The sequence below is a fragment of the Macrosteles quadrilineatus genome, unplaced genomic scaffold (genome assembly GCF_028750875.1).
Source record: "Macrosteles quadrilineatus isolate MER2022 unplaced genomic scaffold, UCM_ALF_1.0 Scaffold_3__2_contigs__length_128488019, whole genome shotgun sequence".
Classification (NCBI taxonomy): domain Eukaryota; kingdom Metazoa; phylum Arthropoda; class Insecta; order Hemiptera; family Cicadellidae; genus Macrosteles; species Macrosteles quadrilineatus.
Window position 1 is genome coordinate 97,188,276 of NW_026542596.1, and position 61,494 is coordinate 97,249,769.

At 34.9% G+C, this 61,494-nt stretch overlaps 2 protein-coding genes across 3 annotated transcripts; one reads left to right on the forward strand and one right to left on the reverse strand.

Moving 5' to 3' along the window:
- Window positions 1-3,218: 3,218 nt before the first annotated feature.
- On the forward strand, window positions 3,219-40,216 carry LOC128989391 (protein NDNF-like). The gene is made up of 10 exons (XM_054411281.1): window positions 3,219-3,343; window positions 17,652-17,855; window positions 19,704-19,816; window positions 23,810-24,068; window positions 30,033-30,249; window positions 36,070-36,297; window positions 36,887-37,114; window positions 38,024-38,154; window positions 39,507-39,656; window positions 39,914-40,216. Exons 1-10 carry the CDS (start codon window positions 3,219-3,221, stop codon window positions 40,044-40,046), a joined length of 1,788 nt encoding a protein of 595 aa, XP_054267256.1. The 3' UTR covers window positions 40,047-40,216.
- A 7,984-nt stretch (window positions 40,217-48,200) lies between these two features.
- On the reverse strand, window positions 48,201-59,426 carry LOC128990001 (SET domain-containing protein SmydA-8-like). Of its 2 annotated transcripts, XM_054412204.1 has the most exons (10): window positions 59,217-59,426; window positions 57,790-57,947; window positions 57,016-57,138; window positions 56,093-56,215; window positions 54,367-54,633; window positions 53,406-53,574; window positions 52,932-53,082; window positions 50,667-50,746; window positions 49,569-49,740; window positions 48,201-48,640 (listed from the first exon to the last, which is right to left on the reverse strand). In XM_054412204.1, exons 1-10 carry the CDS (start codon window positions 59,361-59,363, stop codon window positions 48,348-48,350), a joined length of 1,683 nt encoding a protein of 560 aa, XP_054268179.1. In that variant the 5' UTR covers window positions 59,364-59,426; the 3' UTR covers window positions 48,201-48,347. The 2 variants fall into 2 exon arrangements, with proteins under 2 accessions (XP_054268179.1, XP_054268181.1); XM_054412206.1 differs by lacking the exon at window positions 50,667-50,746 and having other exon boundaries at window positions 48,202-48,640; window positions 52,933-53,082.
- Window positions 59,427-61,494: the final 2,068 nt, after the last annotated feature.

Consider the following 61,494-nt stretch of genomic DNA (forward strand, 5'->3'; position numbering starts at 1 on the left):
TCTCATTTTAGATGGAAATTAATTTTCTTAGTTCATCCTGGACCAGATGAAGCATGAACTACAAATCCACTAGATATATGCAAAAATAAAGTAACTAGATTCTTATATTTCGTTCAGCTAAACGTTGTTTTAACATTATTAGAAATGAATGTCACAAATGCTAGTAAGTGATTTTTTGAACCTTGTATCAAGATGCCGAATAAAACATACATTGTATCATATTTGACAAGACAAAGAAAAAAGTTAGTAATTATTTATTCAAAATATTTTATCATATTTTTACCCAGAACCCTTTTACAGATATGTTTGAAACTGATGTTCTGGGATAATCAATCAGTACGTAAACTATAGTTTCGTTCTGCAATCTTTCTTCTCTTCAAACAGCTTTACCAGTTCACTCTATACTGATGACAAATTTACAAAACAAGGAATTCTTTAAAGAAGAATGTCAAAGAAAAATATGAAAACATTCTTACAATCATGCTTGGCCATTCTTTATAACTCATTAGCTGGAAGTAATTGAAAGTAGGGAGTAATTACGAAAAGAACTGGTAGTCAACGAAAAGTGATACTTAATTATTGAATTAAATGTTTTATCTATGATTAAATGTTCCACTGGGGCAGGGACCTCCAGACCAGCAATAGAGGAAAAATTAAAATTCAGACTCACAATGAGTTAATGCTAGGTTAAGAGTAATGGATCGCCATTAACACGTCCATGGCTTGGCTGATAATAATTGGTGGTATATTACCAGAAAATGGGTAACGCGCAACAACTGTACTTATTTTGGAATAACGTTCTGTTTTTCGTGTTCTACCAGCTGAAGGTTAATTACATACTCTAGAGTTATTAAAGTCTATGGTAAAAGTTGTAGGCCTGCATCTTGAAAATTGCGTTAAATGGTTAAAGAGTTCCAAAAAAGGTAGTTTAAACTCATCGTTTTGGCTAACCTGTTGAAATTTAAACTCCTGACCTTAACACTTCTCGACGTAAAATTCTAAACCCCATTTGATGTAATTTGTGCCTCATGAGGATTTAAATATTAAACTTACGATAATGTTTGCTTGGCCAAGTGGTTATAATGCTCACCTTCAAATCTAAAGACTGGGGGTTCAATCCCAACCGGGGTCTATTCTTTGCACAGATGCCATTTGTCTTTGGGTGTCGTTAGATATCATCACGAGTTTAGACCATTCTCTTAAAAACCGTAACAAAATCCAGTAGCATTGAAACACAAAGAAGTTAGGTAAAAACTGTAACGTTAAACGTCCACGTTATTATGATATCAGCTGATTTATCAATCTATAACAAGTTTAAGTACCACACAACATATACAAGGAATGTGCGGCTACATAAGAACACGATGGTAAATGTGTGTACACTTTACAGGGTTAAAGCATAGATACCCTAAAACATAGGTCAATTATCAATTATCAATCATTAAGATGGGGACGCCACTTAGGTGCGTATTTTAACCCAAATATGAGTGAAGGATGAGTGTAGAATGGTGTGAGATGATCTGTGTAGCTTTGTTACTGACTAAGATCAGCTGTTTCATTAGCCAGGATCATTTATTTAAAGCCCAATGATCAGGAACAGCTGGGTCCAGTTTCGAACCATCAAAAAGCTACTGACTTTTCTACTCCCTTAGTAGATTTCCCATCCTTATGGAACAGCTGAAGCCAATTTTATCATTAGTTCTGTCCGGTGCACTGCAGAGACCTTGTTTTGTTTACTATTTGTTTCTTGTTATTTTAATCATTTAAAACCCTGTTTAACCAAATAAAACGAAATAGACCAGTAGTTCTAATTCGACACACTATTTGTACACACTTGTACACACTTGTACATACTTGTACACACTTATACAACATGATGTCTGATTGAACTTCAAACAAACGAACAAACAAGTTTGGTCCACTGAAGTAAGCGTTATTTGTACGTGGGAAAAGTTTACAGAATACTGAGAACTTCAAAAGTTTTGTAGGAAATGATCTAAAAATATGCTACAAAAGGTATAGTAAAGTTTGTGCTGTAGTCCGTGGAACTACCAACGGTATGTGTTAAACAAAAAATCAATGGGTATTTAAATAAACAGGTTTTCCTCCGAAACAGTTTCGGTTCTTTAATAATGGTAAAAGTCCCCAAGGAATCGACGAGTCACCACTACTATGTGTCATCCGATGTGTCACAAGGTTGTGACTGGTTTTGGTTTAAACCCATCTTATTTTATGAAGGAAAATACAATTGGCCCACAATAAGTGATTACAACTTAGATTACGCTTTGAGATTTAATTAAAGAAGTAAATTGGTGGTGATAACAGTTTTTTGTCTACTTAACTCTTTCAATTATTTCACTTTGTAAAGTTTTCGTATATTCAGTTGTACAAACTATGTTTCCTTTTACAATAAAATATATTTTCGAATACACTTTACAAATTGAGACATACAAATTTAATATATGTGAGGCTAAACAAATACGCCCAATCATTTTGTAAAAATATATCCCATCCGTTCATTTACTTTAATAGGATACGTCTTCATTCTTTGAAGCTAAGAAGAACGCTAAGATATGTAAGGGAAATATTGCTCAAACAACTTTGAACTAAAACTGTTCGAATACTTTTCATAATTCTGCAGCGACAACAAATCTAATTTTGCATGTTGACGCTACGTACTATGTTACGTACAACAATATCAATCTGAAACTAGGAGGAAACGGCCTTTTGCACTGCCTTGAAGAAGTTGCTAGAAGACCAGACAGCTATACTACATCCAACAATACTACATTGATCAAAAACTATAATTAGCCTACAAAAAATTCATCCTCCGCTAAAGTACGAAATTGTAAGCTATTTTTTCATCAATGTAAGTTTTTAGTGTTTTAAACTCTTAGTGTAAATTGAAGCAACCCATCCGGCTCTGCTGGTCTTGGTCAGGGAGGAGGTAATTAATTACCAGGTAACTATTAGGTAATTACTTTATGTTCCTATTTCGTTGTATCTATTGAACTTGTGTTATAATGGCATCCACCTACAAAATTCACTTTACGCATCATAAATTTATTGTGTTACAAATTGACCTGATGGAAATCAAATCACCTCATAAACTTCCAAATAAATCCAATCACATCAAACCATTTGTAATGTCCTACATATCAACTAGGCTTGTATATTTGCACTCTTTTGTACCAACACGTATATTATTCCCTAATGTTATGACAGGCTGGTGGTGGGGTGGAGGGGGTAGGTTTGCTGCTAGGAGGGGAGCAGGGCGAGCACGCAGGGCTGCTGTTCTCTCAGTCTGTGATTCCACAGCTTCCCAAGTGTTTCTTCAGACCACGTAAGTCCTTTTTGATTCTACTCGAACTAATCCATTAGGCAACTTTGGCGATATTAAATAGTTTAAATGTTCATGATTATTATATATTCATTTAATTAAGAATGGTTTTTAATATTTTTCTCATCGTAGTATTTAATATTTTATAGAACTTACGTTTTATATTTGTTGTTTCGCTTATATTAATTCAAGAAAAGGTATTAGAGAACATTGTTTTGTATTGACAATCGCGTTTTTACAATATATTGTTAAATTGTGTTTAGTTTGTGTATTAATGTCAGTCTTTCTTATTATTTTAATTACTAGTAGAACCATCATTGTTGTCAAAACTGCATGTAGAAAGTAACCATGTTGTTGAATTACTGTTTATATTGTTCTTGTAATGTATTAATTTATTTACTATACAAGTTCAATTTTAGACAGTGTTTTAATGTCAACAATAACTTATACATATTATGTAGTTTCGCATAATTTTTTATCTTGTTCTAAATAATGACAACCAACTGAAATGGTGTATTGAAAGGAGAAAACATTACATTTACAATAATAATTTAATATAATTCTGATTTCTGCAACTCGTTTTTTTAGAAGATTATTATTTGCAAATAGGCTGTTTAGCTTTCCAAAGAAATTTTGTATTTAATTTTTATAATCTATAATAAACATTTGATATTGATTAAACACGTAATCTAATGAAATTATTTAGCTTGTTGTGCAAACACGGGACTTAAGACTGTAAATAAACCCCGGAATAGGCTTAATCCTCACGCGTAGTATTAAATTTAGATTACCCTTTAGTGCAACGCAGGCTTTGCTGCAACGTCTGGGTGGCTGGTAGTTTAAGTCGCGTAGATTTGTGCACTTAGCTTGATTAAGAAGTTTCTCTTAACTTAATTAACTTATCCCTCTATCACCACAAATGTGATTAGTAATTATGTAGTAGGTAGTAGGTATTGAATACAGTGTTAAAAAGGTCCTTGAACAGGTAAATACATTTATAGCTATAAAGGTATAGATATCGATGTGTTGTAGATATAGTACTCCTTGGTAAAAATCAATTTCCTTGATTACTTTTAGTTGTTACAGTGAATTAAAAACACTAAATGATTAACATCTTGATAAAATTATATGTAAATTTCATAACTTAAACTTTCCTTTGGTTTCAAAATTACTAATGAATATATTTACCAAAAATCATGATAATGGATTTCCCATAGCCGGTTTTTCTGTTTTGATATATAAAGTACTAGCTGTGTACCCGTCCTTCGTACGGGGTTGGCGTATAAGTATAAAATGCTTATTGCAATTATACTTGGCTTTGCGTTTACAATTGTAGAGGACACGGTTTGAGAAAATTTGGTGCTTTTAATTTACGGTATGCTATAACACATCTTACCATAGCCACTACCTATCCACTACACCTAAACAATGAAAAAGTAAATTATCGAATATTTGCACAATATCAAAACAATATTTATGAATTAAAAACATTAACTAAACTGTAAACAATCCTTCTTTGACAGTTCTCATTGTGCATTACAGCTTTATGTTGCTGCTTAGTTCAAATTAACTGTTGTCCTAAATGAAAAAAAACAATTAATAGTGCTGCGCCCTGTTGGTAAACTTTATAAATTTTTAATGATATTGAATATCATTGAACCAACTATTGTTATTGAAACAGCTGACAAAATTCTTTAGTTCCCTTTAAATATGAAAACTCTAGGTTAACATGGGAAATTCCAGAGCCACTGGGGCGAAGCGCGAAAGGATATGAATATGCCTATATGTTAATCGGAAACGTGAGCTATAATCATACAAAGTTTCAGCCCAATCCGAGCAGTAGTTAATGCGTGGTTGAACTTTAAACAAACAAACACACAAACTTTCACGTTTATTATATTTGTATGATTATTACACTTAAAGGTGTTTTGTGACATGCATAGGTTCCTCAATTGTGTATATTAATTAACTATTGCTTTTGGTAAATAAAAAACCATTCCCTTAACAAGTATTTCGTTAGGTATTAGGACACTCGGATAAAGGGATACGACATCGAAAGAGATCAGTCACATCTGTTTGTAGGTTCAAATCTTTAACTTTGTCTATAAATTCGTATTTGTTTTTCATTGAAAATGAGGAAAATAATACGAAACTTTGTAGCTTTTCTTTAACCATTTTGAGAGTAGAGTTGGAGATTTAATACATGAAGCAAATCGTAATTAAGTTTTTTTCGCTGTTTAAGTCGATGGCATTTTTACTAAAGGGGGAAAGATGGGATTACTGCTTTTATGGTAAGCGGTTCAAACCCATGACTTGTAAGTTTTGGGATTAACCCAAAACGGTGTAAAGGAAAAGATGTTTTTTAGTGTTTTACTGTGTGTGTTTTCCTTAAATATGTTCCTTTATACAGGGTGATTGATATAAGTGTGCCAGCTGTTTTATTCGAAAACTATAAGAGATATCAAAAAAAGGTAAATGGTAAGTGCCTTGGATTTTTTATTTTAAAAATTGTAGTCAAGTCGAAAAAAATATTTTAACCGCCATTTTTCCAATATGGCCGCCAACTTTGATTTTTTCTTATAGAACACCCTGTATTTTATTATGTATTCCGGTAGAAAGTGTAATTTTAAGACAATTTATTCGTGTGTTTTTTTCATAAACCTAACCGTTTCAAAGATAATAATGGTTAAAGTTTTGAAATTTCGGCATGAGAAAGAGTTTCGATAAAGGCCTAAGCAAGCATGCCAGCTGTTTCATTCGAAAACCATTCGAAATTTCAAAACTTTAACCATTATTATCTTTGAAACGGTTAGGTTTATGAAAATAAACACAAGAAAAAAATTTTCTTAAAATTACATTTTCTACTGGAATACATCATAAAATACAGGGTGTTCCATAAGGAAAATCAAAGTTGGCGGCCATATTGGAAAAATGACGGCTAAAATATTTGTTTCGACTTGACTACAATTTTTTAAATAAAAAATCCAATGCACTTACCTTCTAACTTTTTTTGATATCTCTTATAGTTTTTGAATAAAACAGCTGGCACACTTATATCAATCACCCTGTATGTTAAATTCCTACTGTAGGATAAACATTAATAATGATAGGCCTACTAGTATGAATATAAACACAATCAATACCGTATCACCCCAAGTACAAATATAATACAACAGCTGCCAAACTTGACTGTAGGATAATACTTGACTGCTGTTAGATAAATTTTCAACCTCCAGGTTATTCCTGGTTCATTGTTTGAAAAGATGATTAATATTGTTTGAACTGTCGCATTTAACAACACTAGATAAAATATAACACCGTATCTGATATGGGAATTAGCATTGGCAGAGTGTAGAACGTTGTTTCGACTCTATTGTTAAGGTATCTCTATAACCATAGGTATCGTTTGAGGATACAGTACTACCAAATTGCTATCTACTCTTATAATAATTCATTTAAAAAAATATTTGTACAACAAAATCTACAGTTTACTGGACCGATGTTATTAACCAATTGGTTGTTGGAAAGGTCACTCCGTGTAGATATGCAAATAACTATGAAAGTTTGATTTTTTAAAGATTCTTGGTAGCCTGTAATGGGTTTGCCGGTATGCATAATCTGATCATATGGAACATGTGTAATAATTAAACAGCTGATCGTTGTATTGTTATTTCCTTGATTTTCTTTGTTTACATTTTGTTGTTTACAACCAGCATTTGTGAAGGGTGTTTCTAAAGTTATGTGCTTAATCTGTACCAATAATTATTTTTTTCTAGAGGCCAATATATTTAACCACAACGGGCTCTGTTGTTAGTACAATTATATTTTCGTCAATACAGTAATTTGACAAGCACAACATGCAAGAATCGGCGTCCTGTCATGTATTAGGTAATGATTCCAAACTTGTACTCATTATTTAATTGTCAAACAACCAAAACTAAATGATTGTTTTTTAGCTATGCCATTGCGTTTCTTCTTTATCCTTGTGTAGAATTATAAATGTACAAGTAGAATCCATTTTCATAAACTGTTTAGTCTCTTTTTTTCAACTCAAGAAACAGCTGTTAAATTGTAATTCACATGTAAAAAGATACACACATAAAGAAAGTTAGTCAGAATAAGTGCATCTAAAAAATAGACTCTATAACAAATTAAACGTGAGGGAAGCGATGAAATAAAGAAAATTATCTTTTTTAATTACCATCCTCTGATTCGCTAGATCATAAGCTTAAAATTACAGGTCAATCGTAAAATTCGGTTTACTCTACTAGGACGGCTGGTAATGGGATTAACAAGGAAACCCCTCACTGTATTAGGCCTAAGTATTTAGATATCGATGGATAAAAGATAGATTTTACTTTTTAAAACAATGCTTGGACTGTAACATAAAATTCAAAATTAGATTAGTCCTATGACAGTATTTCATAGTAATAAACTATGGGACAAACACGGGAAAACCAACATTAAATAGTTCAGTTGGTATTAGTAAGGTATTCTACCTCAAAGCGTGACTAAAATAAAGATAGTTGAAATCACACTGTTTTAGCCTTGCGTATAAAAAGTCTATTAGGTGACTAATTTCTCACAAACCGTTTATATTATACAAATGTTTACGCATACAATGTCTTAATACAGATTATTTTACTATAAAATTTTGTGTTAACGAGCTCTAATTGGTAAATATTTTTCTAGAACTTATTGTCTTAAAACAAATTATTGTAATTTATTCTTTACCCAAATTGAAAGATAGTTGACGATTTGAGATCCTGTAAGTATTTATTTGTTGTTCTGAATGGTATTCAATAATAATAATTGTTCTGTAACAATAATAATATAAAATAATATGCACAGAAAACTCAAAGCTGTCCATACTGCTTTAAGCTGACTGATATTATATTTCAATATTGTTTAATCAACAAATAAACGTAGGGCCTAATCACTTCTCTCATTGGTCAATAATGCCAAGTAATTAGTTAATTGTCTAGTTCAAATTGTAATTGCAAGGGATTTTGTATAGCTTAAACTTAGCCCAACAAACTATTATCATTTGAATTCCTTAAATCTCTCTCCATTTTCTGGTTCAAGTCCTTAATTTTGACTTAGATGCAACTTGGTTGTCTTCCAAATTAGAATTGATTCAATATTAATATGACAAAGGGCGCATTTGTCTAGGAGAGCTTTTTTATTTTGTTATTAGAAGCGAGGCCATGTTTTTTATTGCCAAAGACACTCTCACCAATTCAGTAAATACAGAAAAATGATTAGAACCTTGATCGGTACTCTAATTTTCTAGGAGTAGGCCGCGTAAAATGACATTTTGGCGTTACAGACGGAGTCACAGAATGGACAGACAGACATACAGACAGAAATTGAGATTAGACTCGTTTCGGCTTTCTTAGGCTATGAAACGTAAAAATAACCAAAAACTGCATGATTCTAAGCAATGTACAGACAAAACTGTAATTTTATTTATATAGATTAGTTTGAATAAATATAACATTCGAAAATCGAGGAGAATTGTAACTTAACTATTGTTGTTGTCTTTTGTTTCCGCATACAATACCTCAAACAGATTTTTTCTGTCATTCCATTACTTACTTGGGCAATCATAATTATTTTCATTTTGTAATATTTTAGTAGTAAATAACCCCGCCACAGAAAACCTGTCGACTAAGCGAATTTTTTGGCTGAATTGATTTTCAATTAAATCTATTTAAATAAAATTAGATTTAACTAGTACCTAGGGTACTGGGATAATGAGCACTAATAAGCTGCTACAAGGAAAGTAATAAAGTGTTTTTTTTTTGTTTTTTTTAGTAAAATATTAATAGCTTAGTATAATGAATAAATTTGCCAGGTTTGATCAAAATATATACATAAACAAGCAAACTACAACATTTAACAATATTCTAACCTAGAAATAGCTACTAACCATACGTGTTAAAAGAAAATAATGTTTGTGGCTACAAAATTCTGTAGAAATTTAATTCATGTGAAGCATCTGACTGCCTTATTATTTCATTATCCGTATGCTACAAATTAAAAAAATAGTTCAAATATGTTACCCGTACACCCGTTACAACCGAAACCATACAACCGCTAAAGTTCACATCCGGTATACTATGTATTTTAAACAATCAAAAAACGGTGGTTTTCTCGAAAAGTTTTAAACTGAAGTTTTGTTTTCACAATACTGCAAACGTATGTTTATAAGATTTTTAAATCCACATTTGCACGGTTGTTAAAATCGAAATTCCGTACAACATTTGGTTGTAAACTCGAGTGTAGATGAGGTTTGAATATCGTTAACACTTCAACAATCTTTGTAGTTTCAAAGTCTAAACTGCTTGCGGATCCGGACTAAAACCCCACCACTTTTTATGTACATTCACCGCAGATAGCGAATAATGACGATGATAATGACAATCATATGATTTTGTGGTTGAGGAACATATATATGTTGCATGCATCCATGCAACTCATTCTTGATCTTCAAAACCATTCTAGACTCGAATGAATGATGTGTAAGATGCCAATTTTTTAAGATCCCATAGCAGAGGTACCATATAGCTACAGAGTCAACGCCAATTAATAATGCTAGAATTCCAACATTCCTTCACGTGCTATACCCACTTTGACTTTTACGTTCGATTTTACTACAAAGAAAAGTCACGAACTAATTCAGCCACGTGTTCAAACGTAACGAAACTAGTCCGAGCATGTCGAAAAAGTTGGAACGTGCTGAATTGAGCCCTAGAACCAACAATGAACACTGAACGGCTCAAATGACGCGTTCGTAGTCAGCGAAATGCGAGAGGGGATTCCGCGGGGATTGTCCATTCATTCAGCGCCGTTTGATGAACTTCGCGGAATAAAAGTTTTCAGTATTTAGCTATTGTTCTAGTACACTAATTGTGCTTGGTGGCAAAGTTTTAAAGTATACTTTACAACGTAACCTACTCAGCATTTGGTTTTTGGATTGCTTGGCTCTTCCACTTGGGTTTCGTTGTTGAAAATGCGATTTGGCGTAAATTAATTATAGTTTTAATGTATAGAAACTCCTGATTTGATGGTGGAAAAATAATTTATCGAAACTCGTGTTAATTTATTGAACTGTTCAGAGTCATGTAGAATTTTCTGTTTATTTTATTTGCTGCAAACTTTTTAGTTTCCAGTAAAATTACAATATTTTAACATTTTCAAAAACAATGCACAACAATCTTTTTATGAATAAAATGTAGCGGACTTTAATGGAAGTAATAGACTAATTAGAACGTTATTCAACAGTAAATTTGTTATCCATGTAACCACATAAGCTTAAACCATATATTTTTTCATCAATCATTTAAAGTGTCTAAGTAAAACTCCAACTAATTTGTACATTTTTTGGGTTTGGAAATAATATACCTACGAAGCGATAAGCACGTTTTTATGCCAATATCGTATTAAAAATTAATTACATGCCTTTTAATTGCCCTACTTATCGTACCATACTTATATCACCATTTTTAACCCTTAGGAGTTCTATCCGGTCCATTAATATAAGATGTTGATGTAAGCCGATTGGTGGTACTATTTCCTTACATGAAGTAACTTGATTTCAATAGTCTGCTCATATATTTATCTTTATTTGCGGGCGCGTTCCAAATTTATGGTTGGGCACTCAAATTTATGTCGTAAGTACAAAGTCTTTAAGTGTCCTTTGTAGTGACAAAGTATATTATTACCCCTCTTGAATATAATTATATTCTACCTGAATTTATTTTACAAAGAAGTGAATCACCAAAATTTAATTTAAATTGCATTCAATATACATGTTAACTATTTTACAACTTTTAATACTTGAAAATATTCCAACATTTACGTCTACTATATACGAGTAAATCAGCTATCTTATCACACACGTGGATATGGCAATGGCATAAATCATTTGTCAGATTGATTGATCAAATCATTTAAATAACTTATGGATTGCTATATTGTATTTATGAAAGCAAAAGTGATGGTAATGCTTTGAAGATACGACAAGAGTTATGTGTTAGAATTTGCGTAGTTTTTCTCGCCAATATCTTTGTTTGAACTATTTAAAACAAATAATTGTTCATTATTTAAATATTTCGTAAAACTTCAGAAAGTGTTCCTAGGGTGAAAAAGGGTGAACCATGATATAACTGTGATAAGGGTACCTAGTTTTCAAACATTTATTTTCTATTATTGTTTATGTAGCTAGAAAACTATCAAGTCCATGTAATCAAAAGTTCTAATAAATGTAGCAATTAAAAAAACAATTCCTTGGGATGTGGTCAAAAATTAAAGTAAATACAAAACAAAAACTAATAAAAATCAATTGAATTTGGTAATGTTGTTTTTGTTGCATAACCAACAACAGACAATTAATGAAAAAATCAAACAAAATTGAAAATTTCTCAATATGAGAATCTTTCATATAAACCACAAATTATCAATACACTTTGCACTTGAATTTAGGTAACGTTTCTATAAGGACACGAAACTATTTTAAAATGTTTGTTTTGCAGAGACAAGGATTTCTTCTTTAATTCAATTGCCAAAGCCTACGAAAGTGTTCAGTTTGTTTCCTAAACTGACCTAAACACAATGGCTGTGCAAGTCTTTGACGGTGGGTCAGGGCCGTGTATAAACGTCTACATAACTCTTGCAGTTTGACAACACTGTGTTGTACACAAATTGCGTAAATGGAGATTGGGCTAATTATTAAATTAGGTTATTTGGCAGACTCCGCGTCGGTAAATCTTCCTTATCGACTTATATGGGTCGACTTACCAATGTTTCTCTGGTAGTTTGTGAGTTGAGGGTCGTGGCAGGGTCTTAAGTTTTTTGATACAGATTTGGATTTGTTGAAGTAATTTTGACAAGAATTTTCTCCTAAAATAAAATAACACTGTATGTTTTATGATAAATGAACGAGTTGCCTAAATGAGCGATAATAATTCTACATTATCACAACAAGACACTGATTTCTGGACTAGTTCACTTTCCGAACACTTTTACTTTGCTGCACTCCAGATTTTAATGTAAAATAAAAATAAAGTAGTAAGCCGAGGCGAAGTTGTGTATCCGTGAAAACTAACCAGCGCATCAGCTGTTCTACTCACTTATTGCCGAACGTTTTGAATGCGACAATCAAACTTTTTACCGTTGACAAACTAACCTATAAATAACTCACGGAGTTATTGATTTTAATAAATTTGATGTACACTAATAGTAATTGGGCTCATACAAAAATATACGAATGTGACACATCACTGGTGTTTCGGTAAAAAGACAATACGAATATATTAAAACGTAACTATGATCCATCATCTGCATGGTGTTTAAGATGGAAGTATAAATTTTAAGATGTATTATTATGTTTCATAATGAATTTTGGAAACTTGTTATGTTTAATTCTTGCGCAAGGTTTCTTTCCACAAGGAGCCATTTTGCACATTAGTTACACGACTAACTATTGTTTTGGGTGTATTGTACAAAACACGTATTTTCTCCAGGATGATATGGCTAGTTTACAGTAAAGTTTTAAGCGAAATCAATGATAGCTTACAAAATGTCGGTTGGGTTTTCTCGTTTATTAGGATTCATACTTTTCATTTAACATTAAATACATTTTAAAAATAACGTTTTAAGTATAACACATATTATTCTAGTCAATGAGGGGAAGTACAACTTGATGCCGGAAGCTTTTTCTTCCCCGTCAGCTGACTATTGTTACAGCGTCATCTGTAGACAGACCGACTCAGCTGATCTTGACAGACTTGAATCAGCTGATCCATCTGTCTGCATTTAATAAAACTAAAATCCTAAATGCACACTTTCGTGTAATCGATCCGGGCCTGATATTAGGCCTACCTCTGGATTTTGTAAAGGAAGATTGTAAACGACATTTTATGTCTTGTGAGAAATATTTTTACACTCATACCGTTGCTAGTAATTGAAAATACTGGGCGAATTGTTAACGTTTTAACGCCAATGATATTTTAAAGTTTTTGTAATTGAATGGTCTTAACTGTGATCTTGTAAACAGTAATCAACAAGCTTCACTAAACTAATCGGTTACTCAGACAACTGGGTTTTTTATAAACAGTTTGAGGGATGGAGTAAATAAAAACATCAATTTATAAACAAAATAAAATTTCATAATTTTTATAATGGTTTAAATACCTGCATTCAGTAATCCATTATGCTGCTTGTGGCAACTATAACTCTTATAACTTATAACTCTTATAACTCTTAAAAATTAAATCATAATTTTGAACTATTTAGTCTAAGAGTAGTTAAAAGATGAGATTAACTTCTGTAATATCCTGAAACCAGAAAAACATAACGTTGCCGGTAATTCAAAATTATGTAGAAAATTGTATTTTTGTGTTTCTAATACAAATTCAATTTTAAATCAACCCGCCACTGAGCTAAAGACTAGCCAACACAAGTAGACTTCTCATCGCATTGTAAATGTTGAGCATGTTTTTCGTGTCCAGTTCATGATCGCTAGTGTCGACGAAATTTTGTTTCCATTACTATAGGGTTAATTTTCATGATTTGTGTTTTAAAGTTTGGTTGTATAACTAACGGACGAGTAATTGTTTACAATCAGATCGTTTTATTTAATCAAACGAGGTTTTAAACTATTGAAATAAAAAGAAAAAACTGTAAACAAAACACGACCTACTTCAGTGCACCGGACAGAACTAACAATAAAATTATCTTCAGCTGATCCATAAGTAATAGAAATCTACTACGGGAGTACTTTTTTATCTATGCTTATAATAGATGATAATAAATCAATCACGTTTCTAAGAATAGCCAATTATAGTTTGATAAAAGTCCCTCACACTGTTCCCTGCACCCGTCGCCTTTTGGTCCTCAGTGTCAGCTGTAATTGCCGGTTCCCAGCTGTTGTCTGTCGTCTGATCAGGACTATCGAACGCTCACTCGTTCCCTCCCAAAATAACCGATGCCACTTCAATTTACTTTTAGCTCTGCTCTCTAATTGTCTCTTGTTTTGCCTCCTTTTCGACACGAAAGTCCCGCGACGCAGACAACACGGCTAGACTGATTAGGACCGATTTACCACAGCGAGGCAAATAGTTTGAAAAAGCTTCGGTGAAGTTGTACTTTGGTTGTGTTCGGAGGTGTTGCGGAAAACAGTAGTTTGATGGTGATGTCATTATTGGGTTTTAATTTAGCTCTCGTAATATTTATTCTTGCTTTGTAGCATATTTAAAACATGTAAAGTCTACATTCATTAGTATATGCACATCTTCATATTTATTTAAGCATTTATTTGTTGTGTCTGTTGTTAATTTGATTAGTGAGGTGAAACCAATATTGCATTTAAATAAACCATAAATAAAACATACTCCCTTAGATTCTCGTCCTTATGGATTAGCTGAATACAATTTTATTGTTAGTTCTGTCTGGTGCACTTTATAGGCCGTTTTTTTGCTTACAATTTGTTTCTTGTTATTTTAGTCATTTAAAACCACGTTTAGCCAAATAAAACGATCTAATCATAAACAATAACTCGTACCCTAGTTATACGTATAACCAAACAGTAAAGCACAAATCATGAAATTGACCCTAAAATGAATTAAACAAAATTTCGTCGATACTAGTGAAGAGTCTCACCAACATGAACTAGACGGAAAAACGAGCTTCAAAATTTACAATGGGATGAGAAGTCTACTTGTGGTTAGTCTATGGTTGTACAAATTAAAACCCAAGCTATTCTTTCTATCATTAATCATTTTTCCTTAAAAAAAACATACCAAATTTCATTAAGATCGGTTTGGAAGATTCAAAGATCAAATTGATATGTAAAAATACATAATGAATGGGGGCTATTTGGTTAAAGAAGCGTTTTTGGAAAAAAATGTTCTTGATGTTCTCTATGACTCAGAAAACCAATTCCCGGATTTGGCTGTTTATTTATGGAATAACCAGTGTGCTCTTTAACAAAATCAAGTTTCGTCCTATCTGCTATCAGGCCACCTACTCTATTATTTTGTTGATTAACTTGTAGAAAAAAAGTTTTCTTATGATCTACAATATTTAGTTTTTTTCAATACCAATTAACTACTTTTTGTAATTTGCAAGTGAGTCGTACTTAGTTGTATTAAGCTTTCCAGCTTTATTGAATTTTTTATGTCTAGTAGTTCCCTAATACGCTGTTTCAACCGTTTCAAAAATGTTCAATTTTTCAAAGAATATTTTTTCATATCAAAACTTTTGCTTTCAAATAACACCACATTTAATACAAGTTTAGATAAAGAGGGTCCTTTTAACCCATACACCGAACTATTGTCATAATCACATCAACTAAAGACAAACATCACTTTACACGTACAAAACAAACAACCGAAAACAAAATTAGCTTAACGATACCGAAGAGAACTAACACATAACGTCAACAGCTATATACTGACCCACTTCGAGCAAACTGGTTTATCGATGCAAATCGAATTCGAGTTTTGGAGCTACCAGACCCATCAATAGTCTAAAGGGTACTTGATTCTCCTTTGTTAGACATCTGAGAGCTGTCAGCGGCGACCTTTGAGATGTATCACTGACAAAACAGTTTAGAGAATTGGTCGATGTGAGATTCATGATTGTCAGATGTGTTGCTTTCGATCGGGAGTGAATGTAGAGTTGCCAAAGGTAGAATAGCACAACTAAACACATTGAATTTTTAAATTCATAAGTTTAACCTGCAGTATCGTGTTGATTTTTTTATCAAATACAGTTTGCTTATACTTAGCAGGGGACGCGGATGTAAAGTCCCGCTTATCACCAATAGGTTTTACCTATGCAGTCATATTTTATATCCGCCACTCAGCCTACACTCATCCTTCACTCATATTTGGGTTAAAATACGCACATAGTGGCGCCCCCATCTTAAATAATTGATAATTGATAATCCTCTATTCTTGGTTCTGATGAAGATTGAAGTGCCCACATTGAATTAAAAACCGTTCTATATAGTTTATGTTATATTGTCCGTTAACTACTCCATGTACACAGAAGGTTCAGATATATTTAAGTGTTCCTTACTAGGTGTTTTTATTTTGAATCCTTAATATTGTAAACATTATTTATTTAATTTTCCTCAATGAAAACCAATGCCTATTTAACATACATTAGAACTTTAGACTTTAAAATAAACCTTTTTACTGTTACACTGAGAAATAATAGTTATTTGTGTAACTAGTGGTGAAAGTGGCACTTTGCTGCACACGAGAGCAATGTTTACGCACGAGCCGCAGGCGAGTGCGGAATGATCTCGAGTGCAGCAAAGGCCTTTTTCACTCGTGTTACACATTATATTTTTCCTACAGTCACTATAAAGCATATAAATAATTAGTCTTTCAAACACTATAAAACACGTTTTTAGGTTCAGCTGGCAACACAAATAGGTGCCCTAGAGAAAGTAGTACCCGCGGTCTGTATCACTCCGCTATTTTTCCTCGGCAAGAAATGTGCTCCGCGTTTTGAGAATATAGTTCCGTATGTTTTTGTAATTTGAACTGGTTTCCGCGCCTGAAAAAAATGATTTAAAGGTATTTTCTTGTTTATTAAGATCGTAGGAATGTTTTAAAAACGTTTAAATGAAAAGTCCAGAATGTTCAGAAATACCTAAACTATAAAAACGAAATGACAGGTTAAATCGTAGTTATAATAGTCAATCAGCTGCTCATAGTATAATTATCTTTAAGTGTTGCCAACCTATTTCCAAGCGTACACGGATTACGTTCATAATAGAACCACGCTGTTTTGTGTTGTTTCGTTGGAATCATGATGTGCGGCAAAGTATAAACCGTACGGCAAAGTATAAACCGTACGGAAAAGTATAAATATGCAGCAATTACCAGCTTTCTGTACTATAAACAGTACAAGGAAGCCAACTTTGTCGGGTGACTGTAGGAAAAAACAATTGTAAGTATTTTAACATATGAGTGCAGAGTGCAGTTATATGCATTTGGTAGTTTTGTTAGGGATTAAGATCAGCTGTTTCTCCACTAAAAACCATTTATAAAATCCCAACGATCAAGGACAATTTGGTCCAGTTTCTATATAGTTTTCACCAGAACTATCTAAAGGCTTTACTTTTCTCAGGATCGAACTGGCAATTCTGAACATTTTGAACATGTGAACACTCTAACCTTACTCGTCTACCCAGCTACAAGTCTACTTAGGAGCATTAAAACATCGATTTCTCTGTGCATGTTTTATTACTATTCCCAATTTCGTGACCATCTAACACCAGATGATATTCCAGGATGCGGACTGTGGCCGAAGCTCTGTTCTGGTGCTCCTTGATCAACCTCCAGTCAGTCCTCACCCTCCAAGCTTCTTCCTTCCCCAGCAACCCTTTCCCAGGACCCTTCCCCAAGTTGACCAAGAACTTTATCTTCTCCACGACCAGCGTACTACCGGAGGATCTGGAGGTTTCAGTTCTCATACCTTCCAGCAGCAACTCCACGTAAGTGACTTAACATATTCATCTTTCAGTGCAGTTGTTGTATAAGGCTTCTTTCACACCTTTTTTTTGTGTGAAAGAAGGCTAATGTAGTAAATTTAATGTAATTCGTGAAATTAGAACTAACCATAAAATTAGAAGCCGAAAGATTAACTTAAATAGTTTTGTTTAACTAGTGCGCAAAGTGGCTCTTTGCTGCAATTGAGAGAAATGTTTACGCGCGAGCCGCAGGAGAGTTTGCGCTCGTGTTATACATTATATTGTTTTCCTAAATTTGCTATAAAGCACAAATAATGGGCAATTGTATGTATTTTCAGCTTAACCTTTACTATGCAGTTTTACAAATTACCAAATTCTAACCTAAATGAAATTGTCTCACAAACAAATCAAAACCTACATTACACTGTTTTACAAATTAGCAAATAAAAATTTGAATTAGATTTCACAAACATAATGAATCTAAATCTGAATATAATTTTCATTTTTACTTTATCCGGGGCTATACCATAGTATACAGAGAAAGTATTTGTTATCTTCAAAATTATCGAGTTAGGTTTGCTGATACAGGGTGTGTGTTCCTTACAGTATTAAAATCTTAATAGCTTTGTATATAATAAACAAATTTGCGGAATTTGATCAAAGTACATCCATAAATAAGTAAACTGGGACAGTTAATTGATTCTCCATAAGAATAACACAGGGATTTTAAATTGGCAGTTATTTTCTCCGTGACCATTAAGCGTAGGCCTACAACAACGCTTTGTAAATCAATAATTGTTTTGTTGTGTTCTTAAACGGCAGGTGTTTGGGCCATCAAAACGAAAAGTAAATCGGTTTCAAATCTAGATCTTACTATGAGACATACGGTCATAACTTGTTCCCTGTATGGTAAATCCGCTAAAACCACATAAAATACTTAGTCAAACGTTATAAGGTAATACTTAAAATTATTGTTGAATGGCTCATATTGCTAATAGCTCAAAAAATATTGGATATAAGAAAAAAGTGTCTTGTAAACTATATACTTTTTTCGATTTGTTTTTGAAAATATCTATTTAACATTTTACAGTTTTATGAATTATTGCATAAGGTAAAAAATTTTACCGTGCTGATAACTTCCATGCCTCCTCTCTCAACTAACGCGAAAACAATTAAGAAAGAATTAGAAACTTAAATTAGAAAAACGTGCTTAAAGGGTTTTTAAGGGTTTTTTAAAGGGTTTAAAAATTTGTTTAAAGTTGCATCTGTATTGCACTAGTAAACTAGGTAATTGTTCATGTTTACTTTAAAATATTGCATACCACAGGATAATTCGACCATATAGGCCATAGTTTGTCGTATATTTCGTTACATTTTTATACACTTCCACGTTCATATCACTTCATATTCATGGCTTCAGGACTCGCCTAATCTCTGTTCGTATTCGTTGATATCGTTGCAGGACATCTCAACTACTTCCAGGAAGCAGGAACACTGGAATATATAAATAACAACTCTCCGATCAGCTCTTGGAAACTTGGACCAATTTGCATTAGGCTACATAGAGAAGTTCTGATGAACTGTTTAAAGATTCAAAGCAGTTCTGCATTGTAATTAGTGTAGGAACAAAGTTACTTTTTTGGCCTGAGTCCTGGGCGATAGACGAGTTTTCTCAAATAGTTAGTACTTTAAATCTGTAATCATTTCTATGAAGTTCTTTGGTGTTTGTCAATTTGTGTAGTCAATTAATGGTGTATACTTACCATTTATTTCCAACCTGTATTTGAAGTATTTCTTTGAATATCGTGATTAACTAATTGTTTATTCGTATAAATATACTAAAATTTTGTAAAATCTGTCCTATGTTTACAGATATCTCCACCTCCATCACGCCAATGGTCCTCTCACTCTCATCATCAGACCGTGCAGTGGAATTGTCAACTCCACCGTCTACCACATACCCCAGTCAAACACTTCAGGCTTCTGTAAGTATACACTGCTATACAAGTTATAAAGCTGGACTAGAATTGGACAACATTCCAAGTATTAAAGAAGGGTCAGAACTCCCTTTTAGAATTGTTAAAAACTCGGGCAAACAACCGAGGTTTGGCTGGTCTCATAACCTAACTAACCTAATCTAATCTAACCTAACTCTTAGTTATGCACTGAAGTGTCTTCAAACGAGCAGAAAGGTTATTCAGTATACGCTTGACCCTATTGACCTGCTTCGTTAAGTTATTTCGTTGGTAATATGAGGAAAGGTAAACAAAATGAAAAATGATGTCGCCCAAGGTATCTAGAAGTAGTGTTTACTACGGTGTAGCTTAAAGTCCATCAGTAGCTTTTTGATGGTTCGAAACTGGGCCCAGCTGTTCCTGATCATTGGGCTTTAAATAAATGACCCTGGCTAATGAAACCGCTGATCTTAGTCAGTAACAAAGCTACACAGGTCATCATTCTACACTCATCCTTCACTCATATTTGGGTTAAAATACGTCCCCATATCAACGATTGATTAATTATCAAGCTGCTGCTTGATTTTGCTTTATGTGACGAAAGATTGCTTCTTTTCGTTATACAGTAATCTCTCAATTATTGCAGGTACAGACTCGGCTGTTTAAAAACTTTGGCCAAAGTGTCAGATGAGAAATTTTCAGATTGTAATTAGAGTCAATTGTAATATCTACGAGACTGGATTAGCTACCAAAATTGACTCATACACACCTCGTCAGCAATCCCATTCCCATTACGAATCCCAAGCCGGGAACATTTTAATGTTTCGGCGCAATGCCAATCACAAACGCCATATTAAATCAGAAATATCCATCTTTATGTCGTAGGTATTGTTGAGCGTATGCGTTGCGTTTATAAATCATCAACGGAGCTAGTCGAGCGGATTTTATGTAATGCGGTGTTTTGAAATGACATCCAATCGAAACAAGTTACTCTCTGCACGCAAATGCTGACGAGGTATTTGTTTGTAGGTTACAGTTGCTTTAAGGATTATTTCGGATTTAGATTGTTTTAAAAAGTGTAAAAACTAAAGAAACAGTAATAAATTATTCATTAGAACTATTGCTGTACGACGAAAGTGCATTACGCATACTTCAGAATACATAATGATTACTAAGATGGATACATAAGAAAATATATACTTTAATACTTTCTTATGAAATGGCGACCATACAATGTAGGTATTTTAAGCCAAGTATGAATGGAGATGTGTGTAGGATGAGTGGCGCGATCTTGTAGTCTTGTTAGTGACTAAGGCCGACATTCCTTAGACAAAGCTGTTAATTAATAGCCCAAACAGCTAATGGCAACTAAGGGACCTACAGTTTATAGTGGAATCCGAACCACATTTTTTCCTTGGTATATACGAATTGGTCTAATTATAAGGATAGTACTCGTAATACTCACTAGTGCGGACGTTAATCCACACCAGGGAGTATCCCATCCACAGTGCATACCTATAAATATTCACAATCCGTGACCTCCTAGTAGCTGGATTACAGGACGACGCCACCCGTCCCAGTCTATACCTATATCTATCTATATCTATACCTATAGTATCAATAGCCTCACTCTAATTCTTGACAGCCAATCTACAAATCCTGATGAAAGGTTTCCACGGAAGTACATTTTCCAATCTTGTTTTGCGATGGATGAAAGTTTTATTACATTGGTAAAGATATAGTTTGTATAAATAACGAAGGCTGTAAGGGATGAGACCTACCTGATGCCAATGAACACAAACCTTATTAATTGGCTACAGTTATGCCTTATCCCCAACCACCATGGTTAGTTGACCAAACTATAGATACAAGACCGTAGTTGCGGATGCTTTGCAACGATTCTCCATCGGGGTAGCTACAATTCAATGGTTCGAAACTTGACACAGCTGTTCCTGATCGTTTTCGGCTTTAAATAAATGATCATGACTGATTAAAACAGCTGATCTTAGTCAGTAACAATGCTCCGCCGATCCTCCACTCATATTTGGGTTAAAATACGCACCTAGGTGGCGTCCCCATCTCATAATGATAATGTTATTGATCACGGTGGAAGGGAAATCATGTTAAGTACATGTTAAGCAACCTGCGTCACCTTTTGGCTTCAAAATTCGTGATATATTTGATATATAGTTGATAACGATGTAAACGATCTTGTCTCATCATATCCCTATTATTTGCATTGCGAACCCTATTATTTTCATTGCGTGTGCGATCTCTTCGAGGCATCTTAGAAACATTACAAATACTAACGAAACATACTATGAAAACACAAAGTCCAACGTAATCTTCTTTACATTTTACATAACTAACATTACAACATTTTACTTGAATTCACTCTGAAACATCACCAACTACAGGCAACCCCATTTTCGTAAGGATGTAAACAAAATTGTATCATGGCCATCTGTTTTGATGTAAGCAAATGTAAACTTGAAAAGGTTAAGATGATTGACAACCGAATTCAGCACTATGAAATTGCAAAAGCCTACAGGACGAAGGGCTTTCACGGGATATCATCCAAACCCGCAAAAGGCACATCTAGAGGAAATGAGCTTTAAATTGATACCCAATATGTCTATAAAAATAAATATTTAGGCTTCAATTTGCTGCACACAAAAATCCAACAAATTCTTGTAACATTTTCAACAAACAATAATTATTGCGGGGTTTATTTTTCATAAGATGGACAGGAAGGTTTGAATGGTACTAAAGTATCTGTGTGTCGACCCGTTACAAGCTGAAAGCTTGTTTTATTTCCCATAACGGACCAAGCTAGTAGGCCCTGGCCTGCCTGCGCATGCAACCAAGCCTCATCTCTTCATGTCAAGCGGTTTGCGGCGCTTAAACTTCGTTATAACCGCTTGGTAAATTATTGCGTTTTGTGCGTCACTCTGTGATTAGAAAAACATAAATGTGAATCACGACTGTGGTAAGTTAGTCGTGATCTAGTTTTTGCGGTCGGGGACTCAACTGCAGGAAATTACTTCATCTCAACAGCGCTAACTATGGGATTTTAACGTATTTAAGGATAATGGAGTCTGCTGGATTTCCTCAATGGTGAATATAGCATATCTGCTGCTAACATCTCAGTAACATTATCGCAAGTGTAGTGAAGTATGTCAGGTAATGTCGGTTGAGGGTAGTTGTTTGGACCCTTTCCATTCAGATTTTAGGTCGTATGTATAAGCGTATCGTCGTTGTGATATGCATGGGTTGAAGTAACCGGGTAGGCAGAGAGATAGAGATAAAGAGACGAGATATTAAGTAGGCGCCTAAAAACCTAAACTAATCCAGCCTATTCAAATGGGGAGGTTGGCTCATAACTTGCGGGTATATTCATCTTACACATCTTCTAGTTCACTTCTTGAAAACTATGGCAAGGGACCAGTTTCATTCATGTCAGCAGTGTCAAAAATTTCAACTTTTTAAGTCCCAGAGTACTAAACTCATTAATCATCTACTACCTCTCTAAGCTTGAACTCCATCGCAGGACCTAAGGCCTCCTGATGAATTCTATCCATTTTCTGGTCCCTCCCGATAACAATCTTTGTACCCTCACTCCTTTTTCCGTGGCTGAGGACTATCACATCCAAATTGCATCCTGGATCAACATACTATCAGTGTTTACAAAAGACTACATATGTGGCAGATCTGAGTCATCTCTGGCCGTGTCTCGGGGGTCCCAGTACGTCTACTCTTGGGCCTCCACCCCAACGGGTCACTCACCTTCTGGACCTGGTGGCCGAGGACCATCACATTCAAGATACATCCTGAGTGACCACGTGTTTGTTACAGTAAAGGACTATATAGGAGGCAGATCGGAGTCATCTCTGGCCGTGTCTCGGGGGTCCCAGTACGTCTACTCTTGGGCCTCCACCCCAACGGGTCACTCACCTTCTGGACCTGGTGGCCGAGGACCATCACATTCAAGATACATCCTGAGTGACCACGTGTTTGTTACAGTAAAGGACTATATAGGAGGCAGATCGGAGTCATCTCTGGCCATGTCTCGGGGGAGGTCCCAGCACGTCTACTCTTGGGCCTCCGCCCCAGCGGGTCTCTACCTTCTGGACCTGGTGGCCGAGGGACGAGACACCCAGGTCACCCTCTATGCCACCAAACTACCCGGAGTGCCCGCTGTGTTGAGGATCCGCCAGACTCCCAGGTTGAGGCTACAACCTCGTCTTCATCGGAACAAAGTGACTCTCCGCTGGGATCAGAGGTAACACATTTTCCCCAAGAAATAAATTAAAATCATGATATAGCCGACTTGTCTAGTGAATAGTATGCTAATCTTTCTTTCCTTATAACCCTAGTTCAATTCCAAGAATACTATTGCAAATTCCCAACAAATAGGCATAGCCATGAAGTTCGGAAATGAGGAGTCAACTATCTTAAAAACGTGTTAAGGGTTTCAGATTATGAAAACTGTTTATATTCAGCACCTCCCACAATGGAAAGCTCTAACAATTTTGAATGGTTGAATTTTTCTAAGAGTCAGATTTTGCCCTATTTATAACTTTAAGGCCTCTGCAAAAGTATTTACAGATAAAGCCACCAAAACCAATGTAAACTATACAAATAATATAGATCATGAAACTCATAAATACAGTATAAAATAGTATGCAGATGGGCAGAACCTCCAAACAATACGAGCACTAGGTAACCTTTTACATTTTTCCTACTCTTTGAGAGACATTTTGCATCTTAAATAAAGCATTGGTGAAGCACTGCTCTTTTAAACTATATAACATCCAATCACTGCAGCAACGTGTTTCTTTATTGCACAATACAATGTATTACGTTTTTGAGCACATTGCTTATTGTGTCAAGAACATTTTTTTAAACTATAGTTCCTTAACAAATCTGTTATAAGCAGTTTGAATCCGTAAATAGTTTTCAAAATCAGATCTATATTTCATTAAAAAATGTTATAACTAAACTACTTAACTTATTGTGCTTTGTTTTACGTATTTAATTCGTTAACAAGGTCTGGTCTTTTGAATCGTGTTAGATCGTCAGACGATGATGGCTTTATGATTTTGTACATTAACTCAACATTACATTAACTCGTAAAAAGAGGCTACTGATTTAATCGAAGAATAGAGGACTTATTTTTAAATTCAAGCTAGAATTTCGCCATCCGCGAATTCTGGATTGTATACGTATAGGGAAGTTGCTCATTTCGTTGTACACTTATAGACCTATGATCCGTGGATATTGGAGACCATTCAAACCAGGCGTCGAGGAATGGTCAACAACAGAAGACATCCATAGTCAATTTTATTTAAAACGTTGGCCGAATGCAACTGTATCCTTGGACATCGTTGTTCTTAGCCATTTTCACCAAGTCGAAACAAAAATCCATAAACTCGAATACAGCCCTAAGCTGAACTTATGGATTTCAATAATTGAAAGAGCAAATAGATAAATACTGTATAACCTTAATCCAATTACATTATGTTATTTTAAGCTTGGCTATAAACAGGGTAAACATTATGTTAATGCCTTCTGCCTTCAAGTTGTAATTGTAAGATTTGAACCCGTTAATTTGGGGTCTGACATAAATAAATTAGTTATCCTCAAAAACTTAAGAATAAGTAAAAAACCAAACTTCACTTTTTCTGCAAAAAACACAACATAGCAATGCAAAAAACGGTTTCCAAAATGACTCATTGAACAACCTCATTCTATACGTCGTGGGCAATTAAAGCCGTGATGCAGTAACTGGTTGTTTGTACTCTTGTCACAGTTTCATCAGGCGGACGCGGGTTTTGGTGCGCGATAGGCACGCGCGTGCTTTTGAGTTATGACCATAGACGTCCGCTTCTAGCCACACTTCCCGCCAATAATGGTCTAGGCTTTAAGAAATGAGAAACTCAGCTGTGCTGCAACAATGGTCTAGGTTTTGCCAACTGTTGGACTAAGCTGTTCCCAAAAATGAACTAGGTTTAATAAAATGTCAAATTCAGCTGTTTTCGACCATGATATAAGTTTTCTCTTCGGTCAAACTCAGATGTTCTACAGCAGCAGTCTTGGTCAATTAACTTTCAAATTTAGCTAGTCAACATCAATTATTGCATATGTATTTCAAACTCGACAATCAAACTCGTGGTCAAAATGTTCCAGTTTTTCTCAAATGTCAAACTCAGCTGTTCTTCAACAATGGTCAAGGTGTTTACCTAATTTCAAATTAGCTATTATTACTGGCCAGCTGTTAACCACGGGCTTCACCCCGTTTGACTTCTTCATAAGTATTAATAAAACTATTGATTGGTAAAGTTAAGCTGAAATTAACAAAACAGAATACAGTAATGCAAACATTTAATCACACCTGATTTTAATAAGGTAATAAATTGAAAGAATAACAAATAAGTAAGTACAGCTGAGGTATTTTTAACATTAGGTATATGGAAAGTTCCCTTTAGAAAGGAATTACGACCTTAAAGGGCAATTTATGAAATAATGGATCTTTTTGCCGCAAGGTTTCTCGTCATGACGAACATTTAAGTATATGGTTTATGGGAGTGTGACTTGTAGTTTTCTCAAAAGTTCATGGGGACTTTGGGTTTAGCCTATATGTGGATAAACGCATACCAAGGTGCGGATTTAAATCGGAATACTAATTCAAAGAAAGTGTAGAATAGAGTGAGATGATCTGTGTAGATTTGTTACTGTTCAAGATCAGCTGTTTATTTAGCCATGCACATTTTTTAAACCCAGTGATCAGTGACAGCTGGGTCCAGTCTCAAACCACCGTAAAGCTAACGGACTTTACCGTATTACATTGGTGTAGAATTCTTCACCAAGCAAAATCTTAATAAACACTGACGTGGTATTGACTGCGATTATAGCTCGATTTCGAGCAGCGCACAACCCGTGGTCGGCGGCACTAGGAAGCACAGCTGCATTCCTGATGACGGAGTGATTGACACGTTAAACAGACATTATCATGCGCGGCAGACACACACCACACAACCAGATCAATTACCGATACCTCCGCGTACCCACTAGACCCCACTAGTGGACAATCTACAACCGTGTTTAATTACGTGACTAACTACCTGGGCAACTGACTAATTAGGTATGAAACTACGTGACTTATTACCTACGGTATCAACGAAAAGTGTTGCGGCATACTACGAGACGAACCTCCTATTAACATATATACTTACGGTAAAAATTGCTTTAAACCTCTGTGTATAACTTCATGACTAAATTACTTAAATACAAAATATTAAATTTTAGTATTTTTCTTTAAGGAGATAGTATCCATTCACAGTATGAACTGCGTGGCCAAATAACTACTGTGTAAACTAAATGGCAAAATAACAGCTGTATAAACTACGTGACTAAATAACAGCTGTTGGAACTAAAATGTCCCACCTTCACATCCTAGGACGCTAGGATCTAGCCCGGAACTGTTTAACGCAATACTAGAGGTTAGTCCTAGAGGGTTGCGGCATTATCACATGATAAACCAATTGGTGATTGGCGGGATTTGAACCCAGGGCCGTTGGCTCTGAATCCCCGAGACCTACCACTAGACCAGCTTGCTCCCTAGGTAACTAAGTAACTAAAAAAACACCTGTACGTTACCTGAATACTTTCAATATTGGATACATTTTTTTTTTAAATGAGACAATAGTCCATATTAAATGTTGAAGATTTTCGTGGTCCACATTCGTATGATAACAAATATCACGTTTCAGTCCATCCTTTACGTTTGATGTATCCATTATTCGCATTTTTTACCAAACCCTCTCTTTTGATTGATGGAGGCTTATGACATTTTGCAATCCAGTGAGCAAAGTGTAGTTTTGCAGCTCGAATAAAAAATAATCGTGTTTTTCATAGACGAGGAGCTTGTTTGGCCTTTTTTCGCCGGCAATCGTTCATCCGCGGACAAGCCTCGGAGGTTTGTACTGGTGTTAAAAACTCGATCAGCATTCCACTAGTGACTTATCTATTAAACAAGCAATGATGAAACTGTGTACAAACTAGCAATTCAATTAAATCGGATTTAAAACATTCTCGAGGAAAAAACACGTCAAACGTTAAGGTAGGTCGGTACTGGCATTGCTGATGCGAGCGGGCAAAAAGCCAGCTGAGAATGGGCTGCGCAGGGTTGCTGCTACCGGGAAACGTTAGTTGTTACGGGACCTGCGTTAGTGGGTAAACAGAAGTAGCTTTGACACTTGGGAACATTGTGCGCGTCTTAGACACAATATTTTATTTTTATCACTTTGTATTTACCGACAGTTAGTTGTATATATATATATTTTTTTTTTTTTTTTGTTATTATATGAACATTTTAGATTTTAGTTAGTTAGGAGTTAAAGTGTTGAAGAACTTCAACTAAATTTTTTGATTTGGCTTTGGTTGTAGCACCTTGCAGTGTTGGCGTCATAGTTTATCAATTAATAAAAATCTTCTGAAAACATTAACACGATTTTCTCTCCACGCTTTTCTGCACATTTCCCTACGTTCACGTTCAGTTTCTATACTATGTTCTGTGTACAGAATCTTGCAAAAACGTCTTTATGCACAAATAAATCAGCAGGAATCATCTGCTTATTTAATATGAACATATACCTTCACTGCAGTCATTTAACCTTCGAGGTGGCATCTTAATTGATCAATTCGTAAAAATCGTTCAAAAACGTGAATACTTTTATATTCGCTCTTTTGGCTCGATTCTTCAAGTTCTTCGTACAGGAATGGTCTTAAAAATAACGCATTTTGTACAGGAATCTTGGAACCTTCTGGAAATTTAACATGAAGATATTCCGACGCCACATTCAGTACGTTAAATGTATTAATCCAACAACTTCGGCGTCAGTTCAGAAGCAGGGCAGCAGCCGCGGGCGTGCGAAGGACCTACGTAACTCATCCACTTTATAGCTTATACAAAGCGTCGGCCTGCCTCTAGCCACACACCCCATCACCCAAACATTTATGGGCTTACACATTTTTATGGTAATACGATTTTTATGGTCCTTTAAACCCGAAGTCATTACAAGACGAGTGAGAACAGGAAATTACAAAACCTCTTGTTTTCGAACGTTTGATCACGCCGAGCCTTCTGTGCGTCTGGACCATTGTGTTTACTATGCGTTTCATCACGTCTAGTCTACTATGAGTCTGGACCATTGCGTTTACTATGAGTTTGATCACGCTGAGCATACTGTGTGTCTAAACCGAACGTTTTTACTATAAAAAAAAAATATTTTTAAAAATTTGCAAATGCCCAAATTGTTTAAAATTTTCAAATAGAAACATATGTCCACATCATTTTATAGGTTTTTTAATTCTTAGCAACTTTGTAATTTTTACACCCACTTTTTATCTCTTTTAGTTTTTGTGTAAATGACAAAAAACCTAATTTTCCTATTTCAAATGCATGTTATTTGGGTTTAACACTAATGGGCCCCATTTCAGAAAAAATGTTATTGTACAAACTAAAATTGTATAAATATATAAAAAATAGATACCTATTTAAATAAATTTTATTTGACAAACTGGGAAGACTTGATGTATTGTGGGTTTTATCATGTGGATTTAGCCTGTGTATGGGAATCATTCCATCACATGATTGATTTTGTAGACTCTTGTGGATTTTATTACGTGAATGAGTATGTATAATTCCATGGGTTTAATCTTGTGGGATAAGCTTATATAATGTCATATAAGAAAATGAATATATGAAATAAATAAATAAATATAAAAAAATATAAATGAATATAAATAAATATAATTTATAATATAAATAGATAAACTTGTCTACTAATTTTTGGGTTTGAGACGTAGTAGAAGTTTGTATACTGTAGATTTGACCATTTCTTCGTTTGTTATCAGTTTTTAAACTGTATATTTGATCTTATTGGGACCGTTTGGTAAACTGTGTGTATCATAATTAGTCTAATCAACAAAATACTAGTATCAATAAATCAATACAACTGTATAGCTTTCTTCAGGATGAGTCTACCAATTTGGGCTTCTTATATCTAGTAACCATTTACTTAGTTAACTCACTTATCATTCATCCCCACTTAACATAATCCCTCATCAGTTTTCATTTGTTAATTACTTGCTTAGAAAATCACTTTATGATTGAGAAATAATTTTAGAAGATATACACTCAATCATATACGTTAATTTTTATTTTTACAACTGACCGTTGCAGTGTGGTGGATCCTCAAATGATGCACTACTTTGTCGTGGTCAACTCCAGACAAAACTTCTCTAGTCTGTGTGAGGCTAAACAGCCTGTGGAAGGAGTGAACATTCTGTATCTCAGCGAGAAACCTTCCAGTCAGGAAAATAAGGTACACAAGAAGGATATCGGAGTCAGTAACCACTTCAGGGCCATTGGCACAGTACTGGATAAGGATGATGTTTTGGTGAGTTGTGATTTGGATTGGAACGTTATTATTATAAATCATGTTTGAATCTGCTAAGAAATGTCTCAGATAGAAAAAAAAACTTGCAGCAACTTTATGAAAAGTTGCAATGATAGATTATAATGTTTGCAACAAAATTGTTGAAATTGTTGAAACATGAAACGTTGTGTCAACTTTGCGGCAACGTTCCTAGTTTGTTTGTTTGTTTGTTTGAGTTTTTTGCCGAAGCAATCTCGACACCTAGAAACATCGGTCTAACGATATTTCATAGGAGCAAAAGTTGTCATGCACATTTGAAACAAAGTTGTTATGGTTAATTTGCGGCAACTTTTCCAACCTGAGCTGTAAAGCAGTTTGTAAATAATTTATTCTATATTAAGATAATGCTGAAAGAGTACTGAGTAAAACATTAAGGGTTTTTATGAGCCAGAAAAAGACATTTTCTAATGTAACCATAAACAACTCATAATAGGTGAATGAAAAACCTAAGAGAATTTAAATAATCAGGTCGCATAAAAGATTTTTATCAATTCCATTGGCATAAAAAAATGTTCAAAATTGAATTAAACTGAGTGGCAATGAACCTTATCTGTTAACACAATAACACAGTTGTTGATACAGAACAATTCTATAAACTCTAACATAGGCTGTAAAACCTCCGTAGAAAAGGGTTAGTACACTGAACTCGTAAGTTTCTTATTTAAACTCTGTGAAACTAAAAAAAAAGCCTTTCTAAATATTTCAGGCATGGTTATTAAACTATACAGTATAATCAGGTTTTTTACACTAAATTCCATTAACAATCCTATAAATCAACACTACAATTCCAATATTGTCAATAACCTACAACAAAACTTATTGTATTGTCTGTTTATCTTTATCATTCATTATCAATTGAGATGGGGACACCACCTGGTGCATTTTTTTACCCAAAAATGAGTGAAGGATTAGTGTAACATTGGAGTGAGAAGCATTGAGATGTTACTGGCTAAGACCAGCTGTTTAATTATCCAGGAACATTATTTATAACCAATTAATCAAGGTCAGCTGTGCCCGGTTTTGAACCATATCGGAAAGCTAAATTTTTTCTCAGGATCGAGCCAGTGACTTTTCGATTCCTAGGCGAGCACTAATTACTCAGCTACCCAACTATTTTACAGTTTTAGCTTCCAATAAAAAATAAAAAATGGATCATCTTTAGTACATAGTGGATACAACCATAAAAAGACAGCTATTAGCAAATTTAAACATCAATAACAAGTAAGGGAATTTATTAAGTAAGGGAATGAGTTGAAGCGATGCCGTAGCCCGTAATTGAAATTTATAATAATTAGGATTAGTTAAAATAAAAACATGTTGCAGGGGACTAGAAGTAATTTCTCCTTGCAGATTTTCAGCTCAATAAAAAGTATTGCTTTTGAACTGTAAGTAATTTATTCAATTAAAGTTCCTCAAGATGAAACTTGCTGGCTTAAGATGTTATCATGGAGCAGTGATGAAACTATGATTTTAACAAATGTTATTTACGATGGTTTGTAATCTTGAACAGTCAGGTTCCCATTGCTTGGAGAAATTACTTATTTTATTTATTTAAAAAGTATTTATCATGTATTACAATCCAAAGTATTAGTCGTCATTTCTAATTAATTTTAATCATAAAGATCATTAACAGTTTCATTTATTTAAATAATAAAACGATTTACTTTGAGTGCATATAATAAACAAATTTGATTTTCATTAATCGCTGATTGCTTAATTTATTTTGGAAAACATACAATAGAAGAAACTGCGGATTTTTAAAATTAATTTATTCAATTCGCTTAGCATTTTTACACAGATTACAAGTTATTAAAGTGTCAGAATCAAACCAGACATATTGTTAGTATAAAATAGAGTACTATTTAAGTAATTAAATAAAAACTTGTACAAAATCATATTGAGTTTGCTGCATCCATGTGTAACATTGAGCTTAGCGTGTTTTATCTTGCAGGAACCTGGAGTAATTCTCATTGTTACTGAGTACGGTACAAGATTCATCATGTAAGATGAAATGGTGAGTTTAACGATGATTTGTATTTAGTTATTCTGTTAGTGTGTTACACTCAAACTCTGAATTCGGACAATGCCTGAAACTTTTATACCCACTTCTAGATGTTAACAGTGTGAAATACCCATGTCTCGGAGTGAGAATTTTATTCAAACATTGGCCGATCAAAGTGAAATGTCTAGATGCCGTTGTGGGTGAACTGATTAACTCAAATGCCAAAGTCAAAATTTTCTTCAGTGATCGAGCAAATCCAAAGCTCCCAAAACGTAATGTGAGCAAAAGTGATTGCTCACGTCGGGTTGTGGGTATTTATAGTTTCTAATATAACGCCAAATTCTCGTTCACGCAGGACATCCATAATGAAGACCTAAATAGAGAGCAGTTAGACCTACCTTTGTGCACTCGTCAAGAACATTTTATTTTGACTTCGACATTTGAGTAAATCAGTTTACCCCCAACGCGGTCTGGGCATTCACTTTGGCCAATGTCTGAATGAAACGCTCACTCCGCGAGTGGGTATTTTAACTTTCCATATCGCGATGTGGGTAAAATCTCAGACATTGTCCAAGTCCAGAGTTTGAGTGTAACAGACATATAATAAAGAGTTCTTTAGTTTCAGAGGTTTTAATTGAGAAGAGTGGAAGTGGATAATAAAGATCAATTGAATCGACATAATAATCAATAGGTGTATTGGCTTTAGAGCAGTTTGCCCCCCACAAATGTAAAATAGTTATAAGACTGAGATGTGTTTCATGTTTTCCTAAAATGTTAAATATTGGTGAATGATGTAATTCGATTAATTCTTTGAGGTTGGGATAAACAGTAACAGATTATTCAAGCTGTGAACGAATACAAAGCTATAAATAGTGTGAAATGAATCTATCTATCTATATATTTAATAGGCCAACATGAATTTTTTGATAATTGTTTTGAAGATGCCATGCTTCCGATGACCATGTTTAAGGTGTCATTGGATAGGTCGTGGCATGCAAATTTGCCATCAAGCAAAACATGTTTCAAAATCGACCAGGGCTCTGCCCCAGTGGCCTTCAAAGTTCTCATGTTGTTCTAAGGGAGAGAGAAAATGTTTGTGTACATTTGAACAGATGAATACTTTGAAATTTACACTAATATTTGAAACAGCTGGATCAATATCAAAGAAACAATAATTTTGTATCCAACATGTTTTGCATCTCGGAAAAGAATTTGATTATATCGGAAGGTGGGTAAGTAAATAAGTAGGATGGACGGGTCCTAAAAATTCTGGAAAACCCCATTGTTGTGTTAACAGGAATCTTGATATGTCGTCAGGCATGATTAGGATTGACTGTAGGTAAAGGAATGACTTTGAAAATCATTTGGAGGAAATGTGCAATACAATTAAAGGAGTCTTAGCAAAATTAGAAGGACAGGCCAGAGCCAGTAGAGGCATGACTGGGAAGCATTTGATATGACGCTGTACAATAGATGATGAGCCAGCAATCCAGCAATGCTGTAGCCTACGGATGTGAGTTCTGGGGTGAGGATGCTAAGAAGATAAGATTGAAAAGAAAACTTTTGAGTATGCAAAGAAGAGTTTTGTTAAAAGTAGGGAAGTCATACATCACAGTATCGCATGATACTATTAGGGTTTTGACCGAAGCCATACCACTCAACCTGCTCATTGAAGAAAGGATTAGGATTTTGGAAAAAAAAAGTCGCGGGCAGGCTTACGTTAGAAAGCAAGAGTGCCAGAAGAGGGGAGAAGTTAGATGAGTGTGAGTGGCAAATGCGCTGGGAGCAGATGAGAAAGAGAGGGAAACGTTCGTAAATATTCCAAACATCAGAAGAAGACTGGAACAAGATTGGGAGATGGGGCATGGAAAATTTCAAGGCGATTTGTGGAGATTTAACTTGGCGGAAGTGGAAGTATGCAGCTGCTAAAAAAAATAGAGGCCTTATGAGCCACGTATTGATGAATTGTCCACTTCAGAAGGCAAATAGAAGAGAACAGGAAGAAGTCAGGAAGATAGGAAAGGTCTAGGACAATAAAATAAAACTTGATGAGAGACAAGAAAACAATTGAGATGTTTAGGAAAGTAGCTAGGGAAATAGGGAGAAACAAGGATACGTACAGGCTTTTAAATTGGAAAAAGAACCAAACAAAAACAAAGAAAGAAAATGAATGAAATTTCCCCATGAAGGAGAGAGGAAAGGTTAGAGCGAATCCCAATGATCCCTATCACTCAGGGCGATGGAAGGAAGGGATCCATGCTGTCAGGGTTTTGGACACATAGTGTGTCTGGAGGAGGATTGAAAGTGGTCGAAGCCTGAGAAGAAAGAAGATTTTTCACGGGGAAGCAGCCTGGCACATAAGTCCCATACTTAAGCCAGAGGTGATGGTGATGGGAACGAGGGGGTTTGGTTTATCATTTAGGTTATCATCGATTTAATCAAAAGATAATCTTTTACTGACTTTTACAAAAAAACTCCAATGACGCATGTAATCTGCGAACGTAATTAGGCATTTACCATCTCCACCTTTAACAACAAAACCAAGAAACCAGAAAACGCCAAATAAAAAATATCAATACAAATCCTTCTTCTCCTATGTCTAGATTGCGCACGACTACGTGCGCCAGGTTCGCTAGTGTTTGTTAATTTGTGGTTTTCAATGCCATAGACATTTTTAGACTTTTTATAAGACACGGACAAAACCCTGTCTTGTTATTATTTAACCAATCTTTTTTTAGGTAGCCCGTTGTCAAAAACTCAAGATCAAACCAGATTTATGTGTTTTAAGTTTAGAAACAATATAAAAAAAGATTATGAATTTTTACTATGGTATTGTATGATATAAACCCATGAAACGTAATGGGGTAGCAAATTTTTATCCCCCTGGAATTTTACCCCCTGGGCAAACGTGACGTCACAAACCAGGGGGTAAAATTCCGGCCGCGAACTTTTGAGTTTCGCGACATCAGCTCGATGGATTAAACGCGGAATTGAACATATATTTTCACGGTTGTGAATTTAATCAGAACACATCAAATTATAAAAACCTAGAGTGTACGGCCCGGATTTTTACCCCCGGAATTTTACCCCCGGAATTTTACCCCCTGGCCAGATGTATAAATTAGTGAGAATGATTAATTATCTTCATTCTATTTTAATTTAATAGTAAACATTTTATTATTAAGTAGCCTTAATTAATTTCTTTGTAACATTAACTAGAAACGATCAGGTTTTTAATTTTAATTTTGAGATTTTAGTATTAGGATTCGATCTTTGAAGCCAACAATTGGTTAATATGACGTATAAACAATCAACTGAATGATAATTGTTTCGAACATTTCTTTACAAAATAAATACATAAAGATAGGCTACTAAATAATGAAATGTTTACAATTAATTAAAAACAGAAATGAGAAAATCAATCATTCCATTTCTAAAATCGTCTAGGGGGTAAAATTCCAGGGGGTAAAAATCCGGCCCGTACATCTTCAGTTGTCGAAACGCTAGTTATATGGACAGGGGGTAAAATTCCGGTTTTCATCGCTAATCTAATTAATCACGCTCTGGCTATTTTCATTAGACTTCCAAATCCGCGGGGGTAAAATTCCGGCCGCGAACAAACTTTTGGCCACTCAGGTTACTACGTCATAGTGACGTCAGGGGGTAAAATTCCAGGGGGATAAAATTCCGGCGACCCAACGTAATTTATGACGAGAAGTGTTAGATATCATATTTTATTTTTTCTATGTGATGAACTTCAGATTGTAATACTTTTGCAGATTACCAATGTCAGTGCCGAACGCAGCTTCACCATCAGCAGCCTACAGAAGGGAAGGGATTACTACTTCAATATATTTGCGATGAACAAAGATACCCAACTCAGCTTTCTTTATGCGAACGCAGCCTTTAAGTATGAGATGAAGCTACGGCCAACAGGGCTAAAGGATAACAAACCTGTCACTGTTAATATCAGGAAAATGGGAGGAAGAGCATTGTTTCGTTACAAGGTACGTTAACACGTTTAGAAATCAATAAAAATTTAAAATGTTTTATTTTGTGTGTCTAAAAGTCCTATCCCCGCATTTTAATTTTTTTATTAATAGAGATAAATTTATAATATTCAGGGATAGTTTATATGATCAAAAAAGAAAGTTTAGAGTGTACCGTATGTAAATTATCACCCCCTCCTCCCCCAAGGGGTAGTTTGGGGGTAACTTGAAATTTTCAAATTTAAACCCCTATCAAGCTATATAGACCTAATTGTAAAGGTTATAATAAAAAAAGAATGGTGCAAAATAGAGGTCCCTACATCAATCCTGTCAAAAGTTATGGTAGTTCAAAGTTTTAATTTTTTTCTAAATCAAATAAAATCCTTATTTATGTAAATAAATGAATAAAGGATACTTATTCATATGAAAAAAGTTAAAAACCTTGATTAAATTTTTTTAAATGCTCAAAGTCACAGGCAGTTTCCAGTCAGAGGTGACGTGGCAAGGGTAGCGGGTCGCTTGACCTGAATAGCAATGTTTTGAAGACATTGCTGTTCCCCATCTAAGAACACGAACGACCCCCAACTTACCAAACTTACTTGTACAGGTGAGGGCCGGTCAGGCAGGTGCCGTATCCACACTCCGCTGGCATGTGATGCCGTGTGGAGGCTCTGTGGTGGTGGAGGTGAGACTACGCAGACAGACTGTGCTGCCCAGGCTACTGGTGGAGGGATACAAGCTACTGCAGGTCCCCAACGTGTTGCCTGGACAACGCTACACTCTCATAGTCTTCGTGCCCGATGCTCGTCAGATGCGACAGATACTCGGGGTGGAGGTGAGACAGTGTTTATTCACGATATGATAACACCTTCCGTTTCACTTGAATAGTGTAGTTTTACAGTTACGAAATAGTTATTTGTGTAACTAGTGAGCAAAGTGGCACTTTGCTGCACACGAGAGCAAAGTGGCACTTTGCTGCACACGAGAGCAAAGTGGCACTTTGCTGCACACAAGAGCAATGTTTACACGAGAGGAATGATCTCGAGTGCAGCAAAGGCCTTTTGCACTCGTGTTACACATTATATTTTTCCTACAGTCACTATAAAGCATATAAATAATTTGTCTTTCAAACACTATACAACACGTTTTTAGGTTCAGCTGGCAACACAAAAAAGGTGCCCTAGAGAAAGTAGTCCCCGGTACATATCACTCCGCTATTTTTTCCTCGGCAAGCAATGTGCTCCGCGACTTGAGAAAATAGTTCCGTATTTTTTTGTAATTTGAAGTGGTTTCTGAGCCTAAAAAAATGCTTTAAAGGTATTTTCTTGTTTATTTAAGATCGTAGGAATGTTTTAAAAACGTTTAAAAGAAAAGTCCAGAAATTTCAGAAATACCAAAACTATAAACACAAAATTACAGGTTAAATTGTAGTTATAATAGTCAATTAATCAGCTGCTTATAGTATTATTACCTTTAAGTGTTGCCAACCTATTTCCAAGTGTACACAGATTACGTGCATAATAGAACCAGAATCCTGATGTGCGCCAACTTCTGTTAATTTTTAAGGACAAAATGTATGTTTAAATTTATTTTTCCAGGGTCCAGTGAGGGAAACTACCATACATGAAACATAAAACTAGTAAACTGCTAGTTAGCTGCCAATGCAGCTTCATCTAAGATTTCATAACTTGAATAACACACCTTAACATCCTGGTTGTGTCATGACGCCTTGTATTTGTGTTAGGTCCTAGCAACTACGAAGCCATCGCTGATGCCACTGCTACCAACAGAAGCTATGGTCCACGAGTACTCCGAGATGAGAACTTGCGAGTCTATCACTGTTGCTTGGATGCCTGTCACCACACAGTCAGTCAGGTTGGTAGCAGTGCAGTTAAGAGTGTTTTTTGTGGTCTGAAGATTTAAAAATGTACCTTCTATATTGGCGAATGTTCAACACGTTGATTAGGACCAGCTGCCTGAATCACTCTAAAACGAAACAAAAAACTAACACTGGAGTACTATTGGGCGATCTTGGTTTTGGCTCATGACACTTGAATTATTTTTACTTGGCCAAATTCAACCCAAAATGTATTTGTCTTTGGTGTATTTATATGTTCCATTACAATCACGACAACTTTTCCAAACCCTTGTTATGGTAGAATATAATTTAGCCTGGTATTCTCCTTGAAAATACAATATAAGTTGTCAATAAGAAAATGGGAATTAATCATTCTTATCGTCATAATACCAAATGAATATGCCAGAAATTGGTTTGAATGACTGATTTCAAACCCAAAGGTCTATTCTATCTTTTCTAGAAAGATGGACCTTCAGTTGGGTTCAGAAATATTGGGTCACAGAGTTATCACATATTCATTGGTAACTAGTGCACCTGTTGTTCGAATTCTAGCAATTGCAAAGTATTACAGGCGTTATTTCAAAACGAATAACCCTACAGTCATATAATTTCCGATGTAAAAGAGTCAACTCCAAGATAATGTAATCAATCACTCCACTCCAGTTATAGAAATTGGAAATGAACTCACTCTGAAAACGAACGCTCTTGTGTGTATCATGTGCTTACTATGAACAGCTGTAATTAAAACAAATTATTTGTCTGTTTAAGTAAACAAAATCTTTTCTTCTTAATACATTGGGATTTTGATGGCCTGTGGGGCAAAGCCCGAGGACTTTTATTACAGGAATTGGTGAAAGGGGGCGTCTACACAAAAAATACTTTATTTTGACACGTCGTTTGTAAAATTCCGTTCATTATTAACGGAGGAGTAGTGTTTTGTAGAAATCGCCTTCACGTATTATATATAAGGATTGGAAGCACATCAGTCTCCAAGATAGAAAAACAGTGCTTTAACAACTTGTCCAACTTCATCCTCGTGAATCATTAAGACATTCTTTACATTATAATCAATTTTTTATATCAATATTTTAAGAGTTTTGTTTATAACAAGCCACTCTAAAGACACATTTACACAAAGCCTGTTGGCATCACCTGAGTTGGTTCACCTGTGAGTAGTATGGTTGGTTACCTGGCTCAGGTAATTGAAAAAATACATTAGAGGCAGCTAGGTAACATACCTGCCTACTGGCCTCGTGACATGCGGCTTAAGAAACTCTTACATTTTACAACACTTCACAAAGGAATGAACTCATAAATGTTCATACTTCTAGCTTTATACAACGTTCTAAATAAAACCAATGATTTGCAGGTATTGTGTATCTGCTTCTCCAGTTCCAGTGGCAGAGTCGGAGGCACATTTCCACCCAAGACCCAACCAATGCAACCTCGACTACAGACTCCGCACACAGCTTGACTTTGCCGTCAAACATTGTCAGGACTTCTCAGCGAACGATCACAGGTTTGCAGCTTGCAATAAAACATTAACAAATGTATTAGTGAATTTATTTTTGTCTGAAGTAATTGGAGATGGATACTGTCCTACAATTTGAGGTGCAATGTTTTTATGTTGTGAGTTGAAATATTGCATATAAAATATAAGCATGTTTTAAAATTACCATGTCTCAATGACATCTGTGAAATTATTAAAACGTTTTGCTATAAATATCTTTAACTCATCTAGACCTAAGTTTTACTACTTTGGAACTCTGTTTGCAGGAATGTTTTAGTACAGACAATATCAAAACTTCGTCCTGGCAAGGAATACCTTATACAAGTCACTGTCAAGAAAATCAAGGGAAAAGCATTGTCCTACGACCTGTTACGAGCGAGGACGAAATCAATTTGTTAAGTGCAAGTGTATATTCTCAATTGATGTATAGACTGATTTATTGATTGTACTTAATCCTATCTATTATTATTAGTATTATTTATTGAACAACTTAGTGCCAAACAGTTTTTTATTTGTTATATTTAGTTATTGTAAGCAGCTATTTGTGAATAAGTGAACTATTTTTGTACTTTATTATAATAAGTTTTTAAAGTTATATTGTGTGATTTTATTTCTCAACAGCAAGTCCTCTATCCCTTGCTGGAATAAATATGATATGATCATATATAATAAAGCACATAAACCCAAACTAAATTCAATGTCTACATTGATTTTTAAATAATTGGGGCTATCTTAAGTAACTAATTAAGCTTGCAATAGTCAGGTACATTTATTTATGTTATGGTTCATTGGTCAGCCAGACACAAGATAGAAGTAAAAAATATTTAGAATTTTAAGGTAAAAGTTTTAGCTGTGTCCATCAGTTTTAAAATAAATATACCCCCAAAACATTGCAAATTTCAAAATAGAACGCCATTGCAATCCTGCTCCCCTCAATCATGAAGTTCAACCCATTATTATTATTGGCTGGTGAGTTCCTAATCAGAAACTCTCTATCATCAACAAGTTTTTTGGACGAAGACGAGATTATTTTCTTAGTTACTTACTTACTTACTCCTGTGGCCATTGAAAACCAAGGCGGTGGAAAACCATGTGCCTCCAGGATCCTCTGTCCTCTGCCAGCTGCAGGTCTGCTCCCATACTCCTTAGGTCCTTTGTAACTTCGTCAATCCATCTCATCCTTGGCCTTCCCAATGGTCTCCTTCCCTCCGCCAGGCCCGACTGCCGACTTACGAGTGCCGCTCGTGTCACCGCTACGCAGCGCCACTAGTTATTTAATTTATTATTATTTTCCTCCCTTTTTGCTTCTTCTTACTTTTATAATGTTTATAAATATAAATATCTTGCTTCTTGATTTGCGTATTTACTCATTTATTTTAGCGAATAACAAACAATTTTGTGTTACCATGGAAACCAGATATCACCAAAAATCAGCTGTGGTAAGGTAAGCAAACAATTTTTTTTTCTCATTATTACTTACTAGCAGAGTACCCGTCCTTCGTACGGGGTTGGCAAATAAGTATAAAATGCTTATTGCAGTTATACTCGATCTTTACTTTTGCAATGTGAGAAGACACAGTTTAAGAAAATTTGCTTCCTCAAATTTACGGTATGCTACAGTATTATACATCTACCATAGCCATAATGTTCTACCACTTCACCTACACAATAGAGAAAGATAGATTATTAAAAATTCGCAAAATATCACAAATTATTCATGAAATTAAAAACATACCATACTGTAAACAATCCTACTTTGACAGTTCTCATTGCGTATCACAGTGTTTTGTTGCTGCTTAGTTCGAATTAGCTGATTTCATAAAAAATGAAAAAATAATAGTGCTGCACCCTGTTGGTAAATCTTATAAATTTTTAATTGCATATCATAGAACCAACTCTTTTAGTTGAAACAGCTGGTTAAATGTTTTAATTCCCTTTAAATATGAATACTCATAAGGTTAACATGGGGAACTGCAGAGCCACTGGGGCAGAGCCCGAAAGGATTTTTGAGATAATAATATGCCTATATGTTAATCGGGAATGTGAGCTATCATCATGCCAAATTTCAGCCCAATCCGACCAGTATTTTTCACGTTTACTTGTCACAAACATACATACATCCAAACTTTCTCATTTATAATATTAGTAGGATAAAAGTACACAGCTTTTGATTTTTCTATGTATGGATTCAATTGAACTTTATAGTAGTGTTATTTGGTGTCTGGATTAATCTTGGAATTTGTATATCAAGTTTACTTAAAAAAAATTGTTTTTAAAAGTTTTAATTCTATAAACTTTATAATTTTAGTTTTTTTTAGTTTTACACTTTGATTATCCAATTACCACTTTTCTGTAGACAATTTTACTGTGAACAAAATGGTGAAAGAATTATTAATTTATTACCTAAGGTTTTCTTTCTATGGTAATTAGAGTAAAAGTCTACAAATTTTGTCAAATTAATTGCCGACAGAGGGTGCTGCAAGCAGCGCATTAATTCCTTCCCCAATGGGATATACCCCCATTTTCAAATCCTTTTCTCTCAAATTGTCAAACATAATCTTCTTGCATTTGCCATTGTCAAAATTAGTTAACACAAAGAAGCATTTAGATTTACAAAAATATAAAAAACATGCGAGGCCAACCAAGGAGAAAACCGCTGGAAACTAGACAATTGATTGATTGATTGATGATTGATTGACGACAGGTTAGTAACCTATTATTTTTATTATTTAATTAACCCTGGAGGCAAATTATAAATAAATTGTACAGTTACTTTTTTGTGTTATTGACTACTAATGACATAGTTTGTAATAATAATAATAATAATAGGCTAAATACCTTATTGTTTACGTCCTCAATCCAATTAGTCTTTTTATAATGACTATAGTTTCGGGGCCAACAGCCCAGCCCCATTGTCAAATTTTCTGTCTTGTTAATTATTACTGTTAATAGCTTTGGTCATCGTTGAAATTCACATATAAGAAGGGTAGACTATCGGCTAACATGAATCAGTCAGTCAGTGTACCGGTAACAGTAATTAACAAGACAGACAATTTTACAATGGAGCTGTTGGCCCCGAAACTCATTATAAAAAGACGACTTGGATTGAGGACGTAAGCAAGGTATTTAACCTATTATTATTATTATTACTCATTATCAATCCAGGAGGCAAACATGGATAGACATAGTTTGAAAAAAACCCAAATAGATGTCAAGAACCCTAAAACCACATTGATATTTTTGTAGGCTATGCATCAACTGTGACCAAAGACCTTATTGATGTCCTGCAGGATTTGGAAAAAACAAATTATCAGATTGGCAATAGCTTTGACTAGTCTTTTCAAATGAATTGTAAAAGATTATTAATTTGATATAATATACTTAATGATTCAGTAACAGTATTCTGTTTTATTAAAGGACTTTTTTAATGAACATTTTGGCAGTTATAGCATAGACAAAAAGAATTTAATACAGACCGTCAGCTGTGCTGCGGTTACCATAGGTTCTGGCGCACACCGCTTGGAGCACCACGGTAGGTACGGCGTACGCGCTACGTAAACTACAGCGGTGTGCGCCGGAACCTATGGTAACCATGGCAACCGCAGGACGGCTGACAGTCTATATTTCATTCTTTTTGTCTATGGTTATAGTGAGGGATTTCAATTTAAATATTGAAAAAAGTTTTAAATACAATTATTTTTAAATTTGTTTAATCATTACAATAACAATTTCCGGGTTATCAAGGTTAAATATTTTTGACTTCATAACTACAATCTTTAACATCAAAAGTGATGTAACTACTACTGTAATGAAAATGACTTCCGTCACTTCTGACCCAAATATTTTAGCAGCGAAGCAGTTCTATGACTCATTCACAACTGCGTACAAATATGTCATCTAAAACAATAAACAATCTGTTTTGTTAACTCAGTAAATAATGATCAATGTTTGATATTATGAATTGGGGGCGTGTATAATAAAGTGGTCATATAAATAAACCATCAAGATAGAGTTGAATTATATAACAGTGTCACAAACTCAGCATTTTAGTTTGTTATACTCCATTGAGCAAAGATGATGAGAGCGCTACTTCTCCCAGTTTTACTTCTTGGTATTACTCCAGGTAAATAAATACTATTTTTAAACTTACGTATTATGATTATTTAGTTTATCTAAATACATAACAATAAAATACTCTTTGTTGACTTCTACTACTCTTGAAATGACATTTGTGCATAATAATACGTCATATTCATTTACTGGGTATTTGTTTCTACTACATTAAGGTTCTGATTTAGTTCTAAGGCAGATAGATTTTTTACTCTGCTGCCATTTGGTTACAATGATCAATTAATTGAGACTAGTGGTCGTCCAGTGGTTGAAAACTCAACCAAAAATATTAAATGTACACACATTGACTATTGGATACTGAAGTAGACAATAGACATTCCATCTATATGGACCAGCTGTCACAATTTTTTAAATTAAAAAACATGTAGTTGTGTGAGGCAGTCACTGAATGCGTGTCTAAAATCATACTTTCTACATTATTTTTTGTTTCTGACAAAGTTCATAACAGGTCATAACAGTTGCTACAGCTCACAACAAGACATTCCATAAGTTTGAGTTGTTAAAAAAATCATGTATTCAACAGAAATTAGCGCAATCTGTTGGTGGCTCACATCAACTATGACAAATTTAATTTAAAGACTGGCAACAACATGGGGATGGAATGTCTAGTTGTAAGTCAATGGTAAAGGCTTCTCCTTTTTCACCCCACGCTGTAAATAAAACATGTGATTTTATTGTAATTTCTTCCTTCATTGTAGTTGTTAGCCTCCGGATTGCCAAATAATATTAGAAAAGGTTTAAATACCTGCTATTAAGCAATCCAATTTTGTTGTTAGAACAACTAGTTTTGGTGTCTGTGTGACACCATCATCAGGCTGCACAAGGACAGTTTTCTTTCTTCATACGAAGAGCGTCATATTTACACGAAAATAAATAAACATTTAAACACGACACAAACACGAATACGAGACATTTATGGTAACTGATCAGTTAAGAAAACAGACGACGCTAACCCGGTGGAGTTTGAGTCCAGACTGCAGGTGGTCAGTGTAGTGGTGTACGTCCGTTATCTTATCATCCCAGGTTGCGTCCTGTCAATCACACCTCCCCTCTCCAGTAAACCGAGGGCAGTGTCATACATAAAATGACGGCAAAAGATGATGTTTGGTGGGCTGTTGACGCTTTTGGAATATGCTCTCAGAGGATTTTGTCGAACATTTAATATCCCAAGGCCACAATTATACCAACATCAGCAGCAATATGGATATTCTACATTTTTTAAAGACAGATATAAACTTAACACATTGGAAGAGTTTGAGATATATAAGGCAGTAAAATCCGACCACCATAATGTACTCAATGACCAACAACTTTTCTCATCTAATTTTATGTATGACACTGCCATCGGTTTACTGGAGAGGGGAGGTGTGATTGACAGGACGCAACCTGGGATGATAAGATAACGGACGTACACCACTACACTGACCACCTGCAGTCTGGACTCAAGCTCCACCGGGTTAGCGTAGTCTGTTTTCTTAACTGATCAGTTACCATAAATGTCTCGTATTCGTGTTTGTGTCGTGTTTAAATGTTTATTTATTTTCGTGTAAATATGACGCTCTTCGTATGAAGAAAGAAAACTGTCCTTGTGCAGCCTGATGATGGTGTCACACAGACACCAAAACTAGTTGTTCTAGCAACAAAATTGGATTGCTTAATAGCAGGTATTTAAACCTTTTCTAATAATTTCTTCCATTTGTTTTTATTTTCTGTTTATATTTCGTTGTTATTTTGTCACCAGCATGGCAACCCTTAAAGCCCATGTTAATTTCTTTATTTTAAATTTATTTTTGTGCTTATATTTGAGCCTATTTCAATTTTTAAAGGGGTTCCCCACATCTACAGGAAAATATCTTATTAACAGTATGCGTAGATTTTCCCTGCGATGCACACGAGTTCAGAAAAAAGGTTTTAAAGAAACATGCTTGCCTATTAAGATATATAGATGCGGACGTCACCTAGGTGCATATTTTAACCCAAATATGAGTGAAGGATGAGTGTAGAATATTGTGAGATGGTCTTTGTCTCTTTATTACTCAATACGCTCAGCTGTTTCATTAGCTAGGATCATTGAGCGGAGCGAAGCGAAGCTCTTATACTACACTCCTGCTTTTGTTTTACAAATACTCCTCCTGAACGGCAGAAGCGATCTGCACCAAATTTAGCACAATCATAGTGACCAACCATGGGAAGGTATAAGTCTGAAATGGTACAAATCGGACTACAGGGCTTTTCTCTACGTGAATTCAAACTTTTGTAAATTTAACATGGGCCTAATGGGTTAATTGGTTGCCATGACATTATTTGCGAGGTAACAATAAAAAGGTAAACAAGAGTCGCAACATATGTTAGTTAACGAATCATCTAAATAGCATATTACAAATACCGTACAGAGAAAAAGGGAAGAACAATCGGATTAATATAATTGAGTATAATTTACTACAAAATGAAATACCAATAATTATGGTCGGCGGAATAAGGCTGATGCACCATTGACTTTAAATAATCAAAATAGCCATTCCATTTATGTGAACCAAATCTAGGCCTACATACAATTGAGTTTGTATACTGCAAGTAGACATTCCATTGACGTGAACCAGGCGTACCATTGACTTTGGATACTGCAAATAGACACCCCATTTATGTGAATCAAATGAACCACTGCTTTGGATCCTGCAAGTAGACAATTCATTTACATGAACCAAATGCACCACTGAGTTTGGATACTCCAAGTAAACAATTCGTTTACGTGAACCCGACGTATCATTGACTTGGAATACTGCAAATAGACATTCAATTTATGTAAACCGTCAATGGCGTACCGTCATAGGCATTTTATTTATCCGAACCAAATGTATCATTGGCATTGGATACTGTAATTAGACATTTAATATATGAGAACCAGATGAAACATAAACTTTGGTTCCTGCAAGTAGACAATTCATTTGCGTGAACCAGACTTATAATTGACTTAGAATACTGCAAATAGACATTCCATTTAAGTGAACCAAATATACCATTGACATTGGATCTGCAAGTATTTAATCTCATTTGCGAGGAACAGATGTAAAATTGACTTTAGAAAAGTATTGGATTAATATGCTAGCTCCGCTCAATATTGCAAGCATACAACTGCATTGCACACCTAGTTTATATAATCATTTATATGAAGCCCAATGATCAAGAATAGCTGGGCCCAGTTTTGAACCATCAAAAAGCTCAGGGGTTTCTCAGGATGGATCCAGCAACCTCCAGTGCTTCACAGTTTAATACTTAGAAGACCATTTTTGGTAATTAATTTTATGTTCTCTAAGTGTTGTAAAATCTTTGATTTACTAATTAATTGTAATGTCTGTACACAATACTATCTTTGTTACCTAACAATTCAAGAGTTATATTTTTCAGATGACACAGAGTCGCTTGCTATCTGCTCTAACATGTGTTTTGACACTAAGCCTATCTGCGCTGTGAGCAATCGCGGCCTCATGATGGAGTTCCACAGTCCATGCTACATGTTGCGGCACAACATCTGTTATGGAACTGGTAACTAAAAAAACTGCCATAAATCATTAACGTACACAAGTATCACAAATTCCTTGTCAGCGTCCCAAAAATGCACAGTGTTACTTGTTTCAACGAGACATGTTCAAGAACTACATTACATTTGCCATTGTTTTGTCATTGATGATTAAAACATACAACACATCGTAAAATACTAAGTATTTTGAATTGCACATAAAATGTTAGACCATTTTTTCAGACGAAACAGTTTTTTGTATCGTGGTTCTTAATAAATTAATAAATTTTGGTTTTTTAATTTTTCAGATTATGAAACAATAAATGTTGGACCATGCCCTAGACGACCTGATCCTGAACCTGTCCATAAGACTTATCACGCTGTTGACAAAAAGGAAGTGAAAAAACATCATTAAGCTTTTGAAGGGATTGAACTTTTAAACTAATTTTTTTAGACTTAGCCCTATGGCTTGTGTAAATAGGTATTAGAGTATGTACGATGAATACAAACTTTATAAGAAGCAAAATGCATTTTTATAATGTAGTATTACTATTGTACTTGTGTATCTTGTGTTGTTGGGTATATTTTATATTGTATAGTTTGTATCATAATAATAAGACTGTTCTGTAAAATACTAATATTTAATAAAGTTTTTTATTCAAATTACAGTCTTCCACTTTGTTTAAAAATTAATATTACCCTGATGATAGTCAATGAATTTGTACTTCTCGACTCTTGGATTTTACTACCCTATATTGGCAGCAAGGCTATTTCATATACATGAAGAAACATCAAGACTGTTTACAGTATATATAATAATTGTGAATCAAGTTCAAATTGTAGAATATAAGTATGTTTTTTAAGTTCTTCAACCTACGGCGAATGGAATTGTAAATACACTGTAAGAATGTTTGCAGAAATAGTACTCTTTAAAATATTATTATATCACTTTACAAAATTTCTCCTACCAAGGTAACAGTTACATAAAACCACTGAAAAAACTTCAAAGTTTATTACAAATCAAATCATTACAACTTTACAACTGATAAGAACTAACTACTCCCACTGACACAGCTATGCACCTTGTTCACGTCAATGAGAGCTTTCTTTGCCAGTTCTCTCATCCGGTACTCTGGAGAATTGTCTCCTTCCTGTGACGGGAGGAAAGCGATTTCTTCCTCCAGCGACGCCTTGGCCTCCCGGAGCAGCGAGATGTCTTTCCTGCGCGAGTACAACTCCATGAGAGCCGAGTGGAGTTCAAAATGGAGCACTGCGGAGTACAGCCCCAGCCTGCCGTGGCCTTGGTCTATCTTGTTTGTAACTGAGATCAAGTCACGACAAATGTCTGGAACAGCCATGGAAACATCTGGTAAGGGTTTTTGCACATAAAAATGTTATGTATTCATTTTTACTTTTTCCCTCTACATGTGGAAAATATTATTTTTGTCAAAACTTTTTAGATGAGTTTTGGTTAGAAATAACCGTTTTGGGTTTCCCCTGAACTTAAAAGTGGTTTACGAACTACACCTATATGGTCCGATTTCCGATTTTGGCGATTTTGATATTTTTTTTAGAGATTGGCGGCCTCTTTAAACCTGGCATTGGTCCACATTGGCTATGTACCTGTGCGTAGAACGTAACCAGCAAAGGAAGGGGTAAGCCAGTACAGTACAAGGATGAACTGTACTGATGAAAATTGGTGGCTTAAATTAGAAACTTCCAAAAATAAATTTAAATCAAAATTGAAAAAGTTTCTTATCAACAAGGCTATGTACTCCTTTGAAGAGTTTTAGTTCTATATTATTCTAGTTATTAATTGCTCTATTTCATTTAAATTGAAACTTTTGGTTTTAAAATAATTTTATCTGTATTTTTAATTTTGATATTTTCATGTATAAACTTTCATATTGCACTGCTTGTTTTATTTGATCTGGAAAGCTATTTATATTGATGGTATGTTGTTATGCCATGTATGATAATGATGAGTATTTTAGTTAAGTTAGTTTTATTAAATTACTCTTGACGCCATTCCTGTATTTATGTATGTACTTAAATGAATAAAGTTATATGAAATGAAATGGCATTGATCAGGATCCGAACCCACGACATTGCTGCCTTAGGCCTTAAGTCCGTGATGCTCCCGACTGAGCCCCCAACTCACCTTGTCATATTAATTTGGTATGTACTAATCTATGATATCTCCAGGTTTGATCATTTTTCTAAGAAAGCAAGGAAGAATGAAAGAACTAAGTACATTTGCAATGTTCCAGTACCTGATTTCCTGATTAGTGCCTTCTCGTTAAGATCAGAGTGCAGATAACTGGGTTGATGGCCATACAGTTGTATCAGGGAGTGTTTGATCTTATAACACAGATAGTGGTGAGGATGTAGAACTGTCTCCAGCTTCCCAAGAAGATCTTCCAGGCTGTCTACTGTAGGTTGGTTCTGGAAATGTCCAAATTTGTTATTCTTTTTCACAAAAAACTCGTATTTTAAACAAACTTTTTTGCTACAAAAGTTTTTGCATGATTAACTCATAAGGTCTACTTCAAAGCTTGCTAAACCAGGTAGGCGACCTCTTTCGACTTTGCATATCCCAGTCCTAATAGGCCTTAGGGGAGAATGTTTTAAGCAAAGCAAGCAGTGAACTGGATTTTTTTCAAGTTTGTAAAAGGTTTATGGTTGAATTTTTCTTACCATGCTTGGTAATTGTTCCTTTTGTCTTAAAGGCCTTGAAAAATGTTGTTAAATTATATAGCTAGGCTACTCCTTTCTACTCAGCAAAGACAAATAACTACTAAAGGTTTTTTATCGGTATTATTTTTTTTTTTTTTACTTTGATATAATAGCTAAGCATAATAGAACAGTCAAATAATGTTTTTACCTTTGTTTTTTTGACTACATAAAATGAAATGACTGACCTTCTTAAAGGTCTGCTAAAACAGCAAAACAATTTTCCTACAATATGATAAGCTACAGTATCTATAATCAAACTAATGGCTGTGCTAAAACGTTGCAACTGAACACGAAATGCATTCTTATAAAGCCTGCTTCACAAACTACAACTACTACTTGCACACTAGTAAAATCTACCTCTACACTAAGCAAAGGTACAATGGCACACCTGTACAATATTTCACAGATGCAATACTTCATAATTTCACAAAAACATCTATACTATATATTTCCAAAGTTTGTAGAAACATCATGCAAAATTAAAACTTAACATGAAAATGGATGATTCTTATTTACAAATCCAAAACATAAGCTTCATTTCTCTCCTCATGTACAGCACTAGACATTGAGACAAAAACTGGAAAAAGCAAAAAACGACAAGAACGTCACAAAAAACAGAGATGGTGTAGACTTACTTCAGAAACACACACATCGAATGGTGCTTCTTTTGTAGCTCCAGGGCAATTGGTATAAGATAGACCCAAGTAGTACATAGCCAGTATGGAAAGCAAACAAAGTAAATGAAGCAGCTGTTAAAGGCTAAAGCATGAACATTTAGAAAACTGAATGAACAGAAAGACACAGTGATAGAGTCGATTTGGAAGAAGCGATTATCTCAAGATTCAACTTCCGCTTAACTCTTCCTCAAAAGTTTTATTCCAAGTACATAAGTAAAGTTAGTTGTGTAATCGCTTTGTTCTCAGACAAACTTGTAAAGATGAGTGAAGTGAAGTTAAATCTTGGAAATTTTAAGCTTCTTTCAAATCATTTTTTATTTAATGGTAAAGGATAGCTTGACATAAGAAAGAACATTGAAAAAAATATCTAGGTGTAAAATATCTTGGATTGCTAATGTAGTGTCAAATTAAAACTGTAAAATTATTTAATTAAGAGAATGGAAAAGGGAACTTTATGGTAGTAAATTTAAACAACGAACCACAATTAATGTAAAAGAAAAGTATAGTATAAATGGTTGTATTCCTAGAATGGAAAATCTACAGACTAAAGTGGATTTGCGTCAAATTGATAAGAACAATTGTTTGCAGACAGAAGTAATGAGTGAAGACAATCTAGAATGACTGCAAGTGCAATTTTTTTTGGTTAGGATTTCAAAGAGTACAAAAATAAATATTAATTACATTTTTGGTATATTAAGTAGTCTATGCTGCATCTGTTTGTAGTTAACTAATATGTCTAGTTTGCTAAGTTTGTCAACCTAAGTATCCACAATAATCTGGTTTCTTCTTTAGTTTGCTTTTTAGTTCCATTAGATAGTAAAATTGTAATTCCATAATATTCCTGTATGTGATTTTTATTACACGTTGAGTGCTGGCCGGTCACCGTGGAACGGCTGCCGAACGCGCGCCCAGGCTGGCCCTGTCACCTATGCCCGGCCAGGTCCCGCTAAAATGAATCACTCAGTGTGACGCAACGTTGTGGAAAGGACCGGAGTTGTGTGTGCGTTGCTAGCATTACATAACCTATACGCCCTACTGTGTGTGTTTTTTCAACCGCCATTCCCACGGACCGGTGCCGGTCTCCCGAGGCTGGTAAATTCCCCCCTGCACAATTTATTGATGTATTTTTGTGTTTTTGCTTTTAATATGACACAACAATATATTTTATAGTTTATTATTGTGCCTTTCAATAAAGATGGACTCCCCAATACCAAATTGTAATCAGTTCCTTGATTCACTGTTATTGAAATAAACAATGGTTGGGAGGGAGGAAGGGGCTGTATATATAATTGTAAATATTAGTTTGAGTGCTATTTAACATTTTTAATGTGAAAAACAGTGTTTGTGAGACCAAAAATGGAGTATTTTTGTCACGGTGCCTTGCACCGGCGATTTTGAATGGACGCCATTTGTATTGGAAAAAACTGCTCGAAACACTTTTTCTGACCTGGATCCTCACTTCGAGCAACAAAAATAAGATTTTATGTAAAAAAAATTCAGGACCTGGGGAAGGATCAACTGATATATTTTCCGCATTCAATGTTTTAATATGCGCTAATATCAGACATCCCTAAACACCAAACAGTATTCAATTTGAATAATGGTAGATATGTAAATGTTTACTAAAAATATTCTGGTAAATTTTTAATATGAAGGGGTTACAAAAAGATATCGTTATTGGCTGAATGAATCAAAGGAAGTGTATTTTTTGAGGAAAGGATTCATAGCTAACTTACCTGAACAGTTATAGAAAAGCGAAGGAACAATACATTTTCTTGTCAGTGATATTTAGTGTAGGGTATGATAATTGACATATATAAGTAAAACTCTAAATAAACCTCATTAAGACATCTTAGCAACCAACTAATCATTCGGTCTTGCAACAAAGTGCAAGGATCTAACCACTTTTGATTTAGATTATCTGAGTAGCAATTGTCAAGGGGCAAAATGCCACTCTAACTTTAAGTTCCTGATCCTAGATTGACCTGAGACTTATAATAATACCTTGCAGTGAGGTAGCTGTAAACTGAAAATCCTTCCCTCAAAAATACAGAAACAAGTAAAGACATGTAGTACATTTGGAAAAAGAATGAAAAATGCCAAGGGTGGTTGAGAATGTTGAGATCACAATAAAGAATAAAGATTGACCGATCAAAACGGAAATTAAATAAAAGACCAGGTTTGAATGGTAAATAACTTTGACGATCACATCGAGTATGCTCACCAACTGGATGTTTTCTACTTGTACGTCCAAAGTAGAGATGAGCTCACAGACTTCCTGGGAAGTGAGAAACATCGGGCATCTGTCACAGGACCAAACACAGTTGTTATCCAGAGGATTCTTAGGGTATTGATAACCTCCGCAGACATTTCCCTGAAACATACAATGTGGTCAAACAAAAGATTATGACTGATGTTTGGACTTTTTGTTGACCAGTGTTGTGATCTGTTGGTGCATGTATCTATCCATCTGAGGGAGACGGGCTGAGGTGCTTAATCTGAGGTGTACACCTCCTAGGTGTATTGGATTGTTGAACACCTCATTCACTTAATATCTTTAAAGACCTTCAAAGTCCAAGTACTTGATGAATGACTGCATTTTATCAATCACTTTTTCTTCAGGAAGATGAATTCCTCCTACTAAGTTGCAAAGAATGGTCTTTCTTACCTTGAGGAGTTGTAGATATTGTACAGTACCTGGGAAGTCTCGGACAGGCAACGTAGAGCATTGATATACGTCCCAAGCTCAGTAGGATCAGAACACCTCGGACAGCAGCAGTCAAAGTACTTGGTGTTCCGCAAATGCTCCCGTCTGGCTTGGGTGGTCCATAACATGTGAGTATACATCAGGGTGACGTCCTGTCCTCTGGATAAATCAGGAAAATTGTAAGATTAGATGTATTGGTGGTTGTAAGCCTATATTTCTGTGTACTATCAGATTAAAAGTCACAAATCACCTAAAAATGTGAACGCAAATAAGGCAATTTTAGTCCTAATATGAGGACTAGCCGTGAATTAAGGTCTCCCTACAACAAACTTTAAATTTCAACCACGCAAATTCGTTCAAATCTGATACTATACTCCATTCACAAAATGTATGCGGTTTTAGGGGAAGAAATCTATCCCCTCCACTTGATCCTACCTTTAAAACAATAGCTTAACAGCTGATGTTTGCCATACATCAATCAGCTACACTATATACATTAAGAAAAAATAAGTAGTGGGGGTACTTCCCCTCAAACTGCCTCAATTTTGTGAACGGAGTATAACACCACGATCTTTTCTTCCCTTGCTAATCTAGCTGGTCCACCTGATTACCATGTGAGACAAAACCAAAACCCCTGCTTCATCAAATGACTAACTCTTTTTGTTTCGTCAAATACTATTGTAATACACAGATAATAACCGGTACTAGGTGTTAATGTTAATGATGGTAAATCTTGTATTTTCCTAATTATACTTCACACTTCACAAAATATGAAGCTGTATGAGTACAAGTTTGTATTGTTCTCTAGAACTGTATGCTCCCTAAACGTCTTTCCTCAGTAACTGAGATTAATTAGAATCAACTATCAAACTATCAACTATCAAAATTATATTATATTAATTATATATTAGAATCAAACTATCAAAAACTGGTCAATTTCGTGTCACTTACTTGGGAATGTTGACAGCAGCTCTGACAGTCACCCTTGTGTTGCGGAAGGTGTGTTTAGTGTTGGGGACACACGAGTGACACATGATGGAGGCTGTAGGCAGGATGGCCAACACCTCCATGTCGTTCTCCAGAATCTCCATCGCATTCACATCAATAGCGCCACAGATACGGTGGATCACATCTGGTGACATGTCATCTAGTGCACTGCTGTCTAGCTTGGAGAGGTAGTTTTGGATCAAGTAGTTGACTACGTTTTCATTCAGCTCCCTGAAAATAAAATTCAGATTGGATCCAGTTGATGTAGAAGGTGAATCCATTTTTAATGTACAAGCTTGATATTTTGAGCTACAGGGATTACTTAATCGTTAGTCGTTACATTAATAATTCAATTATAGCTATTGATATCTAGGTGTCCCTCATACTACAATCCTAAGTATCCAATTTCTTACTAAACAATTTGTTGGTGGATACAAGCAAAAAGTTGTTAAAACTCCTGAATTGAGCTGGATCTCTGAAGTGCAAATAAAACTCTGAAGTCAAGTAAGATTTGTAACATACAAATACAAAATGTAGATAGACAACAAAGATCAACTGTTAGACAGCAAAGAAATTCATAATTTAAATTAGGCATAATAACAGTTCATATGTTTTTAAAATATTACAACATTCTCACACAGTTTACTCCTATAAACTTCCACTTGATCCATTCACTATTTATTTTAGGTGAACTTCCACCACCAAGCTTTTAACACAGATAGGTGTACTTTTCATGAATTTCATAATGAAATACATTTTTTACATTATAAAAAAATAATGAAATACATTTTTAAATTTTTTTTGTGAAATTCATTTCACCAGAGCAACTAAATGGGTTTTTATTACCTGTCTTGCAGTTCTAAAAAAAAGAGGATTCAAGTCAGCGCTCAATCATTTTATCAATTTGAGCGCTGACTTGAACTGAACCCACCAACAGTCTGTTACTGCTCGGGTACCGGCAATGTGGTGTTTCCAGGATATCTCTTCATACAAATTATTTATTTTGATGTGGTATCCTTATGTGTCAAGTGTTGAACGTGTATCCGTACGGTGTTTAAACATCAAAGAAGCTAATCAAGCAAATTCAATGTACTCCCTGGACTGAAGTGTCTGACGATGGCATCTTGCCAAAACAAGTAACACGATAGTTACTTTTGGAACTACATCACAGGTAATAACACATTTAGTCATTATTGCAATTTCGGGTCTATTACAAAAATATCACCAGAGCAGTGTTTTCATTGGACCTGAGATGGGATAAAAAACCTCAATCTAAGGTGTTGGGGCCAGGGAAAACACTTAAAACGACTCACACATCGGTCAGACCACAATATCAAATTTAGTTAACTCAAAATAAACTGCTAAATCATAGCAGTCCTAAGATTTACCCCTAGATTGCAGTTTATTAGGTCAGGGATGGATTTAAAAGATTTTTGTTATTTATGCCTAGATTAGTAAACGATGTTTGGTTAGGATATTCTTGGTGGCTGACATATTAGCCTCTAGGACTCAAATGGTTAAATCATTTAATTATAAAATAATTTCTTATAAACTCGTCATGGGAAGAATACATTAAAAAGTTTTCTCCTGTAGTTCTCATTTTCACCCAGCACAAGTAGTACAACTACAAATAAATCCATTTACAAATGTGAATTTTTGTCAAACTTATCAATACCAAAGAAGTACTAACTTGTAAACTTCAGTTGAAGGTCCTCTCTGGTCTATGTGAGTTTCTAGTGACATAATTGTTTTCCACTTCTTAGGATTGCGCTTCTGCAGTAGAAGACAGCGCAGTGGCAAAATACACTCATATCTGCAACACACAATTTTCATATTAGTGTAAAACCCCATAAATGAATTGATTTTTACAAAAAAGAGCTTGAACGATTTTGTTTGAAATTTAGTTTGTTACGGTCCTATTAACTTTACCCTAAACACAATGTCCCCCTTCCCCAAAATAAAGTTGTTAAAAATTACAATTAACGAGTTATTTAAATTTCACCCATAAAATTACCCCCACTTACCCATTATAACGGATATTGACAAGCTAATGGGAGAAAGTATGTGTGTAATTTTGCTGATACCGTTTGTTTACTTTTTGGAGGGGGTTAAAGAAGGCTCCATAACGATTTGTAATATAATAGCTTCGGTTGTATTATTAAGGACCTGAAAAACAATCCTAAAACCCTCTAGGTAAAGATCTATAGGTACTAACATTATTGTACATTTTATGAGATTCCCTATGAGTGTGTCATCAAAAACCAATATTTCACATTCACTGTAAAAGTTTTTTAACATATTTAAAAAGGATTTTTAAAATATTTAAAAAAATTTTAAATATTTTAGCTTAAATACTTTTAAAAATTCCAGCTCAGAGCGACAGAGAATGTTGTAGCTAACTTAAGGCTGAATATAACAATATAAGACTTATATGTCATGGATTTTTCATGTTATTGGCTAAGTCGCCAATATATCGGTATTTGAAAATAAATAAAGCACAAATTGGCCTATCTTTAAAAAATAAACAATTCAGTAGATAGCTACAATAAAGAGACAGTGTCCCAGAGAGTATTGTTTCATTACCTAATTGTTACACAACATGGATGCACTAACCTGCATTGCCGAGTGTCTGTGACAGGTGAGAGAGACAACAATTTGCACTCAATTCCGTGATGGTGAGGATCTCGTAGTCCAGGGCACATCGGACTACACACTGGCCAGCCACACTGGTCACACCTGCTCACAGTGGGTCAGTCAGGGGTAGATAATGTTATCTCAGGCTTTAGAGGCAGTGTCTTGTACTAGGTTGTAATGATTTGCAGGAGGGCAGTTTTCAACATTGCATGCTGAGACTTGAGTAGATATCTTTCAGGAGGAGTCATAGGACAGTTACTTACTATTGTGTATTCATTATACAATTGCTAATGCTTCTACAGACTACATATAAAGACATAAAACAATAGTCCTATAAATAACTACAGTCAGGGCCACGAAAGTTTGCAGTTGGCGGCAGCCAATCACAAGACAATGATAGTGCGACGTTGCCATATTGCCCATTGACAACACTAATTAAATTCCTAAACAAAATTTTCAAATCAGCTGGTATCATTAGTTTTGGCAACACCGCACTGTCCTCATTGGCTCCTTCGAACTACACGTGCCTAGTGGTCCATGTGTTGGACTATGGTGCGAGAAGATGTGTTATCCCTGATATATCTACAAAGAATTAGGAGTTCGAACTGCTTTCCCTTCAATACTTTTGTGATACTTTCAACAAAATTCTCTTGCGTGGATACTATAAACAAAATTGCTGCTAAAATCACATAGGGAAATAAATAAAAATGTGGCTATTGTTTGATCTTAATTACTAGGAATCCAGCTACTAACCTAGCATGGCCCGGGGGTCGCAGACAGCCTAGACAGACAGGGCTGGGGTCCGCCAGTTTGGGCCCCGCTACTACGGGAGCCTCCTCCATGATAACCTCCCCTGCCACCAGGTCTCGGGAGGCTACGAGGTAGCGGCCAAGCTCCTTGCTCACCTTTACCTGTGAGTTTACAACGGGAAAATCAGTTTATTGTGAACAAAGACATTTTGATGTTAATATTACTGTGTTCAATTGTATACATCTCTTTTGTAGTTATTTGTGTAACTAAACTAGATGAGACTGCAAAACACATTATTCTGGACTGCGATGGACTACAGGCTAGGAGAAGGGCTCTGTTTGGTCTAAAGCAGCCAGGTGAGGAACCAGACGCTAACATTGGGCAAAAGCTCCTGCACCTAGTTAGGGACACAGGCATAGGCTTACCTAGTTAGTGGCAAGTGGGATGCACAATAAGCTTCGGTTGACGTGCTTGGACCATGAGTCCACCCTCTTACAATCAATCATCAATCAAACTAGTGTGCGAAGTAGCACTTTGCACTCACGTTACACATTATATTTTTCCTACTGTTACTATACAGCATATATATTTTTAGTCTTCCAAATACTATACTTGGTTAGATAAGATCAAATCGTTGAACGAAATGGAAAACACTGCACCAGCTGATCGTAGTCATAGTAATCTTTAAGTGTTGCCAACTTATTTTCAAGCATACACGTATTACATGCCTAATAAAAGCACTCTGTTTTGAGTTGTTTGGTTGGAATACTGGAGTGCGGCAAAAAAAATGAGTGCGGCCAAAGTAAGTCAATTAGCTACTTGGCGTGCTATAATCAGTGCAAGGAAGCCTGCAAGGAAGCCTCTGAATAAAAAAAAAACTAATATAATCAAATAGAAGAAAACAATATGGATTCAGGGTTTTTAACTTGTTTAGATGATGTTTAATCTTAGAAACCCAAATAAATAAATAATCCTGAATTCCTAAATTTACTATAGCCTCAAAGAATTAAGGTACAGAGAAAACACGCTTATGGAACGACCGTGAGCTTTAAGCTGTGGTATGTTAAAAATTCTATTGCACAGGACACAGGGTCTTCTTCCACCGTGAGCATTGTAGTGTATGAGGGTAAGGAGGGGCAGTGTTGGACTTTGCTCTAGACACAAGAACCAGTGCTAGACACCACTGAATAGTATAATTGAATGTTTCCTCTGTACCTTACTTCTCTGTGCTATAGCTTACCACATGAAAAATTTTTGCAATTAATTATTTGTTGGCCAACTTGATGTCGTTCATAAATATTTTTTTACTATATTTTAAGTGTTTAAAAAAAATGTATAAACTAACATCTGTCTGCATCTGAGACATCAGCAGTAATCAATCAAGAACAATAAATATTTATTATCATTTAAGTGATTTAAACTATTGTAACCTCGTAAGGCTTGCACTGCTGCTTGTGTTTGGGCCAGTCATGTTTCTGGTGCTCCTTGCTGCAGTAGGACACAGTTTTGCAGGAACTGCAGGTGAGAGGCCCTTTCTGTCTGCAGACGACGCACAACGGATCACTTCCTCCCATCATACAATGGAATATTGACTATCTACTTTGGACACAACAATGCTATGAAGCAACCTATCACCTTCTACTGCCGCTAAAACAAACTGAGACTGATTTATTTTTAGACTGCACCGCGTTCTGTCTTTGAACTGCTGGGGTATTTTTAAACTATATCAGGTATTGGGCTGGAATTTTTTTAAACATAGTAAAATGAAATATAAATATATATTTTAATTGAAAATTTTGATTGGTTGATTAAAAACATTTCCAAAACAGTTTCAAGTATTATGAAGATAATCTATATTATTAAAACGAAACAGTGTTTTATTATTTCACGATTCTGAATCAACCACTCAACGGATTTTCATGAGTTTTGTGTTGAGAGAAAAATAATTTTGAGAACTAGGGAATGTCGAAGCCATAATTTTAGTTTAGGGTCCCAGTTATTTAGAAATTAAGTTTTAATTTTTGAAAGGCTTGCAGCCGACGCTAAGATTCTAAACTAGCTTTTGGTGTAATATAATTTGTTTAACATAACAGCTGTAAACATTCAGCTTTTGTAACACAAATTCAGCATTTGGATAAAATTAAAAGACATACTAAGGGTTGACTTATTTATACTATGTGTAATGCTAATCATTGATACGTTCAATCCTTCGATAAGAGGATGACAGATTATTTAAATATACATAGGTAAAATACTAGGATGTTCAAAGGATTTTTAAATAAATCTTTGTAATCTTCGGTTTTTTTTTGTAATATAATTTTCTTTTAACCAACAGCTGGTTAAATATAAAAATGCTCTGTATAACTATGAGGTTATTTTATTTACTCTGATTTGTCATTGATTTTTAGGAAATAAGTAAGATTAGTAGACCACCGAGAAGAGTAACACCATCGATGTATACAAGTCGAGGCTCTGTACACGAGTCTTAAAAAAAGGATATGCAAATTATTATACTGCTCAACTTTTTTATGAAAGGGTAGGAAAATCCATTTTTTACACGTTTTAATTCATCTTGGTTTGTTTACAATCAATGTTTTTGAATGATTAAACTTTGTTTGGATTAGGCCCGGAAATATTGATGTCATAAAGAAGGAGATCAAGAATCATCAGGAATACAATTTTAAATTACCACCACAACCCAGACGGGTTTTATCCAAAGATATACAGATGGATGTCATAGATTGAGCACAACGTCATAATTGACCTTGGATACTGCAATTAGACTAACCATCCTTTTATGAAATCTAAAAAAATTGTTTGGCGTGTGTTTAGTTGTGGTTACGTTTGGAGGCACTGAATATTTTATAGTTTAAATAAATGAATATGGGGAATTACGGTGTACATTGATTCAATGAGGGTGGTTTAATTATTAAGGATATTAGAACTGATAACGGCATGGATTATAAACATAGACAATTAATTACGTCACTAGCTTTACTAGCGTGTTTTACGTTTTAAATTCCTTCAACATGTGACCAGTTCTTTTGTTTAAATGAATATTATTTTATTTTTTGGCTCAGCTGTTTACCAAAACAAACTATATGTTGTTGTTTTTACTTTTCTTTGTTTACACTTATTTATTTAGCAATTGATGCAGTGAAATTGATATAAAGGATGTGTGGACGATTTGTTTAATGATGTCAGGACACCAACGTTATAATTATGTGTACTGTGAATTTTATTGGATGTTTTCGTTTTATTTTAGGGAGTTTCTATTCAGACCTACTGGAAATTGTGTATAGTATAAGTAATTGTATTGTGTTGATATTGATTATGGAAGAGGCAGGTATGCGATGGAATTGGAAGGTGATATCGTTGACTAGGCATGTACACTTTCTCAATTGATAATTACTCTTTCTACTGTAGGATGCCATAAAATTTGTCTTTATACGTGTAAGCTAGCTGTTCTGATTTATACACAGTTTTAACTGACTACTCCCGTACGTAGGACGGGCTAACACCTCGTATGTTTTATTATAAAATAAAAAGTAACCTCATTAATATTAACTGGATAGTGCATAGATAAAATACCCCCGCCGCAGCAAACCTGCCGACTAAGCGAATTTCCATTTGTCTTAATTGATTTTCAATTAGCCTAAATATATTTTAATAACATTAGGTTTAACGAGTACCTAGGTTTGCTGCTAC

What these genes read in the sequence shown, in the direction of transcription:
- LOC128990001 (XM_054412204.1), bottom strand. Translation starts at nt 59,363, where the DNA reads ATGATGGGAGGAAGTGATCCGTTGTGCGTCGTCTGCAGACAGAAAGGG. An exon ending in ACAGACACTCGGCAATGCAG is followed by an intron (nt 56,216 to 57,015) that starts GTTAGTGCATCC and finishes TGTGTGTTGCAG; the next exon opens with ATATGAGTGTATTTTGCCAC. An exon ending in AGTAGAAAACATCCAGTTGG is followed by an intron (nt 50,747 to 52,931) that starts TGAGCATACTCG and finishes TTTCCATACTGG; the next exon opens with CTATGTACTACTTGGGTCTA.
- LOC128989391 (XM_054411281.1), top strand. Translation starts at nt 3,219, where the DNA reads ATGACAGGCTGGTGGTGGGGTGGAGGGGGTAGGTTTGCTGCTAGGAGG. An exon ending in CCTTCCAGCAGCAACTCCAC is followed by an intron (nt 17,856 to 19,703) that starts GTAAGTGACTTA and finishes CTATGTTTACAG; the next exon opens with ATATCTCCACCTCCATCACG. An exon ending in TTCTCAGCGAACGATCACAG is followed by an intron (nt 39,657 to 39,913) that starts GTTTGCAGCTTG and finishes CTCTGTTTGCAG; the next exon opens with GAATGTTTTAGTACAGACAA.